The sequence below is a fragment of the Hordeum vulgare genome, chromosome 7H (assembly GCF_904849725.1).
Source record: "Hordeum vulgare subsp. vulgare chromosome 7H, MorexV3_pseudomolecules_assembly, whole genome shotgun sequence".
NCBI classification, from domain to species: domain Eukaryota; kingdom Viridiplantae; phylum Streptophyta; class Magnoliopsida; order Poales; family Poaceae; genus Hordeum; species Hordeum vulgare.
In genome coordinates this window covers 359363253-359435341 of record NC_058524.1, presented here as the reverse complement: position 1 = coordinate 359435341, position 72089 = coordinate 359363253, and positions in this window count along the sequence as shown.

The window sequence follows — 72089 nt, the reverse complement described above, 5'->3', positions numbered from 1 at the left end:
AAGCAATAAAAATTGGTCCGTAAATATGTGTAGTTTATTAGTGCGAGGAAAATAAACTTTATACGAACTTGTGATATAGAAGAAATAAAAGCGAGGGACTGCATAATAAAGTTATTTATCACAAGGGGCAATATAAAATGATGTTCCATTGCATTAAGAGATTGTGCATCCAACTATAAAAGCGCATGAAAACCTGTGCTTCCCTCTACGAAAGGCCTATCTTTTACTTTTACCTTGTAAGTATTTACCTTTATGTAAGAGTCATGGTGATCTTCACCATTTCCTTTATTTCGCCTTTATCTTTTGGCAAGCGTCATGTGTTAGGGAATGATCTAGACAGATATATCCACTCAGATGTGGGTGATCATGAGTTATTATTATTTACATTATCCTTGAGGTAAATAGTTGGGAGGCAAAACTAAAAGCCGAATGTGTATTTGTTAGTTCATGTGGGTGCAGCTTTGACCTCATATGTACCGCGTGAGTGTTAACAATTATGAAATACTATAAGATGATTGAGTATGTGGATTTTCTTTACAATATCTTATATTGACTCTTTCCTACATTGCGATAAATTGGAATTCCTTAAATGACTGAAATCATAGTTTCTTAGTTCTCAATAGAGTTCTTCATTCATACTTTACCTTGTCAATGATTTGTTACTTCAGTATAAAATACTCTATGTCAATGTGTATTGTTGTTCCAAAAGATAATCATGATGCCCTCATGTCCGTATTTTATTTTATCGACACCTCTATCTCTAAACATGTGGGCATAATTATTGATCTTGGCTTTCGCTTGAGGACAAGCAAGGTCTAAGCTTGGGGGAGTTAATACGTCCATTTTGCATCATGTGTTTATATCATTATTTATTGCATTATGGGCTGTTATTATACATTATGGTACAATACTTATGCCTTTTCTCTCTTATTTTACAAGATTTACAAGAAGAGGGAGAATGCCGGTAGTTGGAATTCTGGAGTGGAATAGGAGCAAATCTGAGAGACCTATTCTGCAGAGCTCCAAAATTCCTGGAAAGTTACGGAGAATTGCTTTGGAATATATAAAAAATAATGGGCGAAAGAAGTATCGGACGGGACCCACCAGGAAGCCACAAGCCCACGGGGCGCGGGCCTACCCCCTTGTCGCGCCCTGTCGTCTTATGGGCCCCTGGGAGGCCTCCAGCGCACTTCTTCTCCTATATGAAGGGTTTTGACTTGGAAAAAATGATATCAGACCTTTTGGGACACGACGCCTCCATCTCGAGGTAGAACTTTGATATAACTAATCTAGAGCTCTGGTGGAGTGATTCCGCCGGGGAAACTTCCCTCCCGGAGGGGGAAATCAAAGCCATCATCATCACCACCGATCCTCTCATCGAGAGGGGATCAATCTCCATCAACATCTTCATCATCATCATCTCATCTCCAAACCCTAATTCATCTCTTGTATCCACCTTTGTCTCAAAACCTCAGATTGGTACGTGTGGGTTGCAAGTAGTGTTGATTACTCCTTGTAGTTGATGCTACTTGGTTTATTTGGTGGAAGATTATATGTTCAGATCCTTAATGATTATTAATACTCCTCTCATAATGAATATGAAGATGCTCTCTGAGTATTTACGTTTGTTCCTGAGGACATGTGATAAGTCTTGTTATAAGTAATCATGTGAATTTGGTATTCGTTCGATATTTTGATAAGTTATATGTTGTCTCTCCACTAGTGGTGTCATGTGAACGTCGACTACATGACACATCACCATTATTTGGTCCTAGAGGAAAGCATTGACAAGTAATAAGTAGATGATGGTTGCTAGAGTGACATAAGCTTAAACCCTAGTTTATGCGTTGCTTCGTAAGGGGCTGATTTGGATCCATATGTTTAATGCTATGGTTAGGTTTATCTTAATTCTTCTTTCATAGTTGCGGATGCTTGTGACAGAGGTTAATAATAACTGGGAGGTTTGTCCAAGTAAGGGCATGACCCAAGTGTCGGTCCACCCACATATCAAATTATCAAAGTAACGAACGCAAATCATATGAGCATGATGAAAACTAGCTTGACATAAATTCCCATGTGTCCTCGGGAGCGCTTTTCTTTATATAAGAGTTTTCTAGGCTTGTCCTTTGCTACAAAAAGGATTGGGCCACCTTGTTGCACCTTAGTTACTATTGTTAGTTGTTACTCGTTACAAGTTACCTTATCACAAAACTATCTGTTACCGATAATTTCAGTGTTTGCAGAGAATACCTTACTGAAAACCGCTTGTCATTTCCTTCTGCTCCTCGTTGGGTTCGGCACTCTTACTTACTGAAAGGACTATGAGAGACCCCCTACACTTGTGGGTCATCAGTTGGCAAGCACCATGTTGTGGTGAAAGATCCAAAAAATATATATCCACTCAAATATATTTGATCATGATTCATTATTGTTGAGAATTATCTTTATGGTAAATATGTTGGGAGGTGAAACATTAAGCCCCTATCTTTCTCTATGGTCGGTGGATGTTATTTCTTCTAAAAATATGCTTTGAGTAGTAACAATCATAGAAGATTATATGATAACTAAGTATGTGGAGATTTTACTTAGACTTGATGATGCATTGAAATTGTTTGATGACTAAGAACATATAATGGTGAGTTTCAAGAGAATGCATTGTTTGAACCATACATGTGAGTTGATTGCTACTCAACCATGATAATTTGTATGAAAACGTTGCTGGTTATTATGCTAGAAAAATTCATTGGAATTATCATTGATCAAACTTATATACTATGCTAGCATTCACACTTCAGAAATTATTTCTTTTATCGTTTACCTACTCGAGGACGAGTAGGAATTATGCTTGGGGATGGTGATACGTATCCAATATATCGATAATTTATGAAGTATTCATGCCATGTTTCCTATGTTTACAATACTTTTTTTATGATTTTGATGCACTTTATATGATTTATTTAGAACTAACCCCGACTAACATTGTTTTCGGTAGAATTACCATGGTATTGTTTTTGTGTAGAAAATGAAAGTTCTCGGAATCACATGAAACTTCTATATTTTTTTTTCTGGAGGAAATAAGCCATATTGGAGCGAAGAACCACTGAAGGGGAGCCACCAGTGGTCCACAAGCTAACAGGGCACGATCCCCTAGGCCGCGCCTACATAGCTTGTCGGGCCCACGTGACTCCTTTTGGCGCGATTCTAATGCTGAAAAATACAATATATATTAGAAACCATAGAAATAAAAAGAGAACTACCGCTCCGCCGCCACAACTCTCTGTATCGATGAAAACCCAATCTGGAGATGTTCCGGTACCCTCCCGGAGAGGGTAAATCATCTCTAGTGGCCATCTTCATCATCCCGACGGAGGCCATGAGGAGGAGGGAGTTGTTCACCCTCGGGGCTGAGGTTTTGTACCAGGAGCTATGTGTTTAATCTCTCTCTTTCTCGCATGTTCTTGAGATGGCACAATCTAGATGTATCATGGGCCTTGTTAATCTAATTGGATCATATGATGTTATTCCCTTGCTACCTTGTTGTGATGAATTGAATCTTTCCCTTTAAGATTTCGTTACGTTGGATTGAATATTTTGGTTTGAGAACACTAGATGTATGTCTTGCATGTGGATACCCTAGTGACATTGGGGTATTAAAGTGATTCACTTGATATATGTTACATCATCAACTTGCGGATTCCGGTAACCTTGGGGATCTATGCATAGTGGTTGATTGCATGTATTCATACCATGTTCTGCGATGGAAATCTTGGGGTACTCCTTAAAGTTATTTGTGTTGGATTGAATATGCTAGATCTAAAATTGTTTGATGCAGGTTGCATAATTTACCCACGGATACTTCAAGTAACATTGGAGTATCTAGGTGACATTAGGGTTGACTGATATGTATCACGGGTGTTATTCTAGTATGAATTCTAAGACTGTTTGTGACACTTATAGGAATAGCTCAAAAGATTGATCAGAAATAATAACTTTGAGGTGGTTGTACTGCCTACACCAATTTCATCTTATTGTTCTCTTCTAGATAGAAACTTTGGAGTGCAATCACTATGTTAGCATTGTTGAGAGATTGCACTAGTGAAAGTATCAACTCTAGGCCTTATTACCAAGCATTTATATAACATTTTTCTCGCTATTTAGCACTTCCTACCTTGCTGGTTTTATATTTTCAGATTACAAAAATCTATTTCTACTATCCATACTACACTTGTATCACCATCTCTTCGCCGAACTAGTGCACCCATACAATTTGCCATTGTATTGGTTGTGTTGGGGACACAAGTGATTTCTTGCATTTGATTGCACGGTTGTTTGAGAGAGACCATGTTCATCCTACACCTCCCATAGATTTATAAACCTTATGTCATCCACTTGAGGGAAATTTGTTGATTTCCTACAAAATTGTGCACTTGGAGGCCCAACAACGTCTACAAGAATAAAGTTGCGTAGTAGACATCAGACACACAGGAAGATAGGGGCTTAAATGGCTCGCCGCCCAACTTATTTTACCTCTAGGATAATGTCAACAATAATGAATCATGATCATCTATATCCACTTGGATATATAAATCTGAATCTTACCTCAACACATGATGCTTGCTACTATCGGATTAATAGGTTGGAAGAGGGATAAACTTTATTGACTCAAGCACAAACTTAAACTCCTGAAACTAACAGATAGGCCCTTCATAGAGGGAAGCATAGGTTGTCACACGATTTTAATTCATTGGATGTGTGAATTCATGATGCAAAGGAACTCACTCTATATAAGCCCTTATGATAGCAAACTTTATTATGCACTCTATCGCTTTTATTTGTTTGCCATCACAAGATCGTACAAAGCTTATTTTCCCTTGCAATAAAAGATCATACATATTTAGGAGAAATTGTTATTGCTTGATGCACCGATTAAAACTTACTTGAAGGATCTTACTCACGCATAGGTAGGTATTGTGGACTCTCATGGAAAGAAACTGGGTTTGAAGGTTATGGATACACAAGTAGACTTACGAGTCGAGACCGCCGTGCTCAGTGATCCCAGAGATCAATGCTCACCGAACACAGATACCGAATAAAAGAGTCTTACATCCTTACATATCTTTTGATACAATAAATGACCACTTCGGTCGAGTCTTACATATATAGGGCCTTAACGGCCAACACTCCAAACTAGACCAATAGCGGAATTATTGGTTGAAAGCGTGAACCCATGCCATCAGCCTTAACCTGTAGGCATTCTGACTTGGAAGCGTCCTAGCTCGCAAGAACGTCACCGAGTTAATCTTCACCATATCCTATTCTTTCATACCGGGTCAATGAAATAACCAGTGGCAAGCCAATGAGTACTTTGAATGTACTCGCAAACAACCCATGACATGAACAATGAAAGTGAAGGATAACGATATCATGCATTTCTAGTGTAATTCATCTGGGTGGAATGATCATGAATATTTATCAAGTTAAAGAATTACTCTTGAAGAAAAGGTTACAGATATCAATATATCTATTGAGGGCTGAACCATCCAGGTTCACCCTATATGCCAAGTCACCAAACTTGGTCATATCATTGTCATCATAGCAGCACTTTTCTTATCACCACACACATACACACACTTGGTTTATGCACAAATATCAGGACATAGTTTAAGTAGGATTACCCAACTGTCCTTGACCGTGGACACGGCTATTCGAATAATTTACACTCTGTAGAGGTAGTACGCTGGACCCACGAGATCCGGCAAACTTCTGTGTCATCCACGACTCGCGGTATACCACATACCCGAGGTAAGTATCCGATCAATGCCTTTCCCCTGACGATACTAGACAAAGAGATCCACTCGATTGGTACCCAGCCCACATGTTGTACATCTTACGAGCACCAACTCTGGACAGTACCAACCATGCGGGGACAAACGGTGTGACTCGAACTCATAAAAATGGCATAGTCGTCCTACCCGGCATGACCCCATCACGAGAGTGACCACACATCACTCCCGCCACTAGTAATATGGCTCTTTGCTAGCACTGACCAGAGTAATTAACATAGCCCCGTCCCATAAGGGGTAACGTGGTCGTACTGGTAAGGTTGGGACGGTCGACACATCATAAATCTAATCCCATTTTCGAAACCTTACTCACACAAATACAGAGTGCATCACTTCACCAAAGTGACCACCTAACTCATCATCACCCTCGGGCATTAGTGGCACCCGACGGGGTTTTCATAAACTCTTACTTTGTGACAACAACATGCTCATGATGTTTCTACATCTATCTTTACCTGTCAACATGGTATTAGCATGACCCTCAAGGGGTAGGGTCAAGCTCAATGCATGTGCTCCGGGGGAGACTTCGGTAAAATCACATCAAATGATTACCGACACTTATGATCATATGCAACGGGAATACTTGCTATTCTAACATGCAAAGTAACATATGCTCAGTCATGGTCAAAGGGCTGCTTGCCTTGCTCACGTAAGTCCTCGGGGTCTTCGAGGTCTTCCTCTCCAACTCCGAATACTCCGTCTACCGTCAACTATGGTCGGAAACAACCATAGTGAGCCACATAGCAAGCAGAATAAAAGTGCCACAAAAATAGAAGTTATATTTTTCTTGGACCTCTCTCGTCATAAGAAAAATACCTGAATCTTGATATAGGAGATTTGAATCATCGAGGATTTTTGAATGGATGGAAAGAGCAATAGGTGACCATTGAAGAAGCCAAGAGAAATCATTTTGTTAAAAATGAGTGGAGGCACCCATTTAACACAGAATGATTTTAGAAATATTTAGGAAGTGGTCTCACTGGATTTGGAGTTGGTATGAATATACTAGGAATTTTCAAATGTGGAATAAATAGCAATAGGAAGCTATTCATTGATTGCAACAGAAATGGAGCTTGATAAAAATGTTGACCAAGGCTCTAAAATTTTTATATGAAATAAAAATGCTCTGGAAATTTCAATCACTCCAATTGGAGTTGATTCCAAGCCTATGGGATTTTTGAAAGATGGGGCTAATAATATCCAGATTTCGATTTTAAATAAAATACCACAGAAACCTTCCTGGGAAAATGTGCAAAGCACATGTGTGGTGAGAGCTTGAATTTAGGAACCTGTAGCAATTTGAATCATGCAATTTGGAGTTAGAATGAATTTTGGATGGATTTATGAAGATTGCAGATAAATAAAAAGGGAAAGTGGCCGCCAGACTTAGTTATCCCATGCACTAGGTGCTAGTTAGGCCTTCGGGCCGGCCCACTGGCTTGGCTTGTCCAGCCGAGCCACGCAGGAGGCGCCCTAGCGCGAAATGCGCTTCCCGCGCAGGGAGACAGCATCCCACCGAGGCGCAGCCACTTAGGTGGCGCGCCCCCCATGGTGGCCTGACCGACCTGCTGACGAGCGGGCCCGCAGCCTTTCTTCAACCTCCCGTTCGGCCAGGGAGGAGCATAGGCCCGATCCAGATGGCATGCTCGCGCCCTTCCTGGCGGCTCCGCCATGCACGGTTGCGCCCCGGCCGGCGGCTCCCTCGGCGCAAGGCTGTTCCGCCGGCCTGGAGCCCTAGCTCCGTCGAACGCCTGCGGGGGGAAAGATCTTGTCGTGGTTTTGTCACGGAAGATGTCCTCGTGAAAGGACTTAGTACTGGAGCCATCGCACTTTGGTGGCAACTCAAAGGGGTTGAACGGGAGTGAGACGGCGATTTATCGAGGTTCGGACCCTCGTGAGGAGGTAAAGGCCTACGTCCTGCTTTGAGTTGTATTGATGGGGTTTTGATTACAAGGAGGGCGTAACTCGCCAGACCTAGTACTCGATGATTTCTAACCTGTCCTCTTCTCCTCTTAGACTCGCCTTTATATACAGGTCGAGTCCTTAGGGTTTACAAGGGTCCTTTCCTTTACACAAATCGTGACTTTTGCGATCTCTAAGTCGCCGCCCTTCCGAGGCTTGGAGACCTTCTTTATTATGGACTCCTTCTGAAGGTCATAAACCGCCATACCACTCTCGGCTTTACCAGACCAAGGCCCAAACTACATTTTAGATGAGTCGCCAGCTTTGGTGACCCGGCCCAACTAGGGCAGGTTATCAACAGATAATATCCCCAACATTAGGCCCTAGATTGACTTGAATTTCCTTCACGCCAATATCCTTGCTCAATTTAAGGGCGATTCATCTTCACTCTTCTTATGCACCATGCACTCAAACCGCCATCTGTTGCGGAAAAACCTGAGTCGCCAAACCGCTTCTTGTTAGCTCCTTCCTCAAATCCCGGAAAGGATAATGACGTAATCTCTCAACGGATCCTTCGATATGGTTATCCCAAAAATTTCGGGGCGCCATCATGGCGAATCTTTATCTTTTGGCAGTTCTCGCTCACGACGCCTCGATTCCAGCGCCTGCCCTGTTAAATAGGTGGGGGGAAAGGACTGGGCGCATTTCACCTACCCGCATTATCGCCCTTCTCTCTTCCATTATCACAGTGAAAATCTCATCGCCACCCGAGAGCTCCGCCGCCGCCTGAAGACCTCGTCGCCACCCAAAAGCTTTGGTGCTGCCCGAAGACTTCGTCGCCGCCGAACACCTCGTCGGGGCCAAGAAGTTTCATCGCTGTCGAATGCCTCGCCGCCGTCGAGCACTTTGTCGCCGCCGTACACCTCGTCATCGCTGAACATCTCGTCGCCACCTCGAGGCTTTCGCATTCGTCTGAAACCTTCGTCGCCGTCCGCGCAACACTCGTGGCGAAACCTTCTTCGGACGTCTCCGGCCATATCCACCAGGTTAGCTTCCGCCATTTTAAGAATAGATCCAAGTTCTTTCGAAGTTCATACCTACTGTGCTTTGGGCATCTCCCGAATGGCTCTATTTGTTCCTGTTTAATTGATGGCGATGATGATGAGAAAACCAATGTCCTTGATACCTTTATCTATCCGCTCTCGATTTGCACACTTAGAGTAGCACTTCATGAAATCAACAGTATTATCCCATCTTAGTCGTAGGTTGCCATCTCCGGTTATTTTCCGCGTTTATTTCCATCAGTCTAGTAGATCCATAATCTACCGCTTGTTATGTGAAAACTGTTTGTAATCTTCATACTTCGCTATTTTTGGATAAATGCCTCTGACGCCCTGGAAACATCGCTTCCTTAAGTAGCCAAAGTTTGTAAGTCGCCCTAGCAACCTGACCCGGGCCTTCATTGGTGGATCAAAAATTTTCCTCAGCCAGCGGACAAATCACTTGGCAAGTCAAATGAAATCGTATCACCTCTTATAGTAGATGTTTTGGCGTGTCAATTCACCCGTACTTTATCCCTTTGTAGCATGGGCACCGTCTTCAAAAGTGACTAGCTCCCTACCAAGGTTAATGATGCCATACTAGAGGATTATGTGAAAACAGGAAATCTGGACCCTCAGGATGTTATTGGTTGGCGTACCGGGTTCGGAGAAGAAATCCCCAATCCCAAAGAAGGGGAAATAGTTGTTTTCGTTGAACACCTTGAGCGGGGTTTTAAGCCGCCTGGATCGAAGTTCCTCACAGACGCCATGGCTTTCATGAATGTCCGCCTCCAAGATCTAGGGCCCAATTCGATAAGCAACCTATGCCAGTTCTAGGTGTTTTGTGAAGCTTACCTGCGGATGGAACCCTCAGTTCCCTTATTCTGGTATTTCTTCCACTTAAATCGCCAAACATAATTTCACAATGGCCCCATCTTGGAGCTCGGCGGTGTAAATGTTCAACGCCGCAGGGATAGCCCGTTTCCGTCACTCGCCATGCCAAGCCACCCCAAAGGCTGGGACGAGTCTTGGTTTTATTGTCAAGAAACCTCGCCTGTAGGTGAAAACAAACTTCTGGGTTATAGGGAAGATCACCTTCCAACAAATTTCAAGCTCTCGGACAAGCTCACCGAAGAGGAGGAGTCAGATTTCATGCCAGTATTGTCCACGTTAAGATCTTTGACAAACAATGGCCTTACTGGAGTTGATTTGATCCGCTGCTGGGTGGAATGGCGCATCCTCCCTTTAAGTCGCCGGGACGGGTTAATGTGCGAATTCGACGGCACTCTAGATCATCCTCAATGCTACTTCCACACGGCTCTTACGGAAAGTGATATTGTCACCATTATCAAGAAGCTGACCGGCGAGCCCGCGGGAAAATGCGGCCAAATAGGTCTCAAACCTTTCTGCAAAATTAACCCGGCACCCAAAGTAAACAACTTTAACCCGCCTTTTGTCTTTTACTTTTCATGTCTCATTCGAATTAAGGATTCTTAGAAAATATACCATTTCAGAAAGGTGATAATTTTTTGGTCCAAGAGGCCAAAAAAGTCAGCCATGAAGCAAGCTAGGCCGCCTCCAAAGAAGAAATCCAATGGCAAGGGAAAAGCTGCTGTGACTGAACCATCTGAGGCCGATGAATCCCAAGTCGGCAACGAACCTTCGGAGGTAAAAACCTATCCTTTCTTAACTCGCCATTCATTACTGATAACTTTGTATTTATACCTCTGTTTCTCTTCAATAGAATGAAGACAACGAAAGCCAGGAGGATTTCGTAGAGGTAATTTCTGTTTCCTCTGATTCATCTCCTTCTCCACCTATGCCGGCCAGGCGAATTTGTGGGAAGGTTCCATTCTAACACCCAAATGCATGTTTGGACCCAAATTTTCTTCTGAAGAAAGCACAACACACTTCAAATCGGAAGACCCGAAGTCATTCCGGCGATCTGGTGTCCGGTTTACCAACAAGGAACAAGAAAAGGCCAAATGAGGTATATTTTAACAACATTTCTTCATGTCTTTTTGGATCACATTTGTAACCTGCTCATATTTTTTATGTACAATTCTTGCAGAGTTCTCCTCCTACATCTGGCGACTCAATAATGTCAGCACTTCCGCCAATGATCCGTGTCCCTGGGTCAGTCTTTTGATAATTTTTACTTTGAATCTGATGGTGATAAGTTTTCAGTCCTTTAAACGCAACCCCTTCTCCTTTCAGGGCACAGGCGAAGAAAAGAAAGACTGGCGGGTCAACTCCTATCATAATCTCGGAGCCTACCGAGAAATCGGCGCCGATCCAAGATGACCCGAACCACGACAAACCTGAATATCAAGTGGATCTCCCTAGCTCTCCCAAGGAAATAATGGATGCCCCCAAGCCGCCAAGTCCATTGACAACAGCAAAAGACCCGGACGCTGTTATTATCACTGGTACTAGCTTCTCTAAACTGGCCTCATCGGTTTTATCGAAGCATGTATCATCATCATCTCAAACAGTTCCCGAGTATGAACTCTCCAAGGCCAAGCACTCTCAATATGAACATTTGGAATTCAAAGAACTTTGCTCTAGTTTTGCAAGTCGCCTGGAGGAGAGTTATGAGATGGAGAAAAGCCTACTTCAGATGCTGAAAAACAAACATGAGGTAAGTTTTGTTGTATACCATATTATCCCCATTAACCCCCAAGGGCCGGGTCATCAGTAGAAAGATGAGCCGGGTCTTGATGACTTAAAAACTTTCGACCAGTAACCCCCAAGGGTCGGGTCATCAGTAAAAAGATGAGTCGTGTCTTGATGACTTGAAAAACTTTCGACCAGTAACCCCGAAGGGCTGGGTCATCAGTAAAAAGATGAGTCGGGTCTTGATGACTTGAAAAACTTTCGACCAGTAACCCCCAAGGGCCGGGTCATCAGTAAAAAGATGAGCCGAGTCTTGATGCTGTATAATTTTCGACTAGTAACCCTCAAGTGCCGGGTCATCAGCAAAAAGATGAGACGGGTCTTGATGCTGTATAATTTTGTCCGAAAAAAAATTATACATTAGCCCCCAAGTGTCAGGGATGTTGCTTGCAATAGTTCTGAGACTTGCCCCTTAACCATATGCCTCAACAGGAATCTCTAAATCAGACTGAATCAGCACTTGGCGACTTGAAGAAAAGCTTATCTGATCAGCAGGATGCCCGAGCCAAATCGGAGGAGAAGTATCGACTGGTCCTAGCTGAGATAGAAAAGCTAAAAGCCGACTTAAAAAGGGCTCAAGCTGACCAATATGTTCTAACAAAGCGAGCAGAAAAAGCTGAGGCCAAATTGGATACTGTGCAACAAGAGCTGTCCGGCTTAAAACGTCATATCTCAAACATGGCACAAGCCTTCTTTGGTAAATAACTAACTCTTGACATTTGTAAACAAATACCTCTTATCTGAGTCGCTGACTATCATTACCCCTTATACAGGTCCGAGAGCCGCCAACCTTCAAGATGATTGTATCCTGACGCTGAAGGCGATTTACACGCTGACAGAGTAGCTATATACCGGCAGTGTACTGACCGTGAAAGCGATGATGGGCGCCAAGGAGCCTATAACATCAATAAAGAAGATGCTTGGTTTCCTATCCACGCTTCCTCCCCAGATTGGCGAGTTAACTCGGTCAGCCGCCTCGAAAGGAGTGCTGACTATGCTGAGTCGATGCTTAGCTTATGCTCCAGAGATCAACCCAGAAGAAGTAGCGACGGGCTTTCCTCAACTCAAGGATGATGGGTCAAAATTCGCCGAAGAGGGCTACCAGCGTGTTGTCAAGGACTCCCGTCTGGCGGCGACTCAGCTTGCTGCAAGCGTGGACTTATCAAAATACCAGGCCACCTATGAAAATAAGAACAAGAAGGTCAACCCGCCAACCTTTGCGACGACCAGCTTAACACCACGCCGACCCAAGAATCCTTTTGACTTGGACGCGGATCTCCCATCAATCCTGACCGATGAAGATGAATTTGCCGCTCTGTCCAAGTGTAACTGGGTACTGGGCGACATGCAGATTGAGGTTGGCCAAAGCTCGCAGCAGGCTGATCCAAGGGCGTTAGCAGAATAAAATTTCATTGAATTGGCCATGAGAGCCATGTAATAGGTCTCCTTTAGGAATCGACACTGCTTTTGTGAAACCTTTAAAAAATCCTTATGTCTCCCTTAAGGCGATTTGAAATACTTGATCCGCCTATTGAGGCTTTTTTACGATGCTTAATCCGCCATGGATAGAGTGATTTCGATCATCAACCTGTTCTAAGCTTTGAAAAACATATGTGAAACCATCTCAATGAATAATAAGTGATAACAAATAGCAGTCGCCCCAAAATATTTTGAGGCGAATCAGAAAAAAGTCTGAATAACCTTGCGGCAGTGCCAGGAAGGTAAAAAATAGTAATTTCGTCGGCTCATAAGGTCGCGACAGGATAGGGCGAGTCAAAAAAGCTCAGGCGCCACCCAAAATAGCAGTTTCGTCGGCTCATAAGGTCGCGACAAGATAGGGCGAGTCAAAAAACTCAAGCGCCACCTAAGATAGCAGTTTCGTCGGCTCATAAGGTTGCGACAGGATAGGGCGAGTCAAAAAGCTCAAGCGCCACCAAAGGTAATGATTTCGTCGGCTCATAAGGTCACGACAGGATAGGGCGAGTCAAAAAGCTCAAGCGCCACCCAAGATAATGATTTCGTCGGCTCATAAAGTCACGACAGGATAGGGCGAGTCAAAAAGCTCAAGCGCCACCCAAGATAATGATTTCGTCGGCACATAAGGTCGCGACAGGATAGGGCGAGTCAAAAAGCTCAAGCGCCACCCAAGATAATGATTTCGTCGGCTCATAAGGTCGCGACAGGATAGGGTGAGTCAAAATGCTCAAGCACCACCCAAGATAATGATTTCGTTGGCTCATAAGGTCGCGACAGGATAGGGCGAGTCAAAAAGCTCAAGCGCCACCCAAGATAATGATTTCGTCGGCTCATAAGGTCGCGACAGGATAGGGCGAGTCAAAAAGCTCAAGCGCCACCCAAGATAATAATTTCATAGGCCAAATGGACAATAAAAGTGATCTCAATGAGAGGAAGCCCCCAAGTCGGGAGGCGTTTTAATTTTATTGCTTTATAATAATGTGGGGACCCCGACTGGTAAGTCGAGATCGCCGTGCCCAGTGATCCCAAGGATCAATGCTTACTGAACACAGATACTAAATAATAGAGTCTTACGTCCATACATACCGTTTGATACAATAAATGACCACTTCGGTCAAGTCTTACATGTTGGAATTATGCCCTAGAGGCAATAATAAAAATAGTTATTATTATAATTCCTGTATCAAGATAATCGTTTATTATCCATGCTATAATTGTATTGAATGAAGACTCATTTACATGTGTGGATACATAGACAAAACACTGTCCCTAGCAAGCCTCTAGTTGGCTAACCAGTTGATCAAAGATAGTCAGTGTCTTCTGATTATGAACAAGGTGTTGTTGCTTGATAATTGGATCACGTCATTAGGAGAATCACGTGATGGACTAGACCCAAACTAATAGACCTAGCATGTTGAACGTGTCATTTTGTTGCTACTGTTTTCTGTGTGTCAAGTATTTGTTCCTATTACCATGAGATCATATAACTCACTAACACCGGAGGAATACTTTGTGTGTATCAAACGTCGCAACGTAACTGGGTGACTATAAAGATGCTCTACAGATATTTCCGAAGGTGTTCGTTGAGTTGGTATGGATCAAGACTGGGATTTGTCACTCCGTGTGACGGAGAGGTATCTCGGGGCCCACTCGGTAATACAGCATCACACACAAGCCTTGCAAGCAATGTAACTTAGTGTAAGTTGCGGGATCTTGTATTACAGAACGAGTAAAGAGATTTTCCGGTAAACGAGATTGAAATAGGTATGCGGACACTGACGATCGAATCTCAGGCAAGTAACATACCGAAGGGCAAAGGGAATGACAAATGGGATTATATGAATCCTTAGCACTGAGGTTCAAACGATAAGATCTTCGTAGAATATGTAGGATCCAATATGGGCATCCAGGTCCCTCTATTGGATATTGACCGAGGAGTCTCTCGGGTCATGTCTACATAGTTCTCGAACCCGCAGGTTCTGCACACTTAAGGTTCGACGTTGTTTTATGCATATTTGAGTTATATGGTTGGTTACCGAATGTTGTTCGGAGTCCCGGATGAGATCACGGACGTCACGAGGGTTTCCGGAATGGTCCGGAAACGAAGATTGATATATAGGATGACCTCATTTGATTGCTGGAAGGTTTTCGGAGTTATCGGGAATGTACCAGGAATGACGAATGGGTTTCGGGAGTTCACCGGGGGGGGCAACCCACCCCGGGGAAGCCCATAGGCCTTGAGGGTGGCGCACCAGCCCTTAGTGGGCTGGTGGGACAGCCCAAAAGGGCCCTATGTGCATTGGAAGAAAAATCAAAGAGAAAAGAAAAAAAAGGAGGAGGTGGGAAAGGAAAGAAGGTCTGCACCCACCAAACCAAGTAGGACTCGGTTTGGGGGGGAGTCCTTCCCCCCTTTGGCTCGGCCAACCCCCTTGGGGCTCCTTGAGCCCCAAAGCAAGGTCCCCCCTCTCCCACCTATATTTACGGAGGTTTTAGGGCTGATTTGAGACGACTTTTCCACGGCAGCCCGACCACATACCTCCACGGTTTTTCCTCTAGATCGCGTTTCTGCGGAGCTCGGGCGGAGCCCTGCTGAGACGAGATCATCACCAACCTCTGGAGCGCCGTCACGCTGCCAGAGAACTCTTCTACCTCTCCGTCTCTCTTGCTGGATCAAGAAGGCCGAGATCATCGTCGAGCTGTACGTGTGCTGAACGCGGAGGTGCCGTCCGTTCGGCACTAGTTCGTGGTACTGATCGCGGGATAGTTCGCGGGGCGGATAGAGGGACGTGAGGACATTCCACTACATCAACCGCGTTCACTAACGCTTCTGCTGTGCGGTCGACAAGGGTACGTAGATCACTCATCCCCTCTCGTAGATGGACATCACCATGATAGGTCTTCGTGCGCGTAGGAAAATTTTTGTTTCCCATGCGACGTTCCCCAACAGTGGCATCATGACCTAGGTTCACGCGTAGATGTCTTCTCGAGTGGAACACAAAAGTTTCTGTGGGCGGTGATGTCCGTTTTGCAGCCCTCATTAGTCTTTTCTAGATTCCGCGGTATTGTTGGATTGAAGCGGCTTGGACCGACATTACTCGTACGCTTATGAGAGACTGGTTTCATTGCTACGAGTAACCCCGTTGCTCAAAGATGACTGGCAAGTGTCGGTTTCTCCAACTTTTGTTGAATCGGATTTGACCGAGGAGGTCCTTGGATGAGGTTAAACAGCAACTCATATATATCCGTTGTGGTGTTTGCGTAAGTAAGATGCGATCCTACTAGATACCCATGGTCACCACGTAAAACATGCAACAACAAAAGTACAGGACGTCTAACTTGTTTTTGCAGGGTATGCTTGTGGTGTGATATGGCCAACGATGTGATGTGATATATCGGATGTATGAGATGATCATGTTGTAATAGATAATATCGACTTGCACGTCGATGGTACGACAACCGGCAGGAGCCATAGGGTTGTCTTTATACTAATGTTTGTGCTTGCAGATGCGTTTACTATTTTGCTAGGATGTAGCTTTAGAAGTAATAGCATGAGTAGCACGACAACCCCGATGGCGACACGTTGATGGAGATCATGGTGTGGCGCCGGTGACAAGAAGATCGTGACGGTGCTTTGGTGATGGAGATCAAGAAGCACGTGATGATGGCCATATCATGTCACTTATGAATTGCATGTGATGCTAATCCTTTTATGCACCTTATTTTGCTTAGAACGACGGTAGCATTATGAGGTGATCTCTCACTAAAATTTCAAGACGAAATTGTGTTCTTCCCGATTGTGCACCGTTGCTACGGTTCGTCGTTTCGAGACACCACGTGATGATCGGGTGTGATAGACTCAAGGTTCACATACAACGGGTGCAAAACAGTTGCGCACGCGGAACACTCAGGTTAAGCTTAACGAGCCTAGCATGTGCAGACATGGCCTCGGAACACATGAGACCGAAAGGTCGATCATGAATCATATAGATGATATGATTAGCATAGGGATGCTTACCACTGAAACAATACTCAACTCACGTGATGATCGGACTTGAGCTAGTGTAAGTGGATCATGAACCACTCAAATGACTAGAGAGATGTACTTTTTGAGTGGGAGTTTAGCTAATAATTTGATTAAGTTAAACTCTAATTATCTTGAACATAGTCTAAGTCCACTTTGAATATATTTGTGTTGTAGATCATGGCTCACGCGACAGTCACCCTGAATTTTAATACGTTCCTAGAGAAAGCTAAGTTGAAAGATGATGGAAGCAACTTTGTAGACTGGGCTCGTAATCTTAAGCTAATCTTACAAGCTGGGAAGAAGGATTATGTCCTTAATGCTGCGCTAGGAGATGAACCACCCGCTACGGCTGATCAAGATGTTAAGAACGCTTGGTTAGCACGTAAGGAGGACTACTCAATAGTTCAATGTGCAGTCTTGTATGGCTTAGAACCGGGACTTCAACTTCGCTTTGAGCGTCATGGAGCATTTGAGATGTTCCAGGAGTTGAAGTTTATCTTTCAGAAGAACGCCCGGATCGAGAGGTATGAGACCTCCGATAAATTCTATGCTTGCAAGATGGAGGAGAACTCGTCTGTCAGCTAACATGTGCTCAAAATGTCTGGGTACTCTAAAACCGTCTAGCTGAGCTGGGGATTGAACACCCGCAAGAGGCTATCACTGATAGAATCCTTCAATCACTGCCGCCAAGCTATAAAGGCTTTGTGTTGAACTACAACATGCAAGGGATGAACAAGTCACCCGGCGAGTTGTTTGCGATGCTGAAAGTCGCAGAGTCTGAACTCCGTAAAGAGCATCAAGTGTTGATGGTGAATAAGACCACTAGTTTCAAGAGAAACGGCAAAGGCAAGAAGGGTAATTCAAAGAAGAGCGGCAAGCCTGTTGCCAATCCGACGAAGAAACCCAAAGCTGGACCTAAGCCTGAAACAGAGTGTTACTATTGCAAGGGTATGGGTCACTAGAAGCGCGATTGCCCCAAGTATCTGGCAGATAAGAAGGCGGCCAAAGAAAAATCAGGTATATTTTATATACATGTTATTGATGTGTACTTGACCGGCTCTCGTAGTAGTGCCTGGGTATTCGATACCGGTTCTGTTGCTCATATTTGCAACTCGAAACGGGAACTACGGAATAGATGAAGGCTGGCGAAAGATGAAGTGACGATGCGCGTAGGAAATGGTTCCAAGGTTGATGCAATCACCGTCGGCACAGTTTCACTTCAGTTATCGTCAGGATTAGTTATGAACTTGAATCATTGTTATTTAGTGCCTGCGTTGAGCATGAACATTATATCTGGATCTTGTTTATTGCGAGACGGTTACTCTTTTAAGTCAGAGAATAATGGTTGTTCTATTTCTATGAGTAACATCTTTTATGGTCATGCACCCAATGTGAGAGGATTGTTCATATTGAATCTTGATAGCGATACACACATACATAACATTGAGACCAAAAGAGTTAGAGTTAACAATGATAGCGCCATATTTTTGTGGCACTGCCGCTTAGGTCATATTGGTGTAAAGCGCATGAAGAAACTCCATGCCGATGGACTTTTGGAGTCACTAGACTTTGATTCACTTGACACGTGCGAACCATGCCTCATGGGCAAGATGACTAAAACTCCGTTCTCCGGAACAATGGAGCATGCAAGTGACTTGTTGGAAATCATACATACCAATGTGTGTGGTCCGATGAGCGTAGAGGCACGCGGTGGATATCGTTATTTTCTCACCTTCACTGACGATTTGAATAGATATGGTTATGTCTACTTAATGAAGCACAAGTCCGAAACATTTGAAAAGTTCAAGCAATTTCAGAGTGAAGTTGAAAATCATCGTAATAAGAAGATCAAGTTCCTACGGTCTGATCGTGGGGGTGAATATCTGAGTTTTGAGTTTGGTGCCCACTTAATACAATGTGGAATTGTTTCACAGTTGACACCGCCTGGAACACCACGGCGTAATGGTGTGTCCGAACGTCGTAATCGTACTTTATTAGAGATGGTGCGATCTATGATGTCTGTTACCGATTTGCCGTTATCGTTTTGGGGTTATGCATTAGAAACAGCTGCATTCACTTTAAATAGGGCACTATCAAAATCCGTTGAGACGACACCATACGAACTGTGGTAAGGCAAAAGGCCAAAGTTGTCGTTTCTTAAAGTTTGGGGATGTGATGCTTATGTCAAAAAGCTTCAGCCTGAAAAGGTGGAACCCAAAGCGGAAAAGTGCATCTTCATAGGTTACCCAAAAGAGACAGTAGGGTACACCTTCTATCTCAAATCCGAGGGCAAAGTGTTTGTTGCTAAAAACGGAGCTTTTCTCGAGAAGGAGTTTCTCTCGCGAGAATTGAGTGGGAGGAAGACAGAACTTGACGAGGTTGCCGAACCTCTCATCCCTCTGGATGGTGGCGCAGGGCAAGGGGAAACCTCTGTCGTTGCGACGCCGGTTGTGGAGGAAGTTAATGATGATGATCATGAAACTCCGGTTCAAGTTTCTGTCGAACCACGCAGGTTGACGAGACCACGTGCTGCTCTAGAGTGGTACGGTAATCCCGTCTTATCAATCATGTTGTTGGACAACAATGAACCTACAAATTATGAAGAAGCAATGGTGGCCCCAGATTCCAACAAATGGCTAGAAGCCATGAAGTCCGAGATAGGATCCATGTATGAGAACAAAGTGTGGACTTTGGAGGTACTGCCTGAGGGCCGCAAGGCTATTCAGAACAAATGGATCTTTAAGATGAAGACGGACGCTGACGGCAATGTGACCGTTTATAAAGCTCAACTTGTGGCAAAGGGTTTTTCACAAGTTCAAGGAGTTGACTACGATGAGACATTCTCACCCGTAGCGATGCTTAAGTCCGTCAGAATCATGTTAGCAGTAGCTGCATATTTCGATTATGAAATCTGGCAGATGGATGTCAAAACGGCGTTCCTTAACGGTTTCCTTAAGGAAGAATTGTATATGATGCAACCCGAAGGTTTTGCCGATCCTAAGAATGCTAACAAGGTGTGCAAGCTCCGACGATCCATTTATGGACTGGTTTAAGCATCTCGGAGTTGGAACAAATGCTTTGATGAGGTGATCAAAGCATTTGGGTTTATACAAGTGGTTGGAGAATCTTGTATTTACAAGAAAGTGAGTGGGAGCTCTGTGGCATTTCTAATATTATACGTGGATGACATATTGCTCATTGGAAACAACGTAGAGTTTTTGGAGAGCATAAAGGATTACTTGAATAAAAGTTTCTCTATGAAGGACCTAGGAGAAGCTGCTTACATTCTAGGCATTAAAATCTATAGGGATAGATCAAAACGCCTGATAGGACTTTCACAAAGCACATACCTTGATAAAGTTTTGAAGAGGTTCAAAATGGAACATTCCAAGAAGGGGTTCTTGCCAGTTTTACAAGGTACGAGATTGAGTAAGACTCAGTGCCCAGCAACTGATGAAGATAGAGAGCATATGCGCTCCGTCCCCTATGCTTCAGCCATAGGTTCTATCATGTATGCAATGTTGTGCACTAGACTGGACGTTAGCCTGGCCATAAGTATGGCAGGTACGTTCCAGAGTAATCCAGGAGTGGATCACTGGACAGCGGTGAAGAATATCCTGAAGTACCTGAAAAGGACTAAGGAGATGTTTCTCGTGTATGGAGGTGACGAAGAGCTCACCGTAAAAGGTTACGTCGATGCAAGCTTTGACACAGATCCGGACGACTCTAAGTCGCAAACCGGATATGTATTTATTCTTAATGGGGTGCGGTAAGCTGGTGCAGTTCCAAGCAAAGCGTCGTAGCAGATTCTACATGTGAAGCGGAGTACATGGCTGCCTCGGAGGCGGCAAAGGAGGGTGTCTGGATGAAGCAGTTCATGACGGATCTTGGAGTGGTGCCAACCGCACTGAATCCAATAACCTTGTTCTGTGACAACACGGGTGCCATTGCCTTAGCAAAGGAACCACGGTTTCACAAGAAGTCCAGACACATCAAACGACGCTTCAACCTCATCCGCGACTACGTCGAAGGAGAGGACGTAAATATATGCAAAATGCACACGGATCTGAATGTAGCAGACTCGCTGACTAAACCTCTTCCACGGCCAAAGCATGATCAACACCAGAATTGTATGGGTGTTAGATTTATTATAATGTAATTCGCATGATGATGTGAGGGCTAGATTATTGACTCTAGTGCAAGTGGGAGACTGTTGGAATTATGCCCTAGAGGCAATAATAAATATAGTTATTATTATACCATGAGATCATATAACTCACTAATACCGGAGGAATACTTTGTGTGTATCAAACGTCGCAACGTAACTGGGTGACTATAAAGATGCTCTACAGGTATCTCCGAAGGTGTTCGTTGAGTTGGTATGGATCAAGACTGGGATTTGTCACTCCGTGTGACGGAGAGGTATCTCGGGGCCCACTCGGTAATACAACATCACACACAAGCCTCGCAAGCAATGTAACTTAGTGTAAGTTGCGGGATCTTGTATTACGGAACGAGTAAAGAGACTTGCCGGTAAACGAGATTGAAATAGGTATGCGGATACTGACGATCGAATCTCGGGCAAGTAACATACCGAAGGACAAAGGGAATGACATACGGGATTATATGAATCTTTGGCACTGAGGTTCAAACGATAAGATCTTCGTAGAATATGTAGGATCCAATATGGGCATCCAGGTCCCGCTATTGGATATTGACCGAGGAGTCTCTCGGGTCATGTCTACATAGTTCTCGAACCCGCAGGGTCTGCACACTTAAGGTTCGACGTTGTTTTATGCGTATTTGAGTTATATGGTTGGTTACCGAATGTTTTTCGGAGTCCCGGATGAGATCATGGGCATCACGAGGGTTTTTGGAATGGTCCGGAAACGAAGATTGATATATAGGATGACCTCATTTGATTACCGGAAGGTTTTCGGAGTTACCGGGAATGTACCGGGAATGACGAATGGGTTCCGGGAGTTCACCGGGGGGGGCAACCCACCCCGGGGAAGCCCATAGGCCTTGAGGGTGGCGCACCAGCCCTTAGTGGGCTGGTGGGACAGCCCAAAAGGGCCCTATGCGCATTGGAAGAAAAATCACAGAGAAAAGAAAAAAAAGGAGGAGGTGGGAAAGGAAAGAAGGACTCCACCCACCAAACCAAGTAGGACTGGGTTTGGGGGGGGATTCCTTGAGCCCCAAGACAAGGTCCCCCCTCTCCCACCTATATATACAGATGTTTTAGGGCTGATTTGAGACGACTTTTCCACGGCAGCCCGACCACATACCTCCACGGTTTTTCCTCTAGATCGCGTTTCTGCGGAGCTCGGGCGGAGCCCTGCTGAGACGAGATCATCACCAACCTCCGGAGCGCCGTCATGCTGCCGGAGAACTCTTCTACCTCTCCGTCTCTCTTGCTGGATCAAGAAGGCCGAGATCATCGTCGAGCTGTACGTGTGCTGAACGCGGAGGTCCCGTCCGTTCGGCAGTAGATCGTGGGACTGATCGCGGGATAGTTCGCGGGGCGGATCGAGGGACGTGAGGACGTTCCACTACATCAACCGCGTTCACTAACGCTTCTTCTGTACGGTCTACAAGGGTACATAGATCACTCATCCCCTCTCGTAGATGGACATCACCATGATAGGTCTTCGTGCGCGTAGGAAATTTTTTGTTTCCCATGCGACGTTCCCCAACATTACATACATAGGGCCTTAAAGGCCAAAGCACCAAACTACACCAATAGCGGAATTATTGGTTGAAAGCGTGAACCCATGCCATCAGCCTTAACCTACAGGCATTCTGACTGGGAAGCGTCCTAGCGCGCAAGAACGTCACCGAGTTAATCTTCACCATATCCTGTTCTTTCATACCTGGTCAATGAAATAACCAGTGGCAAGCCAATGAGTACTTTGAATGTACTCGCAAACAGCCCATGATATGAACATTGATTGTGAAGAATAACAGTAACATGTATCTATGGTGGAATGCAATTTGGTGGAATGATCAGGTATATGCAACAGGTTACAGATATCAACATATCTGCTAAGGGTTGAACACACCGGGTTCACCCTATATGCCAAATCACCGAACTTGGTCATATCAATTCCTCAAGTAACTTTGGTTATTAACACCATTCACCGAACTCACACACACACACTTGGTTTATGTGGAAACGCTGGACGTAGTTTAAGCAGCACCACCCAACTGTCCTCGACCGTGGACACGACTATTCGAATAGTTTGACACTCTGCAGAGGTAGTACGCTGGACCCACGAGATCCGGGAAACTTTCGTGTCATCCATGACTCGCGGTATATCACATATACCCGAGGTAAGTACCCGATCATCATCTTTCCCCTGACGATACTAGACAAAGAGGTCCACTCGATTGGTACCCAGCCCACATGTGGTACGTCTTACGAGCAACGACTCTGGACAGTATCAACCATGTGGGGACCAATGGTGTGCCTGGAACTCATAATAATGGCATAGTCGTCCTACCTAGCATGACCCCATCACGAGAGTGACACCGATCACTCCCGCCACTAGTAATGTGGCTCTTTGCTAGTACCGACCAGAGTAATCAACAAAGCCCCGTCCCATAAAGGGGTATTGTGGTCGTACTGGTAAGGTTGGGATGATCGACACATCATAAATCTAATCCCATTTCCGAAACCACACACGCAAAATACCCGGTGCACCACTTCTCCAAAAGTGGCCACCAACTTATCATCACCCTCGGGCATTAGTGGCACCCGACGGGGTTTTCATAAATTCTTTATTTAACTCATCATCATGCTCATGATAACATGCTCTATCTTTACTTGTCAACATGGTATAACATGACCTCAAGGGGTAGGGTCAAGCTCAATGCAATGATCTTACTCTACTAGTCAACATGACAGTAGCATGATCCTTATAAGTGGTAGGGTCAAGCTCATCGTGTTTGTGCTCCGAGGAGCCACATGAATAACATCACTAACATGCAAGGGCTTTGAAGAAGCCTCCGGTGCCATCACCAAAATGATGAACTGGCATCGTGATCACATGCAACGGGAAAATACCAACTATACTAGCATGCAACAATGTTTGTGCTCAAGTCATTGTCAAAGGGCTGCTTGCCTTGCTCACGTAAGTCCTCGGGGTCTTCGAGGTCTTCCGCTCCGTCCCCGAATACTCCGTCTACCATCAACTAACGTCAAAAATAACCATAGTAAGCCACACATCCAGCAGAATAAAAGTGTTGTATAAATAGAAGTTTAATTTTTCTTGGACCTCTCTGGTCATAAGAAAAATACCTGAAGCTTCTCACAGGAGATTTGAATCATCAAGGTTTTTTGAATAGGTGAAAGGAGCAATAGGTGGCCATGGAATAAGCCAACAGAAATCATTCTGGTAAAAATGAGTGGAGGCACCCATTTAACAGAGAATGATTTTAGAAATATTTAGGAAGTGGTTTCACTGGATTTGGAGATGGTATGAATATTCTAGAGATTTTACAATGAGGAATAAATAGCAATAGGAGCTATTTATTTATTGCAACAGAAGTAAGTCACACAAAAATGTTGACCAGGGTTCTAAAAATAGAGAAGGATTTTAGAAGGCTCTCGGAGTTTGAATCACTCCATTTGGAGTTGATTTGAATCAGCTGGGAATTTTGAAAGGTGGAATATTTTATATCCAGATTGGGATTTTAAATAAAACACTACAGAAACATATCTTGGAAAAATGTGCAAGGCACATAGGTGGATAGAGCTTGAATTTAGGAACCTGCAGAAATTTGAATCAATGAAATAGGAGTCAGAATGAATTTCTAATGGATTTTATAAGTTAAAGAGAAAGATAAAAGGAAAAGAGCTCAGCCTCTGGGGAAAGACTATCTTGCGCCACCAGTTCCAGATAAGCCTTTGGGCTGGCCCACTGGCTCGGCCACCAACAAGGGAGCCACGCAGGAGGCGCCTTGCGCGAAATACGCCTTCTGCGCAAGGAGGCAGCCTTCCACCAATGCGCGGCCACTTAATCTGACAGCAGGGTCGCGCGGATGCCTCTTAGGCCGATAGGTAGGCCCGGGGAAAATGGGGCCCGTGTGCAAGTGCTTCTTCCTCCTCCCGCCTTAGCACAGAGGAGGGCACCAGAGGTTGTGCTACGCGGGCGCCGGCACCGATCTGGCTGCTCCGGCCACCTCCCGCGACGCTCGGGCCACCATCGTGCTCGGGGCAACAAGCTGCGTCGACCTGGGGGTCTCGTTCCCGCAGGGGAACTACGGAGAGAGGGAGCCTTGGCTGCGGCCGAGGGCGGCGACGGTAGCCGTGGGGAGGGGAGCGCCAGCCACGTGGAGAAGGAAGGTGATGCATGGAAGATGCAGGCTTGGGGGAGCCCCGGGTGAGGCGCTAGGATGAGGTAGGGGGCTATAGAGCCCAGTCATGAGCGAGGCCGAAGTAGCCATGTCGGCCATGGAGGAGGAGGGAAGGGGAGCTCAGGAGCTCATGTGGATTGGTCCAGGGGGGTCCTAGCGAGAGAGGGGAGTGGATCCAAGGCTGTGGTGCTCGGGGAGGCTCTAAGTGGGGAAGGAGGAGCTGAGAGAGCTCGAGAGGTCTCTGGAGCTCTCGGTGCATGGTCGCCACGCGTGCCTGAGGGTTCTTGGAGTCTACCTAGCGTCGTGGAGGGGGTCAAGGATGCTCTGTGGCGCTCTGGGACACGCTGGGGCACGAAGAAACGGCTAGGCACGCCCTCGAGAAAGAAGACAAGGTGCAGAGCATTGTTTCTGCATGCTAGGGACGTGGTCACCACCCCACCTGGTGTCCTGGGCCACCCCTTCGCTAGGCCAAGGTGTCAAGCATGCAAGGCATGCGTGCCAAGAAGCACTGGTCGAGTTTGGAGCCAAGTGAAGAAGGTTTGAATGGGGTTTGACTGCTGTAAAAATTTCAGCAGGAAACTAGGGGCTGATACAAATGGTTTTCACACGCAGAGAGGGGAGGTGAAACCATGTCCTGGAGCATCTGGTATGGAAGGACTACATATCTGCAAAAATTTAGCTCAAGAAAAGAAGTGTAGCTAGCAGTTGCTGTACAAAGCTACCTTTCAGCCAGAAATGAACTTGAGGAGGTGCTGCTCATTTTTTCCACATGAGCATGCCATATCTTGGTTCTAAATGAAGCCTTGGCATATATTAGATGCTCTGGAAAGAGTTGGGAGTGATAGCTTAAGCAGAATAATGGAAAGAAGGGTAAAACAGTGCTGCCAAGGGTGAAAATGAGAGAAAGTTACAAAGGAACCTTCTCCAATAATTGACCAGTGGCCAAGGGAAACTTACTAGAGGTGAAATGTAACTAGGTGAGGCTGTGGTAGAAAGTTGAGCTCAAGGAATAAAGTGGAAGGGGCAAAAGAAACCAAATTAGTGAGTGCACACAAGGTGTTTGATCTGTGGTTAGGCTACCATATGGATTCCAATGGATATGAAACTTAACAGGACTTGATAATAGATGAAAATAGGCTTGCACACCAAATTTGGGATTTGCTGGAGGAGTTTTCCAATGTAGACTTGAAAAACCCTAGAAATGGGCAGAAATGGGTTTATGCTTAGAACCCTATTCAAATAAATTCCCACAAATCCAATATTTGGTGTAGGGGCATTATTTGAGCATTAAGGCATGCACAAAAAGTTTGAGGTCAATTGGAGAAACTTTATAATGTAAAGTTTACCAAAGTCAGAAATCAACAGAGAGGGTTTTGAGGGTCTTAGGACAAGTTCCTCTATTCTCCTTGGTGTACCACTTGGTGTGGATGCCTCATTGGAGTACTGGAACATGTCCACCAAATTTGAGCACAATTGGAGACACTTCACAATGTAGAGTTGCTCAAATTTGATTCTGGACAGATAGGGTTTTGGAGTGATTAGGGGAGTGAAATCAACTTGGATTGAAATGAAACTTGGCAAGATCATCAAGAATATCATAGATGACATGCTAGAATTTTACTCGATTTTATTGAGAATATTTCTTATAGAAATATTCCAAAAGCTTGAAATAGGCAGGAATGGTTTTGGAGGGGTTTGCCCAATATTTTGAACATGACCATGTGTTCAAACTCATAAATATAGAATAAATATATCCACTGAGTTTCCCTAAATTTTATTAAATATTTTGAAGGCAATAAAAATAACTTTCCTTCATAGGAGACCATTTCTGGCCTCACACAAAGGCTTTTAAATAAAATAATAAAATAACTTTTAAAATAATTAATATGGTGGTTTTTGAAAGTCATTTTGATAATGGTTTTAAATAAAACAATTGGTGCAAAAGAAACTCCCTAATTTGAGGACTTGTAGTACAAACCTCATCTCACGGGTTTGAAAGTTTAATTCAAAGAAAAGCTTTTTGGTGAAAATAATATTTGGTAAAAATAGATATTTATCCTAAACACATGGTATGATCATTAGGAAGGAGATCATGGAGTGAGAAGGTGATTAGGAGGATGGCAAGAATTAATGGGGATCAATCACATGCAATTAAACAAACAGGCACACAATAGTCACTCCAAGCATCACAAGCATTCACAAAAATTTTAATTGGTCCTAAATTTTGAAATAAGTTAATTAGTCAGGGAAGCCAAAAACAGGGTGTGACAAATAAGGACTAAAAAACTTACAAAATGCAGAGCTTAAAAGCTCAAGTGTAGTAAGGCCGCAAGTGGGCAATATTCTAGGGAGAGTCGACTCAGCCTCCGTGGTTGGCCGGTTAGGCCGGAGATCCACCAGATAGTAAGAGCCGTTGTGAAGATTTTTGCTGACGACGAACGGTCCTTCCCATGGTGGTGATAACTTATGCATGCCAGCACGATCCTGTATCAGCCGAAGCACTAAGTCGCCTTCCTGAAAGGTTCGGCTCTTGACCCGGCGGTTGTGATAACGCCGTAAATCCTGCTAATAAATGGCCGATCGGGCCGCAGCCAAGTCACGCGCCTCTTCTAAGGCGTCCAAAGAGTCTTGACGCGCCAGTTCGTTGTCCTGTTCCATGTAAGTGGCGACTCTAAGCGAGTCATGCCTCATGTCAGTGGGAAGAACAACTTCTGCTCCATACACCAGAAAGAAAGGGGTAAAACCCGTGGACCGGTTCGGGGTGGTCCGGATGCTCCATAACACTGAAGGCAACTCCTCAACCCAACATCCCATGGTCTTTTCCAAGGGAACCATGAGTCGGGGCTTGATTCCCCGTAAAACTTCCTGATTCGCCAGTTCCGCCTGCCCATTAGATTGCGGGTGAGCGACCGCAGAAACATCAAGCCGGATATGCTCTTGACGGCAAAACTCCTGCATCGCACCTTGAGACACATTAGTGCCATTATCAGTAATGATACTGTGTGGATATGCGAACCGGAAGATCAAATTTTTCAAGAATTTGACCACCGTCTCCGCATCGCAAGTTCCAACAGGCTCTGCCTCAACCCACTTGGTGAACTTATCAACCGCCACCAGCAAATGGGTTTTCTTGTTGCATGACATTTTAAAGGGGCCAACCATGTCTAACCCCCAGACCGCGAAAGGCCAAGTGATGGGACTCATTCTTAGTTCTTGAGCCGGCACATGATCTCGTCGTCCATAACGCTGGCATCCCTTGCATCGACGAACTATCTCTTCTGCATCTGCATGAGCCGTCAACCAAAAGAAACCATGACGGAATGCCTTTGAAACCAAAGAGCGTGACCCGGCATGATGCCCACAATCGCCGGAATGAATGTCATTTAGGATTACGAATTGTTCTTCGGAGGAAACACATCGTTGAAAAACCCCAGAGGCACTCCGCTTATATAACTCGCCATTGATGATCACCATGGATTTGCTTCGTTGAACAATTTGGCGGGCCAAAACTTCGTCTGTTGGTAACTCGCCCCGGGCGAGATAGGCCAGATAGGGAAGAACCCAATCCGGCATGACGTGGAGAGCCACCACGAATTGAGACTCAGGATCTGGTATCGCCAACTCCTCCTCTGACGACAAACTTACGGAGGGATTATGCAAAATATCCAGAAAAACGTTGGGGGGAACCGGCTTTCGCTGGGAACCAAGACGTGAAAGGGTGTCAACTGCCTCGTTAAGGCGCCGGTCAATGTGATCAACCTGATAGCCATGGAAATGACTCGCCACATCGGACACAGCTCTTCTGTAAGCCGCCATCACGGGGTCTCGAGAATCGCAAGTGCCTGAAACTTGCTGCGCCACCAGATCATAATCGCCAAAACATGTGACCCGCATAAGGTTCATCTCCTTGGCGAGTCGCAAGCCGTGAAGCAAAGCGTCATATTCCACAGCATTGTTAGTGCACGGAAACATGAGTCAGAGGACATAACAGAATTTATCTCCTTGAGGGGACACCAGTACCACACCAGCCCCCGAGCCTTCCAGCTGTCTGGATCCATCAAAATAAATAGTCCAATACGTAAGATCAGGCCTGTCTTCCGGGGTCTGCAACTCCGTCCAATCATTGACGAAATCAACTAAAGCTTGAGATCTGATGGCTGTGCGAGGGGTATATCGCGCGTGATGCGGCCCAAGTTCAATCGCCCACTTGGCAATCCGCCCTGTTGCCTCCCGATTCTGGATGATGTCCCCGAGGGGGGCGTAACTAACCACCGTGATGGGATGCTCTTGAAAATAGTGCTTAAGCTTCCGAATCGCCATAAACACCCCATAGACTAACTTCTGCCAATGTGGGTACCGTTGTTTGGAAAGAGTTAGCACTTCGCTGACAAAATACACCGGGAGCTGCACTGGGTATTCCTTCCCTTCCTCCTTCCTTTCAATGACCACCGCCACACTTACTGCTTTAGAGTTTGCCGCAATATACAAAAGCATGGGTTCTTTCTCAGTCGGGGCGGCCAAGACCGCCGGGTTGACTAGTTGCCGTTTCAAGGCTTCGAAAGCTTCATCTGCCTCATCTGTCCAAACAAAATTGTCAGATTTCTTTAGTAATTGATAAAGGGGAATCGCCTTTTCTCCCAGGCGGCTTACGAAACGACTTAAAGTCGCAATGCGACCCGCCATCCGTTGGACTTGGTTAACATTTGCCGGTTTTCCAAGGGACGTGACTGCTTCGATTTTGTCCGGGTGAGCTTCAATTCCACGCTCAGACACCAGGAAGCCTAACAATTTCCCTGCAGGAACACCAAAAACACACTTGGTGGGATTCAGCTTCATCTGATACACCCGCAGATTATCGAAAGTTTCCTTGAGATCCTCCAGTAGCGTCTCCCCCTGGCGGGTCTTAATCACAATGTCATTGACATAGGCGTGGACGTTGCGTCCGATTTGGCTGCGGAGGCAATTCTGGATGCAGCGCTGATAAGTCGCCCCTGCACTCTTGAGCCCAAACGGCATGGATACATAGCAAAAAGCCCCAAAGGGGGTTATAAAAGCTGTTTTCTCTTGATCCTCCACGGCCATCTTGATTTGGTGATATCCAGAGTAGTTGTCCAAAAAGCACAAACGTTCGCATCCTGCCACCGAGTCAATAATCTGGTCGATGCGGGGAAGAGCGAAAGGATCTTTCGGACAAGCTCTGTTGAGGTCAGTGTAATCAATGCACATACAGAAAGTACCATTCTTTTTTAGTACCAAGACCGGGTTAGCCAACCATTTGGGGTGGAAAACTTCCACGATGAATCCGGCGGCTAAGAGACGCGGGCAACCTCTTCCCCGATTGCCTTGCGCCGTTCCTCGTTAAACCTGCGAAGATACTGCTGGATAGGTTTTGGTTTTGGGTCAACATTAAGATGGTGCTCAGCGAATTCTCTGGGCACACCAAGCATGTCAGAAGGTTTGCATGCGAAGATGTCCCGATTCTCACGGATGAATTCGATGAGCGCGCTTTCCTATTTGGGATCCAGACCCGTCGCAATGGTGAACTTCTTGGATGAATCGCTCGGAACGAAATCAACCATTTTAGTGTCATCCGTTGGTTTGAACTTGAGGGGCGGCTTAGCATCTGTTGTTGTCTTTTTAAGGGTGTCATGTCAGCCGGATCAACATTGGCCCGATGATACTTGAGCTCTTGTGCAGCGCAGGCGACTTCTGCATAAGTCGCGTCCCCTTCTTCACATTCCTTTGCAATTCTTCTATCACCGTCCACCGTGATGGGTCCCTTACGACCAGGCATCTTGAGTTTAAGGTAAACATAGCATGGGCGAGCCATGAACTGGGCGTAAGCCGGCCGCCCAAACAGCGCATGGTAGGGGCTTTTCAATTTTACCACCTCAAATATCAGCGACTCACTCCTGTAGTTATAGTTTGTTCCAAATGCAACTGTGAGTCTGACTCGGCCTATGGGGTACGCCGACTTGCCCGGGACGATTCCATGGAATACCGTGGTTGACGGCATCAAATCCTTCTCCAATAGGTTCATCCTTTTGAAAGTGTGAAAATACAAAATATTAATGCTGCTGCCACCATCCATTAGGACCTTTGACAGGGTATACCCCCAAGTTGGGGAGCTACAACCAATGCTATGTCGCCAGGATTGTCAACTCTTGGCGGATGATCCTCCCTACTCCATGATATGGTCTGCTCGGACCAATGGAGGTACCTGGGGAGTGCCGGCTCAGACACACTGTACGCCCGGTGACTCACCTTGTTATCACGCCTGCAAGCATTCGTGGTGAAAATGTGGTACTACCCATTGCTTAACTGTTTGGGGTTGTTGCGAAAGCCGCCGTTGTCATCCTGGCCCTGCGAAGGCCCCTGTGGGGGCGGTTGCTGAAAAGCTTCGGGCGGGTTATACCGCCGCTGGTGATGCACCGGATACTGGCTGCTGCTTGGCTGCGAGCCCCCCTGAGCCCCCGGCTCGGGAAAACCGCCAAAGGTGTCCTGACGTTGGTCGGGTGCAGCAAACTGCTCCTCCCGTTGGTCCGGGTCACCATTTTGCCCTTTTTTGATCGCCTCCGCCCGAAACTCCCGCATAAAAAAGGATTCTCCCAGGAATGAGGCGCCGGTCCGTCTGTCATGGCATGGTGCGAGCAAGGGCCCTTGAGTAACTCTTCATAGTTACGTGGCTTTTTACCATTGTATCCCCTGTTTTTCTTCTAGCGTGGGTTACCGTTGTTGGTGTTGGTATTGGTGACTAAATCTGAAGATTCCTCCTGCTGCCTTCTCTTGCCATTGGCTCCCTGATTCTGGCGGTTACGTCCCTGGAAACGGGCATGATTTTTGGATGACTCGCCCTTCTTTTGCGAGTTAGCTTTACCGTCCTCACCGGGATCTTTGGTGTCATCCGCTTTAGCGTATCTAGTGAGGGTGTCCACTCCCCCATGTCTTGGAACTTTCGCTTGAGTCGTCCCAACTTCTGTACCCGGGGTTCGTAGTGGCAATTCTGCTCGAGAATCAACATAGCCTAAGCCGCCGTAATACCATCTGATGAATGAATAATTTCCGCGACCCGCCGTGACCAGTGGTGGGCCGACTCATCGGGACGCTGAACGCAGTGGTGCAGATCGACAATCGTCATTGGACGTTTGCAGGTTCCTCGGATGTTTTTGATGAAGCGTTCTTTAAATTCAGCCCAGGTCTGGATGGAGTTGGGGCTTAAGTTTTTTAACCAAGTACGCGTTGTCCCTTTGAGCATCATCGTGAAGTATCTGGCGCAAACTGCTTCGTTTACGTCGAGCATGTCCATGGACATTTCATAACTCTCGACCCACGACGCCGGCTCAAGGTCCGGGGTGTAGTTAGGCACCTTCCTTGGCCCTTTAAAATCCTTGGGCATTCGTTCGTTGCGAAGGGCGGGGGCCAAGCACGGCACCCCCAATCGTCCGCCGCTCCCGACGAGAGGGGCTGGGCGACTTGGATGTCCGGGAGACCCCCGCCCGGCGGGTTTTGATGATCAGGCGGGTTGTCCTGGGGGATGAGTCGCGGTCCGCTGTTTACAGCGGGCTGGTCCTCTGGCCGACTCCTAGTGTGACTCGCCTGGGAAGTGGAATGCAGTCTATCTAGGCTATGTGAGAACTGGGCGTTTTGAACCACCGCCGTCTTCAACATCTCAATGGCGTTCCTTGCTTCTAACTCGGCAGGAGTATTGCTGTGAATCGGAAGGGATTCCAAATGGCGAGTTGCAGCAAGGACGTTGTCCACTTGGTTGGAAAAGTGACCTTGAGGTGTCCGGAACCGGGGGATGCGATCCACAATTGGTTGAACCGGCGGGTTAGGTAGTTGGCCCGGTCCTCCCCCTGGGGTGGCTCCCGCCCCAAGAGTTCGCGAAGTATCGAACACGCGGGTCGGGTTGAGATCAGGGGGCAGGCGACCCTGATGCCTCCGTTGATGGACGGCGTCAGATGCGTGCTGGTGTCGCATGTTGTCAGTATTTAAGCGAGTTATCTCGACGGTAATTTGAGCTTGCCGGGTCTCGATCCTGGCGGACTCCAACTCGGCGTCCCGATGAGCCTTTGCCGCTGCTTCTCTTTGTTTTGCCAGCTCCATGTTTACTGACTCCTGGTTTTCCGGTGTGATGGGGATTGCCATAAGCCTTGTAATTTCTGCTGCTAATTCCACCAAGACAGCGGACAGGCTTCTAGGTGTCTCGCCAGTTCCATCACCGCCTGCCGGGTTTGGTGAGGGTTGAGTGGCGCCAGCCATGTAAATGGCGATCTGACGGCGGGTTCGGTCAAAGACTTCGGGGTCCATGGCCAACGACAAGCCCCCAAGACAATCTCCATGTAGAGACCGGATTGAATTTGAATCGCCCATGGATGATTCGTCATCAGTGTTGATTGGTGTGCTTTCCTGGGTCGCTGAGTGTTCTGGTTCCTCGATCCCTCCGTGAACCCAACAAAGACCGGCCGAGTCAGATTTGGTGCCGTTACTGGGCGGACGTACCTGGCCGGCTCGACGATGTCGGTGGAGATGTCCGGCTCAGGCACGGATGATCGAATCATGCCTACGAAGACGTTGATCTTGCCGAAGGGGACCCTGTAACCAGATTCGATCGAATCCGCCTCGGGCCCCCATTGCAGGTTGTTGATGTAGTACTTCCCACGGCGGCTCCGGGTCATGATCCCCGTCGCGTAGCTCCCAAACCCTGGTAGGGCTCCCTTTGAGAACTCAACTCCACCGTGCGCCGGCCCCACGGTGGGCGCCAACTGTCGTGGTTTTCTCACGGCAGATGTCCTCATGAAAGGACTTAGTACTGGAGCCATCGCACTTTGGTGGCGACTCAAAGGGGCTCAACGGGAGTGAGACGGCGATTTACCCAGGTTCGGCCCCTCGTGAGGAGGTAAAGGCCTACGTCCTGCTTTGAGTTGTATTGATGGGGTTTTGATTACAAGGAGGGCGTAACTCGCCAGACCTAGTACTCGATGATTTCTAACCTGTCTCTTCGCTCGTGAGACTCGCCTTTATATACACGTCGAGTCCTTAGGGTTTACAAGGGTCCTTTCCTTTACACAAATCGTGACTTTTGCGATCTCTAAGTCGCCGCCCTTCCGAGGCTAGGAGACCTTCTTTATTATGGACTCCTTCCGAAGTCATAAACCGCCATACCACTCTCGGCTTTACCAGACCAAGGCCCAAACTACATTTTCGATGAGTCGCCAGCTTTGGTGACCCAGCCCAACTAGGGCGGGTTATCAACAGATAATACCCCCAACAGATCTCGTCCGCGAGGATGCTGGCGACGCCGGCTGTGCTAACTGGCACACGGGCCGCCGTTGGACTACGGGGAACGCGGGGGAAAAACTCCCAGGCGCCGGGGCATGCCGCGGAGGCTTCACGAGAGATGGAGATGGCTCGGCTAGGCGCGGCCCTGCATGGAGGACAATGGCAGGTTCGGCTATTGCCGCGCTTGCCTAGAGGAGGAGGCCAAGGAGGTACTGGGGAACTCGAGGGGACCCGGGATGGATCACAGGAGGAGAGGAGATATGTTTTGGAGGCTTAGGGCGCTCGGGAGGGAGCCATATGGAGAGGGGAAGAGGACAGAAAGCGTAGGAGCTCTTGGAGCTCTCTGGTGCATGGATGCCACGCATGCCTGAGGAGACTTCGAGGCTTGCTAGTGGAGGGAAATGGTTTGAACGGTCAACATGAGGCCCTGGGACATACTAAGACATGCTGGTTTGGCTACAAGTGGTCTCGGGGAAGGAGACAAAGTGCAGAGCTCACATACTTCAGGCCAGAGTGGTGGTCACCATGGAAACTTGTGTCTACATGGTCCAAATGGCCAGTCAAACATGTCTAGCACGCAGGGCACACCTGCAGCAAAGAGACTCTGGAGTTTGGAACTAGTGGTGGTGGTTTGAGGAGGTTTGGACTCTGGTTTAGTTTGCAGCAGCAAACTTGGGGCTGGCATAAGTGGTTTTCACAGGAGGGGATGGAAGGTGAAACCATGTCCTGGAGTATGTGGTATGGAAGGATTACACATCTCCAAAAATTCAGCTCAAGCAAATAAGTGTAGCTAGCACTTGTTGTACAAAGCTACTTTTTAGCCAGAAATTAACTTGTGGTTGTGCTGGTCATTTTCTCCACATGAGCATGCCATCTCTTGGTTTGAAATGAAGCATTGACACACTAGGGAGGCTCTAGAAAGGATTGGGGGCCTTGGGTTAAGCAGAAGTGAAACAAGAGGGTAAAAATAGTGATCCCATGGTGTTGGGGATATTATCTGTTGATAACCCGCCCTAGTTGGGCCGGGTCACCAAAGGTGGCGACTCATCTAAAATGTAGTTTGGGCCTTGGTCTGGTAAAGCCGAGAGTGGTATGGCGGTTTATGACCTTCGGAAGGAGTCCACAATAAAGAAGGTCTCCAAGCCTCGGAAGGGCGGCGACTTAGAGATCACAAAAGTCACGATTTGTGTAAAGGAAAGGACCCTTGTAGACCCTAAGGACTCAACCTGTATATAAAGGCGAGTCTCAGGGCAGAAGAGGACAGGTTAGAAATCATCGAGTACTAGGTCTGGCGAGTTACGCCCTCCTTGTAATCGAAACCCCATCAATACAACTCAAAGCAGGACGTAGGCCTTTACCTCCTCACGAGGGGCCGAACCTGGGTAAATCGCCGTCTCACTCCCGTTCAGCCCCTTTGAGTTGCCACCAAAGTGCGATGGCTCCAGTACTAAGTCCTTTCACGAGGACATCTGCCATGACAAAACCACGAGAGTTGGCGCCCACCGTGGGGCCTGCGCACGGTGGAGTTGAGTTCTCAAAGGGAGACCTACCAGGGTTCGGGAGCTACGCGACGGGGCTCATGACCCGGAGCTGGCGTGGGAAGTACTACATCAACAACCTGCAATGGGGGCCCGAGGCGGATTCGATCGAATCTGATTACAGGGTCCCCTTCGGCAAGATCAACGTCTTCATCGGCATGATTGGATCATCCGTGCGTGAGCCGGATATCTCCACCGACATCGTCGAGCCGGCGAGGTACGTCCGCCCAGTAACGGCGCCAAATCTGACTCGCCCGGTCTTTGTTGGGTTCACGTAGGGATCGGAGGAACCAGAACACTCAGCAACCCAGGAAACCACACCAATCAACACTGATGACGAATCATCCATGGGCGATTCAGATTCAATCCGGTCTCTACATGGGGATTGTCTTGGGGGCTTGTCGCTGGCCATGGACCCCGAAGTCCTTGACTGAACCCGCGGTCAGATCGCCATTTACATGGCTGGGGCGACTCAACCCTCGCCAAACCCGACAGGCGGGGATGGAACTGGCGAGACATCTAGAAGCCCAGCCGCTGTCTTGGTGGAATTAGCAGCAGAAATTACAAGGCTTATGGCAACCCCCATCACACCGGAAAACCAGGGGGCAGTAAACACGGAGCTGGCAAAACTAAGAGAAGCAGTGGCAAAGGCTCATCAGGACGCCGAGGTGGAGTCCGCCAGGATCGAGACCCGACAAGCTCAAATTACCGCCGAGATAACTCGCTTAAATACTGACAACAGGGGACCCCAACACGGATCTGAGGCCGTCCATTAGCGGAGGCATCAGGGTCGCCTGCCCCCTGAGCTCAACCCGACCCGCCTGTTCGATACTCTGCAAACTCCCGAGGCGTGAGCCGCCCAAGGGGGAGGACCGGGCCAACCGCCTAACCCGCCGGTTCAACCAATTGTGGATCGCATCCCCCGGTTCTGGACACCTCAAGGTCACTTTTCCAACCCAGTGGACAATGTCCTTGCTGCAACTCGCCATTTGGAATCCCTTCCGATTCACGGAAATACTCCTGCCGAGATAGAAGCAAGGAACGCCATTGAGATGTTGAAGACGGCGGTGGTTCAAAACTCCCAGTTCTCACATAGACTAGATAGGCTGCATTCCACTCCCCAGGAGAGTCACACCAGGAGTCGGCCAGAGGACCAGCCCGCTTTAAACAGCGAACCGCGACTCATCCCCTAGGAAAACCCGCCTGATCATCAAAACCCGCCGGGCCGGGGTCTCCCGGACATCCAAGTCGCCCCAGCCCCTCTCATCGGGAGCGGCAGACGAGTGGGGATGCCGTGCTTGGCCCCGCCCTTCGCAACGAACGAATGCCCAAGGATTTTAAAGGGCGAAGGAAGGTGCCTAACTACACCCCGGACCTTGAGCCGGCGTCGTGGGTCGAGAGTTATGAAATCGCCATTGACATGCTCGACGTAAATGAAGCAGTTTGCGCCAGATACTTCACGATGATGCTCGAAGGGACAACGCGTACTTGGTTAAAAAACTTACCCCCCAACTCCATCCAGACCTAGGCTGAATTGAAAGAACGCTTCATCAAAAACTTCCGAGGAACCTGCAAATGTCCAATGACGATTGTCGATCTGCAGCACTGCGTTCAGCGTCCCGATGAGTTGGCCCACCACTGGTCACGGCGGGTCGCGGAAATTATTCATTCATCATACGGTATTACGACGGCTCAGGCTGTGTTTATTCTCGAGCAGAATTTTCACTACGAACCCCGGGTACAGAAGTTGGGGCGACTCAAGCGAAAGGTCCAAGACATGGGGGAGCTAATGGAAACCCTCACTAGATACGCCGAAGCGGACGACACCAAAGATCCCGGTGAGGACGGTAAAGCTAACTCGCCAAGAAGGGCGACTCATCCAAAAATCCTACCCGTTTCCAGGGACGTAACCGCCACAATCAGGGAGCCAATGGCAAGAGAAGGCAGCGGGAGTAATCTTCGGATTTAGTCGCCAACACCAACACCAACAACGGCTTCAAACGCTAGAAGAAAAATAGGGGATACATTGGTAAAAAGCCACTTAACTATGAAGAGTTACTCAACGGCCCTTGCCCGCACCATGCCATGGCAGACGGACCGGCGACTCATTCCTGGGAGAACTGTTTTGTGATGCGGGAGTTTTGGGCAGAGGCGATCAAAAAAGGGCAAAATGGTGAGCCGGACCAACGGCAGGAGCAGTTTGCTGCACCCAACCAACGTCAGAACACCTATGGCGGTTTTCCCGAGCCGGGGGCTCAGGGGGGCTCGCAGCCAAGCACGGCCAGTATCCGGTGCATCACCAGCGGCGGTAAAACCCGCCCGGAGCTTTTCAGCAACCGCCCCCCAAGGGGGCATCGCAAGGCCAGGATGACAACGGCGGCTTTCGCAACAACCCCAAACAGTTAAGCAATGGGCAGTACCATGTTTTCACCACCAATGCTTGTAGGCGTGATAAGAAGGTGAGTCACCGGGCGTACAGTGTGTCTGAGCCGGCACTCCCCAGGTACCTCCACTGGTCCGAGCAGACCATATCATGGAGTAGGGAGGATCATCCGCCAAGAGTTGACAATCCTGGCGGCTTAGCATTGGTTGTAGCTCCCCAAGTTGGGGGGTATACCCTGTCAAAGGTGCTAATGGATGGTGGCAGCATCATTAATATTTTGTATTTTGACACTTTCAAAAGGATGAACCTATTGGAGAAGGATTTGATGCCTTCAACCACGGTATTCCATGGAATCGTCCCGGGCAAGTCGGCGTACCCCATAGGCCGAGTCAGACTCACAGTTGCATTTGGAACAGCATATAACTACAGGAGTGAGTCGCTGATGTTTGGGGTGGTCAAATTGAAAAGCCCCTACCATGCGCTGTTTGGGCGGCCGGCTTACGCCTGGTTCATGGCTCGCCCATGCTATGTTTACATTAAACTCAAGATGCGTGGTCCTAGGGGACCCATCATGGTGGACAGTGATAGAAGAGTTGCAAAGGAATGTGAAGAAGGGGACGCGACTTATGAAGAAGTCGCCTGCGCTACAGAAGAGCTCAAGTATCATTGGGCCAATGTTGATCCGGCTGACATGACACCCTTAAAAAAGACAACAACAGATGCAGAGCCGCCCCTCAAGTTCAAACGAATGGATGACACTAAAACGGTTAATTTCGTTCCTGGCGATTCATCCAAGCAGTTCACCATTGGGACGGGTCTGGATCCCAAATAGGAAAGCGCGCTCATCGAATTCATCCGTGAGAATCGGGACATATTCGCATGGAAACCTTCTGACATGCTTGGTGTGCCGACAGAATTCGCTGAGCACCATCTTAATGTTGACCCAAAAACAAAACCTATCCAACAGTATCTTTGCAGGTTTAACGAGGAACGGCGCAAGGCAATCAGGGAAGAGGTTGCCCGTTTCTTAGCCGCCGGATTTATCCTGGAAGTTTTCCACCCCAAATGGTTGGCTAACCCGGTCTTGGTACTAAAACAGAATGGTACTTTCCGTATGTGCATTGATTAGGCGGACCTCAACAGAGCTTGTCCGAAAGATCCTTTCTCTCTTCCCCGCATCGACCAGATTATTGACTCGGTGGCAAGATGCGAACGTTTGTGCTTTTTGGATGCCTACTCTGGATATCACCAAATCAAGTTGGCCGTGGAGAATCAAGAGAAAACAGCTTTTATAACCCCCTTTGGGGCTTTTTGCTATGTATCCATGCCGTTTGGGCTCAAGAGTGCAGGGGCGACATATCAGCGTTGCATCCAGAATTGCCTCTGCGGCCAAATCGGACGCAACGTCCACGCCTATGTTGATGACATTGTGATTAAGACCCACCAGGGGGAGACGCTACTGGAGGATCTCAAGGAAACTTTCGATAATCTGCGGGTGTATTAGATGAAGCTAAATCCCACCAAGTGTGTTTTTGGTGTTCCTGCAGTGAAATTGTTGGGCTTCCTGGTGTCTCAGCGTGGCATTGAAGCTAACCCGGACAAAATAGAAGCAGTCACGTCCCTTGGAAAACCGGCAAACGTTAACCAAGTCCAACGGATGGCGGGTCGCATTGCGGCTTTAAGTCGTTTCATAAGCCGCCTGGGAGAAAAGGCGATTCACCTTTATTAATTACTAAAGAAATCTGACCATTTTGTTTGGACAGATGAGGCAGATGAAGCTTTGGAAGCCTTGAAACGGCAACTGGTCAACCCGCCGGTCTTGGCCGCCCCGACTGATAAAGAACCCATGCTTTTGTATATTGCGGCAAACTCTAAAGCAGTAAGTGTGGCGGTGGTCGTTGAAAGGAAGGAGGAAGGGAAGGAATACCCAGTGCAGCGCCCGGTGTATTTTGTCAGCGAAGTGCTAACTCTTTCCTAGCAACGGTACCGACATTGGCAGAAGTTAGTGTATGGGGTTTTTATGGCGAGTCGGAAGCTTAAGCGCTATTTTCAAGAGCATCCCATCACGATGGTTAGTTCCGCCCCCCCTCGGGGACATCATCCAGAATCGGGAGGCAACAGGGCGGATTGCCAAGTGGGCGATTGAACTTGGGCCGCATCACGTGCGATATACCCCTCGCACAGCCATCAAATCTCAAGCTTTAGTTGATTTCGTCAATGATTGGACGGAGTTGCAGACCTCGGAAGACAGGCCTGATCTTACATACTGGACTATTTATTTTGATGGATCTCGACAGCTGGAAGGCTCGGGGGTTGGTGTGGTACTGGTGTCCCCTCAAGGAGATAAATTCGGTGATGTCCTCCGATTCATGTTTCCGTGCACTAACAATGCTGCGGAATATGAAGCTTTGCTTCACGGCTTGCGACTCGCCAAGGAGATGAACCTTAAGCGGGTCAGATGTTTTGGCGATTCTGATCTAGTGGCGCAGCAAGTTTCAGGCACTTGGGATTCTCGAGACCCCGTGATGGCGGCTTACAGAAGAGCTGTGTCCGATGTGGCGGGTCATTTCCATGGCTATCAGGTTGATCACATTGACCGGCGCCTTAACGAGGCAGTTGACACCCTTTCACGTCTTGGTTCCCAGCGAAAGCCGGTTCCCCCCAACGTTTTTCTGGATATTTTGCATAATCCCTCCGTAAGTTTGTCGTCAGAGGAGGAGTTGGCGATACCAGATCCTGAGTCTCAATTCGTGGTGGCTCTCCACGTCACGCCGGATTGGGTTCTTCCCTATCTGGCCTATCTCGCCCGGGGCGAGTTACCAACAGACGAAGTTTTGGCCCGCCAAATTGTTCAACGAAGCAAATCCATGGTGATCATCAATGGCGAATTATATAAGCGGAGTGCCTCTGGGGTTTTTCAACGATGTGTTTCCTCCGAAGAAGAATTCGTAATCCTAAATGACATTCATTCCGGCGATTGTGGGCATCATGCCGGGTCACGCTCTTTGGTTTCAAAGGCATTCCGTCATGTTTTCTTTTGGTTGACGGCTCATGCAGATGCAGAAGAGATAGTTCGTCGATGCGAGGGATGCCAGCGTTCTGGATGACAAGATCATGTGCCGGCTCAAGAACTAAGAATGAGTCCCATCACTTGGCCTTTCGCGGTCTGGGGGTTAGACATGGTTGGCCCCTTTAAAATGTCAACCAACAAGAAAACCCATTTGCTGGTGGCGGTTGATAAGTTCACCAAGTGGGTTGAGGCAGAGCCTGTTGGAACTTGCGATGCGGGGACGGCGGTCAAATTCTTGAAAAAGCTGATCTTCCGGTTCGGACATCCACACAATATCATTACTGACAATGGCACTAATCTGTCTCAAGGGGCGATGCAGGAGTTTTGCCGTGGAGAGCATATCCGGCTTGATGTTTCTGCGGTCGCTCACCCGCAATCTAATGGGCAGGCGGAACGGGTGAATCAGGAAGTTTTACGGGGAATCAAGCCCCGGCTGATGGTTCCCTTGGAAAAGACCCCGGGATGTTGGGTTGTGGAGTTGCCTTCAGTATTATGGAGCATCCGGACCACCCCGAACCGGTCCCCGGGTTTTACCCCTTTCTTTCTGGTCTATGGAGCAGAAGCTGTTCTTCCCACTGACATGAGGCATGACTCGCCCAGAGTCGCCGCTTACGTGGAATAGGACAACGAACTGGCGCGTCAAGACTCTTTGGACGCCTTAGAGGAGGCGCGTGACTTGGCTGCGGCCCGATCGGCCATTTATCAGCAGGATTTACGGCGTTATCACAACCGCCGGGTCAAGAGCCGAACCTTTCAGGAAGGCGACTTAGTGCTTAGGATGATACAGGATCGTGCTGGCATGCATAAGTTATCACCACCATGGGAAGGACCGTTCGTCGTCAGCAAAAATCTACACAATGGCTCTTACTATCTGGTGGATCTCCGGCCTAACCGGCCAACCACGGAGGCTGAGTCGACTCGCCCCTCCCACTTGCGGCCTCACTACACTTGAGATTTTTAGCTCTGCATTTTGTAAGTTTTTTAGTCCTTATTATAAAGCAATAAAATTAAGACGCCTCCCGACTTGGGGGCTTCCTCTTATTGAGATTACTTTTATTATCCATTTGGCCTATGAAATTTTATCTTGGGTGGCGCTTGAGTTTTTTGACTTGCCCTATCCTCTCACGACCTTATGAGCCGACGAAATCATTATCTTGGGTGGCGCTTGAGCTTTTTGACTCGCCCTATCCTATCGCGACCTTATGAGCCGATGAAATCATTGTCTTGGGTGGCGCTTGAGCTTTTTGACTCGCCCTATCCTGTCGCGACCTTATGAGCCGACGGAATCATTATCTTTGGTTGCGCTTGAGCTTTTTGACTCACCCTATCCTGTCGCGACCTTATGAGCCGACGAAATCATTATCTTGGGTGGCGCTTGACCTTTTTGACTCGCCCTATCCTGTCGCGACCTTATGAGCTGAAGAAATCATTATCTTGGGTGGCGATTGAGCTTTTTGACTCGCCCTATCCTGTTGCGACCTTATGAGCCGACGAAACTGCTATCTTGGGTGGCGCTTGAGTTTTTTGACTCGCCCTATCCTGTCGCGACCTTATGAGCCGATGAAACTGCTATTTTGGGTGGCGCTTGAGCTTTTTTGACTCTCCCTATCCTGTCACGACCTTATGAGCCGATGAAATACTATTTTTTACCTTCCTGGCACTGCCGCAAGGTTTTTCAGACTCTTCTCTGATTCGTCTCAAAATATTTTGGGGCGACTGCTATTTTTTACCACTTATTATTCATTGAGATAGTTTCACATATGTTTTTCAAAGCTTAGAAGAGGGTGATGGTCGAAATCACTCTAGCCATGGCAGATTAATCATCATAAAAAAGCCTCAAACGTCGGGTCTAGTATTTCAAATCGCCTTAAGGTCGACATAAGGATTTTTTAATGGTATCACAAAAGTAGTGTCGATTCCTAAACGAGACCTATTACATGGCTCTCATGGCCAATTCAATGAAATTTTATTCTGCTGATGCCCTTGGATCATCCTGCTGCGAGCTTTGGCCAACCTCAATCTGCAAGTCGCCCAGTACCCAGTTACACTTGGACAGAGCGGCAAATTCATCTTCATCGGTTAGGACTGATGAGAGATCCGTGTCCAAGTCAAAAGGGTTCTTGGGTCGGCGCGGAGTTAAGCTGGTCGTCACAAAGGTTGGCGGGTTGACCTTCTTGTTCTTATTGTCATAGGCGGCTTGGTATTTTGATAAGTCCAGGCTTGCAGCAAGCTGAGTCGCCGCCAGACGGGAGTCCTTGACAACACACTGCTAGTCCTGTTCGGCGAATTCTGACCCATCATCCTTGAGTTGAGGAAAGCCCGCCGCTACTTCTTTTGCGTTGATCTCTGGAGCATATGCTAAGCAACGACTCAGCGTAGTCAGCACTCCTTTCCGGGCGGCTGACCGAGTTAACTCGCCAATTTGGGGAGGAAGCGTGGATAGGAAACCAAGCATCTTCTTTATTGATGTTATAGGCTCCTTGGAGCCCATCACCGCTTTCACAGTCAGTACACTGCCGGTATATAGGTGCTTTGTCAGCGTGTAAATCACCTTCCACGTCAGGACGCAATCATCTTGAAGGTTGGTGGCTCTCGGACCTGTATAAGGGGTAATGATAGTCAGCGACTCAGATAAGAGGTATTTGTTTACAAAAGTCAAGAGTTAGTTATTTACCGAAGACGGCTTGTGCCATGTTTGAGATATGGCGTTTTAAGCCGGACGGCTCTTGTTGCACAGTACCCAATTTGGCCTCAGCTTTTTTTGCTCGCTTTGTTAGAACATCTTGGTCAGCTTGAGCCCTTTTTAAGTCGGCTTTTAGCTTTTCCATCTCAGCTAGGACCAGTCGATACTTCTCCTCCGATTTGGCTCGGGCATCCTGCTGATCAGATAAGCTTTTCTTCAAGTTGCCAAGTGCTGATTTAGTCTGATTTAGAGATTCCTGCTGAGGCATATGGTTAAGGGGCAAGTCTCAGAACTATTGCAAGCAACATCCCTGACTCTTGGGGGCTAATGTATAAATTGTTTTCAGACAAAATTATACATCATCAAGACCCGACTCATCTTTTTGCTGATGACCCGGCCCTTGGGGGTTACTGGTCGAAAGTTTTTCAAGTCATCATGACACGGCTCATCTTTTTACTGATGACCCGACCCTTGGGGGTTACTGGTCGAAAGTTTTTAAGTCATCAAGACCCGGCTCATCTTTCTACTGATGACCCGGACCTTGGGGGTTAATGGGGATAATATAGTATACAACAAAACTTACCTCATGTTTGTTTTTCAGCATCCGAAGCAGGCTTTTCTCCATCTCATAACTCGCCTCCAGGCGACTTGCAAAACCAGAGCAAAGTTCTTTGAATTCCAAATGATCATATTGAGAGAGCTTGGCCTTGGTGAGTTCATACTCGGGAACAGTTTGAGATGATGATGATACATGCTTCGATAAAACCGGTGTGGCTGGTTTAGAGAAGCTGGTACCAGTGATAATAACAACGTCCGGGTCTTTTGCTGTTGTCAATGGACTTGGCGTCTTCGGGGCATCCATTGTTTCCTTGGGAGAGCTAGGGAGATCCACTTGATCTTCAGGTTTGTCTTGGTTCGGGTTATCTTGGATCGGCGCCGATTTCTCGGTAGGCTCCGAGATTATGATAGGAGTTGACCCGCCAATCTTTCTTTTCTTCGCCTGTGCCCTGAAAGGAGAAGGGGTTGCGCTTAAAGGAATGAAAACTTATCACCATCAGATTCAAAGTAAAAATTATCAAAAGACTTACCCAGGGACATGGATCATTGGCGGAAGTGCCGACATTACTGAGTCGCCAGATGTAGGAGGAGAACTCTGCAAGAATTGTACTTCGAAGATATCAGCAGGTTACAAATGTGATCCAAAAAGACGTGAAGAAGTGTTGTTAAAAGATACCTCATTTGGCCTTTTCTTGTTCCTTGTGGTTAAACCGGACACCAGCTCGCCGAAATGACTTCGGGTCTTCCGATTTGAAGTGTGTTGTGCTTTCTTCAGAAGAAAATTTGGGTCCAAACAAGCATTTGGGTGTGAGAAGGGAACTTTCCCACAAATTCGCCTTGCCGACTTAGGTGGAGAAGGAGATGAATCGAAGGAAACAGAAATTACCTCTACGGAATCCTCCTGGCTTTCGTTGTCTTCATTCTATTCAAGAGATGCAGAGGTATAAAAACAAAGTTATCAGTAATGAATGGCGAGTTAAGAAAGAATAGGTTTTTACCTCCGAAGGTGCGTCGCCGACTTGGGATTCATCGACCTCAGATGGTTTAGTCACATCAGCTTTTCCCTTGCCATTGGATTTCTTCTCTGGAGGCGGCCTAGCTTGCTTCATGGCTGACTTTTTTGGCCTCTTGGACCAAAATTTATCACCTTTCTGAAATGGCATATTTTCTAAGAAGCCTTAATTCGAATGAGACATAAAAAGTAAAAGATAAAAGGCGGGTTAAAGTTGTTTACCTTGGGTGCCGGGTTAATTTTGCAGAAAGGTTTGAGACCTATTTGGCCGCATTTTCCCTCGGGCTCGCCGGTTAGCTTCTTGATAATGGTGACAATATCACTTTCCGTAAGAGCCGTGTGGAAGTAGCATTGGGGATGATCTAGAGTGCCGTCGAATTCGCACATTAACCCGTCCCGGCGACTTAAAGGGAGGATGCGCCATTCGACCCAGCAGCGGATCAAATCAACTCCAGTAAGGCCATTTTTTGTCAAAGATCTTAACTCGGACAATACTGGGATGAAATCTGACTCCTCCTCTTCGGTGAGCTTGTCCGGGAGCTTGAAATTCGTTGGAAGGCGATCTTCCCTATAACCCAGAAGTTTGTTTTCACCTACAGGCGAGGTTTCTTGACAATAAAACCAAGACTCGTCCCAGCCTTTGGGGTGGCTTGGCATGGCGAGTGACGGAAACGGGCTATCCCTGCGGCGTTGAACATTTACACTGCCGAGCTCCAAGCTGGGGCCATTGTGAAATTCTGTTTGGCGATTTAAGTGGAAGAAATACCAGAATAAGGGAACTGAGGGTTCGATCCGTAGGTAAGCTTCACAAAACACCTGGAACTGGCATAGGTTGCTTATTGAATTGGGCCCTAGATCTTGGAGGCGGACATTCATGAAAGCCATGGCGTCTCTGAGGAACTTCGATCCAGGCGGCTTAAAACCTTGCTCAAGGTGTTCAACAAAAACAACTATTTCCCCTTCTTTGGGATTGGGGATTTCTTCTCCGAACCCGGTAGGCCAACCAATAACATCCTGAGGGTCCAGATTTCCTGTTTTCACATAATCCTCTAGTATGGCATCATTAACCTTGGTAGGGAGCTAGTCACTTTTGAAGACGGCGCCCATGCTACAAAGGGATAAAGTAAGGGTGAATTGACACGCCAAAACATCTACTGTAAGAGGTGAAACGATTTCATTTGACTTGCCAAGTGATTTGTCCGCTGGCTGAGGAAATTTTTTGATCCGCCAATGAAGGCCCGGGTCAGGTTGCTAGGGCGACTTATGAAACTTTGGCTACTTAAGGGAGCGATGTTTCCACGGCGTCAGAGGCATTTATCCAAAAATAGCGAAGTATGAAGATTACAAACAGTTTTCACATAACAAGCAGTAGATTATGGATCTACTGGACTGATGGAAATAAACGCGGAAAATAACCGGAGATGGAAACCTACGACTAAGATGGGATAATACTGTTGATTTGATGAAGTGCTACTCTAAGTGTGCAAATCGAGAGCGGATAGATAAAGGTATCAAGGACATTGGTTTTCTCGTCATCATCGCCATCAATTAAACAGGAACAAATAGAGCCATTCGGGAGATGCCCAAAGCACAGTAGGTATGAACTTCGAAAGAACTTGGATCTATTCTTAAAATGGCGGAAGCTAACCTGGTGGATATGGCCGGAGACGTCCGAAGAAGGTTTCGTGGCGAGTGCTGCGCGGACGGCGACGAAGGTTTCGGACGAATGTGAAAGCCTCGAGGTGGCGACGAGATGTTCGGCGATGACGAGGTGTACGGCGGCGACAAAGTGCTCGACGGCGGCGAGGCATTCGACAGGGATGAAACTTCTCGGCCCCGACGAGGTGTTCGGCGGCGACGAAGTCTTCGGGCGGCACCAAAGCTTTTGGGTGGCGACGAGGTTTTCAGGCGGCGGCGGAGCTCTCGGGTGGCGATGAGATTTTCACTGTGATAATGGGGGAGAGAAGGGCGATAATGCGGGTACGTGAAATGCGCCCAGTCCTTTCCCCGCACCTATTTAACAGGGCAGGCGCTGGAATCAAGGCGCCGTGAGCGAGAACTTCCAAAAGATAAAGATTCGCCATGATGGCGCCCCGAAATTTTTGGGATAACCATATCGAAGGATCCGTTGAGAGATTACGTCATTATACTTTCCGGGATTCGAGGAAGGAGCTAACAAGAAGCGGTTTGGCGACTCAGGTTTTTCCGCAACAGATGGCGGTTTGAGTGCATGGTGCATAAGAAGAGTGAAGATGAATCGCCCTTAAATTGAGCAAGGATATTGGCGTGAAGGAAATTCAAGTCAATCTGGGGCCTAATGTTGGGGATATTATCTGTTGATAACCCGCCCTAGTTGGGCCGGGTCACCAAAGCTGGCGACTCATCTAAAATGTAGTTTGGGCCTTGGTCTGGTAAAGCCGAGAGTGGTATGGCGGTTTATGACCTTCAGAAGGAGTCCATAATAAAGAAGGTCTCCAAGCCTCGGAAGGGCAGCAACTTAGAGATCGCAAGAGTCACGATTTGTGTAAAGGAAAGGACCCTTGTAAACCCTAAGGATTCGACCTGTATATAAAGGCGAGTCTCTAGGGAGAAGAGGACAGGTTAGAAATCATCGAGTACTAGGTCTCGCGAGTTACGCCCTCCTTGTAATCGAAACCCCATCAATACAACTCAAAGCAGGACGTAGGCCTTTACCTCCTCACGAGGGGCCGAACCTGGGTAAATCGCCGTCTCACTCCTGTTCAACCCCTTTGAGTCTCCACCAAAGTGCGATGGCTCGAGTACTAAGTCCTTTCACGAGGACATCTGCCATGACAAAACCACGACACATGGGTAAAATGAGAGATAGTTACAAAGGGTCCTTCCCCAATAATTGAACAGTGGCCATGGGGATGTTACTGAGGTAAAATGCAACTATGTGAGGCTGTGGTAGAAAGTTGATCTCAAGGGTAAAAGTGAAAGGGGTCAAAGAAGCCAATTTAGTGAGTGCACACAAGGTGTTTGATCTGTGGTTGGGCTACCAGATGAATTCCAATGGCTATGAAATTTAACAGGGTCAAATAATAGAGGCAAATAGCCTTGCACACCAAATTTGGGATTTGTTGGAGAAGTTTTCCATTGTAGACTTGAAAAACCCTAGAAATGGGCAGAAATGGATTTCTTCTTAGAAACCTATTCAAATAAATTCCCACAAATCCTATATTTGGTATAGGGGCATTATTTGAGCATTAAGGCATGCACAAAAAGTTTGAGGTCAATTGGAGAAACTTTATAATGTAAAGTTTACCAAAGTCAAAAATCAACAGAGAGGGTTTTGAGGGTCTTAGGACAAGTTCTTCTATTCTCCTTGATGTACCACTTGGTGTGGATGCCTTATTGGAGTATTAGAACATGTCCACCAAGTTTGAGCACAATTGGAGACACTTCTCAATGTAGAGTTGCTCAAATTTGATTCTGGACAGATAGGGTTTTAGAGTGATTAGGGGAGCCAAATCAACTTGGATTGAATTGAAACTTGGCAATATCATCAATAATATCATAGATGACATGCTAGAATTTTACTGGAATTTATTGAGAATATTTCTTTTAGAAATATTTCAAAAGCTTGAAATAGGCAGGAATGGTTTTGGAGGGATTTGCCCTATATTTTGAACATGACCATGTGTTGAAACTCATAAATATGGAATAAATATATCCACTGAGTTTCCCTAAATTTTCTTAAATATTTTTGGAAGCAATAAAAATAACTTTCCTTCATAGGAGACCATTTCTGGCCTCACATAAAGGCTTTTAAATAAAATAATAAAATTACTTTTAAAATAATAATATGGTGTTTTTTGGAGGACATTTCGATAATAGGTTTTAAATAAAATAATTGGTGCAAAAGAAACTCCCTAATTTGAGGACTTGTAGTACAAACCTCATCTCAGGGGTTTGAAAGTTTAATTCAAAGAAATGCTTTTTTGGTGAAAATAAACTTTGGTGAGAATAGGTATGTATCCTAAACACATGGCATGATCATTAGGCAGGAGATAATGGAATGAGGAGGTGAGTTGAAAGATAGAGAGAATTATTGGGGAGCAATCACATGCACTCAAGGAAACAGGCAGACAATAGTCACCCCAAGCATCACAAGCATTCACAAAAAAAATAATTGGTCCTAAATTTTGAAATAAGTTAAGTCGTCAGGAAGGCCAAAAACTGGGTGTTACAGACCTTACCCCCTTAAGAAAATCTCGTCCCCGAGATTTCTAGGCTAGTGGTTGGTGAGATAGAGAATCTTGAGTCCGAGGTAGAATTCATGTCTCGATGTTGCTGTGGTGGTCTTGAGGTGCTTGATAATACAACTTTGAATGTTTCGCACGTCCTTGCATGATCGTGGGCGGGATCTGGCAATACGTTATGATCGACCGAGGTCAAGGGCTTGGTGAACTAAGTTCGTGGAAGGTTCTGGCTTGCAAGTGTATTCCGAAGTCAGAATACATGGCAAGATGGTGTGTCTGGGATCTGGTCCTGGGGCTTCGCATGCCGGTTAGTGACATCAAGATGTCTCGTGTTAGAACGCACTGCCAAGTCTTCGTGAAGCTTTCTGCTTATGGGGAACTCCTTGACTCCCTTTTGACCGTCAAGCTATGGTCGCAAATAGTCTTCAAAGGCTTCTCGTGGAAGGGTCCGGGTTGGGTCTCACCTATGAGTGTAAGCTCGGAGGCTCAGGTCCAGAACAGGTCCAGCCATCTCGGAGGGTTTGCGAGGGGTTCTGGACGAGCTAGTTAGCCAAGAGTATAAACCAGTCGTCACTCCTAAGGTCTGCGATTTGGCGGGCGGGTGAATCACCTTCGGCAGGTCTTCACCATGACCTACTAGTATTCTTGTCCTTGATTTGGACCAAGGAGAGGTCGTCTAATTCTTTCGATTGTCTAAAGGCTTTATAATATTGAATCGTCGAGGCTTCTTGACGTCGTTAATGTAGTCGGTGCGCGGTCGGTGGTTGACTTCTGTTGCTTCATCGTCGTTGTCGTGGCTTCCTCGTCACGACGGTTCTTCATCCTGATTCGCGTAGGATCGACTTTCATTGTCTTGGGACTGCTTCGAGAAGCCCACCTTCTCGAGATAACACTGTACCTTCAAGAGGCATAACAATCGGCGTTCCCGGGGCTCGTCCAAACAGGACTGAGGTGTTCTTCCTCTTACTGGGTGAATAAGTGCGTCATCAGTGAGAATGATAACTTATTTTCCCCAAACAAGACATAAGCATAGTGCTCAAGAGTCGGGTGAGGAGAACGGAACTTTCTATGGGCGGCTACTGGCCAGGTTTTAACGACTTAAAGTCGTCTTCTGTGGTCGTAATCCATCCATCTTGTGGCTCAGCGAAGCTTTAGGGTCTCAAGGAACATAGGACATGGGCGAACAGTTATCATCTTAATTCTAAGCACATTCATTAGATGCCAATAGTTCGACCTCTAATCTCGGGACGATATCACCACATCTCATCAAAGATACCATTCCACGTGGGTCAACCCCACACCGCTCAAGCTAGTCAACTCTGGGTTGAGGGAAGATCTAAACCCAACACTACAAGTATGGTGTAGCAACGATGCACATGCTCTCTTATGCAAGAACCTTGGGGAGACATACAAGTTCCTATGATTGAACTTAAGACACAACAAATCCAAATGCCCATCTAAGTCTCCCCATGGACAGGGTGCTGCATTACTATATTAAGGAAACACATAGTATACCAATCCAATATCTTGTTTCCTTTCTATGAATCCGATCGACTGATCCATCAATCCGATCAGTCATTACTGGACCTGTCACTCCTACAAATCCAACATTGATGGGGTTCTACCTAATCTCTAGAGTCCTCATAATTAACATATTACTGCAAGGTTTACGTCATAGTATAACCACCAACTTCAATAATCATGGCCAGCTAATCTCCAAGGCCAAACCACATAGGTTGTAAACTAATCTAACAACTCCAGTATACGCACTCTATATCCACCGAGAAACATGGTATCATGATCGAGTTTACCGGGCTAAATCCAATTTACTCCGAACCATGTGGTTTCTGTCATCCTCAATACTCTATTAAGATTACCTATTTAAATCCATGACTCAAATCCAATAAGAAGTCTACTTGATACTCCAAGTCATTATGGTAAAGGCATCAAATCATGCCAACTACTTGCCAAAGTCATGCATACCACCAAAATATTGTTGATCGCGATAATGATCGTCCTACTAAATCCAATCTTACCCCAAGGATAGGTATGTTATGCTACTATATCAACTTGTTCCACCAAATTCACCTACCTTTATAAGTGTCTCATGATCCACCCAAAATAGTCTAGCTATATCCTCAAGACAACTATTGTCACCATAACAACCTTAGTCTAACTCTCTTTACATCCGAGAATGGTCCTACTTATGGCATCAAGGTCACAGTGCTAGCTTAAGATTGAAGGATGCTTGTTCACTGCGACCACTCGTTCCATTAAGAATCCGGTGCTAAGTGGGGATTATCGGGGACCTACACGTGTTCTGGCAAGTCCGTGTACTAGACACGTGACCAGAAAATTTTGAGCCGGAAAGGCTTGTGGAGGTTAATCTGGTCTAGCGTGGTTTTCCAATCTTGAGGGGCAAGCATCACTACTACGGGTTGCGTGTGTTTAAGCATGTCACAGTCAGTGTCTTCAGCGTCAGTCGTCCTTCGAAGTGGATCCTTGGTACATCTTTCCTTGCCGTCTTTAATTGTCGAGAGGGGTGAGAGAGAGCACAGAGGGAAGTGTCTAAGGGTTTCAGTGCAATCAAACAAGCGTTGAAAAGTCAACACAAACAAGTGCCAAAATCATTTTGAACATCAAAATAAGACGAGTGATATAACCGCATGCTTGTTGCCTAAGGAAAAGTGTGACTTATATCAAAGCACAGACAGCAAAAAAAACAACACATAACATGGTCCATCCGAACCATTTCACGGACTCGACTTTGCATAGGGGATTTACGACTCATCCTAACCTAGGTTCTGGGACTCGACAGTTGTGCTTGCTTCATGCTCCGGAGAGGAGTCCACTAAGTCTTCTCGGCCTTCTCATGGTGTTGTCGCGCCTCTTGTTGTCGCTTGCCGAAGCAGTTCGCTTGAGTTGTAGAGAACTCCTGTTGTCTTCTCGTCTGGGAAGTTGCTGACGAAGGTAGTTCTTCTTTGCTGTCATTGACAGGGTCTTCTGTTGTCTTCAAGATCCTATCATCGCTTCTCGCCTTCTCAGGCTTCGAGAGTCGCAAGTGGTCATCTTCAAGCACCGATATTTGCAAGACATGATAGAGTTCGGATCTGTCAATCATACTAATTGCGATACCGACACCTAGAGCGTGGGCTGAAGAGAACCGTTTTCCTGCTCACTAAGGTGAGGCGGACCAAATGGCGAGGTTCTCATCCACCGATGGTGGTCGACACAATTTCTTATAACTGACAGGGTCGCTCTATTAGTGATGCAGATTAAGGTTTGCATATATTATGTCCAGATTTACCGTAGGCAGAAGTGGCATCACTCTGGAACAGTGCCTAGGGTTTCACCATCTTCTAAGCCTCGATGTCCCTATTCCTCATTGAGGTAGTTTTGTTGGTGTCGTCTGGTCGCAGAGTTGTCTTCTCTGTCCTTCAGCATAGGTGTTTTCCTGGAAAGGTTATTTCCTTCCGGGCTGCCCACGAGGATTTCGATTTATCCCGTGGTCTGAGGGCATATGGTGCTAGCGACCATTGCAGGTTTTGAAAAAGTAGACGAGGAGTTTCATGTAAATAAGAGTGGAAGTCTAGAGCATAACCTTCAATTTCTTTGAAGATTTAGGAGAGTTGGGAAGACATTTAGGTTTGTAAGTATTTTGAAGGACCTGGAAAGCAGTTTTATCCTAACTAACGTCCGTGCTAACTAAGGGCTTCCTAAAGTCAGGATGGCTCTGATACCAGCTCTGTGGGGACCCCGACTTACGAGTCGAGACCGCCGTGCTCAGTGATCCCAGAGATCAATGCTCACCGAACACATATACCGAATAAAAGAGTCTTACATCCTTACATATCGTTTGATACAATAAATGACCACTTCGGTCGAGTCTTACATATATAGGGCCTTAACGGCCAACACTCCAAACTAGACCAGTAGCGGAATTATTGGTTGAAAGTGTGAACCCATGCCATCAGCCTTAACCTACAGGCATTCTGACTGGGAAGTGTCCTAGCTCGCAAGAACGTCACCGAGTTAATCTTCACCATATCCTGTTCTTTCATACCTGGTCAATGGAATAACCAGTGGCAAGCCAATGAGTACTTTGAATGTACTCGTGAACAGCCCATGACATGAACAACAAAATTGAAGGATAACGATATCATGCATTTCTAGTGTAACTCATCTGGGTGGAATGATCATGAATATGCATCAAGTTAAAGATTTACTCTTGAAGAACCGGTTACATATATCAATATATCTGTTGAGGGCTGAACCATCCGCGTTCACCCTATATGCCAAGTCACCAAACTTGGTCATATCATTGTCATCATAGCAGCACTTTTCTTATCACCACAGACACACACACTTGGTTTATGCGGAAATATCATGACGTAGTTTAAGCAGGATTACCCAACTGTCCTTGACTGTGGACACGGCTATTCGAATAGTTTACACTCTGCAGAGGTAGTACACTGGACCCACGAGATCCGGGAAACTTCCGTGTCATCAACGACTCGCGGTAAGTACCCGATCAATGCCTTTCCCCTGACGATACTAGACAAAGAGATCCACTCGATTCGTACCAGCCCACATGTTGTACGTCTTACGAGCACCAACTCTGGACAGTACCAACCATGCGGGGACCAACGGTGTGACTGGAACTCATAAAATTGGCATAGTCGTCCTACCCGGCACGACCCCAGCACGAGAGTGACCACACATCACTCCCGCCACTAATAATGTGGCTCTTTGCTAGCACCGACCAGAGTAATTAACATAGCCCCGTCCCATAAGGGGTAACGTGGTCGTACTGGTAAGGTTGGCACGATCGACACATCATAAATCTAATCACATTTCAGAAATCTTACTCACACAAATACCAGGTGCATCACTTCACCAAAGTGACCACCTAACTCATCATCACCCTCGGGCATTAGTGGCACCCGACGGGGTTTTCATAATCTCTTACTTTGTGACAACAACATGCTCATGATGTTTCTACATCTTTCTTTACTTGTCAACATGGTATTAGCATGACCCTCAAGGGGTAGGGTCAAGCTCAATGCATGTGCTCCGGGGGAGCCTTCGGTAAAATCACCTCAAATGATTACCAGCACTTATGATCGTATGCAACGGGAATACTTGCTATTATAACATGCAAAGTAACATATGCTCAGTCATGGTCAAAGGGCTGCTTGCCTTGCTCACGTAAGTCCTCGGGGTGTTTGAGATCTTCTGCTCCAACTCCGAGTACTTCGTCCACCGTCAACTATCGTCCGAAACAACCATAGTGAGCCACATAGCAAGCAGAATAAAAGTGCCTCAAAATAGAAGTTATATTTTTCTTGGACCTCTCTGGTCATAAGAAAAATACCTAAATCTTGATATAGGAGATTTGAATCATCGAGGATTTTTTAATGGATGGAAAGAGCAATAGGTGATCATTGAAGAAGCCAACATAAATCATTATGTTAAAAATGAGTGGAGGCACCCATTTAATAGAGAATGATTTTAGAAATATTTAGGAATTTGTCTCACTAGATTTGGATTTGGCATGAAATAAGAATGCTCTCGAAATTTGAATCACTCCAATTGGAGTTGATTTGAAGCCTATGGGATTTTTTAAAGATGGGGCTAATAATATCCAGATTTGGATTTTAAATAAAATACCATAGAAAACCTTCCTGGAAAAATGTGCAAAGCACATGTGTGGACAGAGCTTGAAATTAGGAACCTGTAGCAATTTGAATCATGCAATTTGGAGTTAGAATGAATTTTGGATGGATTTATGAAGATTGCAGATAAATAAAAAGGGGAAGTGGCCTCCACACTTAGCTATCCCACGCACTAGGCGCTAGTTAGGCCTTTGGGCCGGCCCACTGGCTTGGCTTGGCCAGCCGAGCCACGCAGGAGGCGCCCTAGCGCGAAATGCGCTTCCCACACAGGGAGACGGCATCCCACCGAGGCGCAGCCACTTAGGTGGCGCGGCCCACCTAGCGGCCTCGCTGACCTGCTGACGAGCGGGCCCACAGCATTTCTTCAACCTCACGCTCGGCCAGGGAGGAGCAGAGGCTCGATCCCGATGGCATGCCCGCGCCCTTCCTGGCGGCTCCGGCCACGCACGGTTGCGCTCCGGCCGGCGGCTCCCACGGTGCAAGGCTGCTGCGCCGGCCTGGAGCCCTAGCTCCATCGGACGCGTGCGGGGGAAAGATCTTGGCCGCGAGGATGCTGGCAACGCCGGCTGTGCTAACTGGCGCACGGGCCTCCGTAGGATTGTAGGGAACATGGGGGAAAATCTCCCAGGCGCCGGGGCATGCTGCGGAGGCTTCACGAGAGATGGGGAGGGCACGCCTAGGCGCGGCCCTGCGTGGAGGCCGATGGCAGGTTCGGCCATTGCCGCGCTTGCCTAGAGGAGGAGGCCAAGGAGGGACTGGGGAGCTCGAGGGGACCCGGGATGGATCCCAGGAGGAGAGGAGAGATGTTCTGGAGGCTTAGGGCGCTCGGGGGGGAGCCATATGGAGAGGGGAAGAGGAGATAAAGCGCAGGAGCTCTTGGAGCTCTCTGGTGCATGGATGCCACGCATGCCTGAGGAGACTTGGAGGCTTGCTAGTGGAGGGAAATGGTTTGAACGGTCAACATGAGGCCCTGGGACATACTAAGACATGCTGGTTCGGCTACAAGTGGTCTGGGGGAAGGAGACAAAGTGCAGAGCTCACATACTGCAGGCCAGAGTGGTAGTCACCATAGCAACTTGTGTCTACATGGTCCAAATGGCCAGTCAAACATGTCTAGCACGCAGGGCACGCCTGCAGCAAAGAGACTCTGGAGTTTGGCAACTAGTGGAGTTGGTTTGAGGAGGTTTGGACTCTAGTTTAGTTTGCAGCACCAAACTTGGGGTTGGCATAAGTGGTTTTCACAGGAGGGGATGGAAGGTGAAACCATGTCCTGGAACATTAGGTATGGAAGGATTACACATCTGCAAAAATTCAGCTTAAGAAAATAAGTGTAGCTAGCACTTGCTGTACAAAGCTACTTTTTAGCCACAAATGAACTTGTGGTTGTGTTGCTCATTTTCTCCACATGATCATGGCATCTCTTGGTTTTAAATGAAGCATTGACACACTAGGGAGGCTCTGGAAAGGATTGGGAACCTTGGGTTAAGCAGAAGTGAAACAAGAGGGTAAGAATAGTGATCCCATGGGAAAAATGAGAGATAGTTACAGAGGGTCCTTCCCCAATAATTGACCAGTGGCCATGGGGATATTACTGGAGGTAAAATGCAACTATGTGAGGCTGTGGTAGAAAGTTGAGCTCAAGGGTAAAAGTGAAAGGGGTCAAAGAAGCCAATTTAGTGAGTGCACACAAGGTGTTTGATCCGTGGTTGGCTACCAGATGAATTCCAATGGCTATGAAACTTAACAGGGTCAAATAATAGATGAAAATAGGTTTGCATACGAAATGTGGGATTTGCTGGAGAAGTTTTCCAATGTAGACTTGAAAAACCCTGGAAATGGGCAGAAATGGATTTCTTCTTAGAACCCTATTCAAATAAATTCCCACAAATCCTATATTTGTTGTAGGGGCATTATTTGAGCATTAAGGCATGCACAAAAAGTTTGAGGTCAATTGGAGAAACTTTTTAATGTAAAGTTTACCAAGGTCAGAAATCAACAGAGAGGGTTTTGAGGGTTTTAGGAGAAGTTCTTCTATTCTCCTTGATGTACCACTTGGTGTGGATGCCTTATTGGAGTATTAGAACATGTCCACCAACTTTGAGCACAATTGGAGACACTTCTCAATGTAGAGTTGCTCAAATTTGATTCTGGACATATAGTGTTTTAGAGTGATTAGGGGAGCCAAATCAACTTGGATTGAATTGAAACTTGTCAAGATCATCAATAATATCATATATGACATGCTATAATTTTACTGGAATTTATTGAGAATATTTCTTATAGAAATATTTCAAAACCTTAAAATAGGCTGGAATGGTTTTGGAGGGATTTGCCCTATATTTTGAACATGACCATGTGTTGAAACTCATAAATATGGAATAAATATATCCATTTAGTTTCCCTAAATTTTCTTAAATATTTTTGGAAGCAATAAAAATAACTTTCCTTCATAGGAGACCATTTCTGGCCTCAGAGAAAGGCTTTTAAATAAAATAATAAAATAACTTTGAAAATACTAATATGGTGGTTTTTGGAGGACATTTTGATAATATGTTTAAAATAAAAAAATTGGTGCAAAAGAAACTCCCTAATTTGAGGACTTGTAGTACAAACCTCATCTCAGGGGTTTGAAAGTTTAATTCAAAGAAATGCTTTTTTGGTGAAAATAATATTTGGTGAGAATAGATATTTATCCTAAACATATGGCATGATCATTAGGGAGGAGATAATGGAATGAGGAGGTTAGTTGAAAGATAAAGAGAATTATTGGGGAGCAAACACATGCACTCAAGCAAACAGGTAGACAATAGTCACTCCAAGCATCACAAGCATTCACAATTTTTTTTAATTGGTCCTAAATTTTGAAATAAGTTAAGTAGTCAGGAAGGACAAAAACTGGGTGTTATAAGTAGTGTCTGTACTAACTGCATAATTTTGGGCTAGCAAAGGATATAAAGCAAGCATCACATGTCAAAGGATTCAAGACCATATAACTTCTATGTGAAAATAAACTAGCATGATCATTACATTGTTTTCCATGTCCAACATCAACACTTGATCGTTATATAATATTTGATGAAGGCTCATGATACGACTCCAACGTATCTATAATTTTTTATTGTTACATGTTGTTATATTACCATTCTTGGATGTTTTATGATAATTTTATAGAAACTTTATATCTTTTTTTAGGACTAACCTGTTGACATAGTGCCTAGTGCCAATTGTTGTTTTTTGCTATTTTTTCCTTCGCGGAAAATCAATATGAGACGAAGTCCAAATGCCATGAAAGTTTATGGAGATTTTTTTAGACTAGAAGGAAACTTGGGAGCCAAGAAGGAGCACCAGTGGAGGCCTGGGTGGCCCACTAGACACCAGTACATGCCCAGGGACCCTAGCACGGCCTGGTGCCTAGTGGGTCCCTTGGGCGTCTGCTCCACCGCCTCTGAGCTCTATAAATACCCTAATATTCAGAAAATCCTAGAGGAGTCAACAAAAAATCTTCTCAGGTGCCGCAAGTTCCAGAAGCCATGAAATCTAATCTAGAGCACGCTCAACCGAGGAAGACATTCACGGAGGGGTTCACCATCCACATTGTGCTCCTCCTATGATATGTGAGTAGTTCATATCAGACCTACGGGTCCGTAGGGAGTAGCTAGATGGCTTTCTCTCTCGTTTTGTTTCTCAATACAATGGTCTTTTGGAGATCCATATGATTTAACTCTTTCTTTCGAGGTGTGTTTGTTGGGATCCCACGAATTGTGAGTTTATGATTAGATCTATGAAATCATATTAATGCTTGATTATTATAGCCTCATATTTATTCTCTGATATTTGGTTTTTATGTGGCCAACTTGATCTTTTATATGGCAATGGGAAGATGTGATTTGTGATGAGTTCGATCTTGCGGTGCTTAATCTTAGTGACAGAAAGAGACATGGCATGCATGTATCGTTGCTATCAAGGATAAAATGATGGGGGTCTATTCCTACATGAATAAATATTGTCTACATTATGTTATTGTTCTTCAGGCATTACTCTATTTCTCCATGAACTCAATACACTAGATGCATGCTGGATAGCAGTCGATGTGTGGAGTAATAGAAGTAGATGCGGGCAGAAGGCGGTCTGCTTGTCTTGGACGTGATTCCTATATAAATGATCATTGTCTTGAATATCGTAATAGCTATTTGCTCTTCTATCAATTTCCCAACAGTAATTGTCTACCCACCCTTTACTATTTTCTCAAAATAAGCCACTACTGAAACTTAAGACCCCCGAGTTTACTTCACATCATCTATTTGCAATCTCTACTTTGCTATTCGCATTTCCATTTTATTTGCTCTTTTATTTTCATATCTATATCATGCAAAAACCGGAAAATACCTTGTTGCATTTTATTTGCTATCACTTTTATTTGTATCTATCAATCCGTCCTTACTTTACCCATGACTGATTGACAACCCCTCCATGCATTGGGTTGCGAGGATTTTGTATTTGTGTGCAAGTGTCGCTTGTAGATCTTCCTACTAGATTGGTACCTTGGTTTCATAACCGAGGGAAATACTTGCCGTCGTAGTGCTACACCACCCTTTAATCTTGGAGGGAAACCAACGCAATCATCAAGGAGTCAAGATTTATTGCTCCGTTGCGGGGAAAGATCCAGTCAAGATCGATCAGGTTCCTACACACAACTCTCATCTCCTTGCAATTAAATTATTTGCCATTAACCTCTCGTTTTCCTCTCCCAGACTTCACAAAAAATTGCCTTTTTATTTCCTTCTTTTTGTTTGTCGTTTTTTCCGAATCTTTTCTTTGCTTGTGTTCTTGTTTGTGTAGTTTGATTTTTCCAATACCAATAACAATGATTTTATTAGCACTCTGATTGATCATCCCGCCTCTAGTGAGGAGTATTATGATATTAGTGCCGCTTTGTTTAATCTTGTCAAGAAAAAGAAATTTTACGGCACTCTTAATGAGGATGTTGCGTCCCATCTAAACACTTTCATAGAATTGTGTGATATGCAAAATAAGAAACATGTGGACAATGATATTGTCAAGTTGAAATTACTTCCGTTCTCTTTGCGTCATCGTGCTAAAATTTGGTTTTCTTCTTTGTAATGAAATAGTATTGATTCTTGGAACAAGTGCAAAGATACTTTTATCACGAAGTATTTTCCTCCCGCCAAAATTATTTCTCTTAGAAATGATATTATGAATTTTAAACAACTTGAGCATGAGCATGTTTCCCAATCTTGGGAAAGGATGAAATTGATGATAAGAAATTGCCCAACTCATGGTTTGAATTTGTGGATGATCATACAATTTTTTAATTTGGGATTGAACTTTGTTTCTAGAAATCTTTTAGATTCTGCTATAGGTGATACTTTTACGGAAATTACCTTGGGGGATGCTACTAAATTGCTAGATAATATTATGGCTAATAATTCACAATGGCATACTCGAAGAGATCCTACTAGTAAAAAAGTTAATTTTATGGAAGAAATTTATGCTTTGAGTGATAAAGTTGATGCTCTTATGAAATTTGTTGCTCGTAAGCATGCTCCTATTGATCCTAATGATGTGCCTTTGTCTAGTTTGATTGAGAAAAATAATGATCCCATAGTTGTGAATTTTGTCTCGCTAAACAACTTTAATAATAATGCTTATAGGAACAATTTTAATCCTAGCCCGCATTCTGGAAGTTCTTCAAATAATTATGGTAACTATGATAATAATAATGCTAGGATATCCTCTGATCTTGAGAGTAATATTAAGGAATTTGTCAATGCACAAAAATCTTTCAATACTACGATTGAAGAAAAGTTGAATATGATTGTTGATATGTCTAGAAGCATTGATAGAATTTCGCGTGATGTAGAACATCTCAAGAATATTTTTTTTCCTCAAGTTGATATTAATGAATCAATTAAAGCTTTATATGTTTCCATAGTTGATAGTAAGAAAATAACCGCTATGCTTAGAGCTAAAAGATAATTTCTAGAAAGAGCCTTTCTCGATTGCTTTCATAAAAATGATGAAGAGATTAAAATGATCGGTGTTTCCTCTATTGTTTCCTGTTCTAGTATTGTTAAAATTAATGTTGGGGGAACTGAAGAAGATTCAACTTTAGCTAGAGGGCGTTCACATTATTTGGTGAGTGAAAATCCTATTGAAAAAATTGATAAAAGTGGGATTGAAGAGGTCAAAAATTTAGCTAGTGATGCACCCACTATTTCGGATTTCAAAAAATTTATTTTTTGTAGATGTTCTTTGATTGAGTGTATTTCTATGTTGCTATCTATGATAAATTCGCCCAATACCTATGAACAAAATAAGGCTTTTACTAAACATATTTTGGATGCGGTAATAAAAGCTTTTTAAGAAAAGTTAGAATTAGAGAATTCAATTTCTAGAAAAATACACGAGGAATGGGAACCCACAATTAAGATCAAAATTAAGAATTTTGAGTACTATGCTTTATGTGATTTGTGTGCTAGTGTTTCCACAATTCCGAAACCTCTTTGTGGTGTGCCTGGTCTTACCAATATTGAAGAATATTTTTCTCAATTTGCACTTGGCGGATTCTACTATTAAAAAAATCTATGGGAAGACTTTATGATGTTCTTATTCTTGCAAATAGGAATTATGTGCCCATAGATGTTATTGTTCTTGATATTGATTGCAGTCCGTCTTGTCCAATAATTCTTGGTAGACCATTCTTGCGTACTATAGGCACTATTGGAAAACAGTTTTTTGTCATTTGCCTAGTCTTTGCCGTCGGCTAGCTGATGGCAAAGAGTGTCTTTGCCGTCAGCTTCAGCAAAACAGACGGCAAAGCACAGGCTGATGGCATATAGTCTTTTTGCCAACACTCACATCTTTGCCGTCTGCTAGCGGACGATAAAGAGTCCGGAGGCACACGACAAAGATGTAGATGGGCCCACCTGACCGCGTGGTGGTTAGGTCAAACTGGAGTCCCTTCTTTGTCGTCTGCTAGCGGATGACAAAGAGTCCGAAGGCAGACGGCAAAGAGTCCGTACTCTTTGCCGTCCGCCGACAGACGGCAACTCGCTAACTCCCTTAACGTCTCCTTCCCCCCTACCCCGTCCCTCTCTCTGTCTTTAACGGTAACCCCGAGCGCCCCTCTGTCTCTCCCAATACATGACGCGCACCGACCGCCGCCACCACCGTCGAGCCGCCGCCCCCGTCGCGCCGCCGCCCTTGTCGCCCTGCTGCCGCCCCTGTCGCCGCCACCGCCGCCCCTGTAGTCCCCGCCGCCACCATCGCGCCACCACCACCGTCCCGCCGCTGCCCCACCACCGTCACGCCGCCGCCCCTGGCGCCCCTGGCGCCGCCTCGCCACCCCGAACACCCCGGCCCCTCCACAGTCGCCCCTCCCGGTGAGCCCCCACACCCCCACCCCCACCCCCACCTGCATTATTTTTTAGTATTTTTATTATTTTTTAGTAGTTTTAGTAGTTGTTATTGTTAGTAGTTTTAGTGGTAGATTTAGTTAGGTTAGTAGTTTTAGTGGTAGAATTAGTTAGGTTAGTTAGTTACCTTGGTTAGGTAGGTGGAGGAGGCGAAGAGGAGAAGAGGAGGACGAGGAGGACGAGAAGAGGAGAAGAAGAAGAGGAGTAGGAGTAGGAGGAGGAGGAGAAGAAAAAGAAGAAGAAGAAGAAGAAGAATAAGAAGAAGAAGAGGAGGAGAAGAAAAAAATAAGAAGGAGAAGAAGAAGAGGAAGAAGAAGAAGAAGAAGAAGAAGAAGAAGAGAAGAAAAAATAAGAAGGAGAAGGAGTAAAGAAGAAGAGAAGAAGAAGAGAATAAGAAAAAATAAGAAGGAGAACAAGAGAAAAAAGAAGAAAAGGTTGATTTTTTATTGTTTGGTATTTAGTGGTAGCTAGATTCTTTTTTAGTTACCTAGTGGTAGATTCTGTTTTTGTTATAGTGGTAGATTATGTTTTTGTTATTTTTTTCTTGTTTAGTGCTATCTAGGTTTAGCGATAGGTTTAGTTACCTTGCTTAGTTAGGTTAGTTAGTTAGTTAGCTTAATAGAAAGAATAGGAAGAAGAAGAAGAGGAGTAGGAGGAGAAGAGGAGAAGAGGAGGAGAAGAAGAAGAAGAGGAGGAGGAGGAGGAGGAGAAGACAAAAATAAGAAGTAGAAGAAGAAAAGAAGAAGAAAAGAAGAAGAGAAGAAGAAGAGAAAAGAATACCTTCTCCTCCTCCTCCTTCTTCTCCTCCTTCTTCTCCTCCTCCTCCTTCTCCTTCTTCTTGGTTACTTCTTCTTCTTCTCCTCCTCCACTTTCTTCTCCTCTATCTTATTCTCTTTCCCTTATTTTCCCCAACAATGAGATAATTAGCCCATTTAGCTACAAAATGGCATAAAAACCTTGGTTAGCTCATGAATATTATATTCTTAACTTGTTTTCCTCCAAAATGACATAATTAAAATATTTGTGTTGATTGGGTGGATTTACATGTGATAGTTGTCTCGTCTCTGTGAGGTCTGCTGTGCGAAAACCTCCCGTGCATTGTACGAGCTCCGCCCCTGCATTCGTGGGTCAGTACAAATTTCATCTCCTCCCCGCCCCTTCATTTACCGTGGCTTGGTTTCCGAATGAAACTTTCTAGATTTAGGTAATTAATTAATTTATCAGTATGCGTGACCAGTATGCGTCTCCCGTTCAAAAGCGCGACATCTATAAATATGCATGTCTTTGCATATTTATAACCACCATCCTTTCGAATTGTCCAACATTATCCATGGACAGCCCGAGTATGTGTAGATTGGGTTCGTTTTCCCGTATGATGTGCTCTGGATCCGATGCAGAATTTCGTTAGTTCCTCCCTGTTGTTCTCCGAATGCACATCCTCTCTGTTTATTGCAGAGACGTGTATCAGGAGAACAGCGGGGAGGTGCTCCCGAAATTTCGCGTTGGATCCGGAGCAGAGCATGGGAAAACGAACCGAATCTACACATACTCGGGTGGGATTAGGACCTATCTTTACCTATTAGCATGTAGATTGCCTGGACGTAATAAAAATGGCGAACCTGATTAACCGATGAATATAAATGCTAAATTATATATAAATATATTTCTTCTGTCTTTAGTAGCTAGGCAAGATGAGTGATCGTGCGTGGATGTATACCGGTCACCCTAGTCAGAAAGAGATGACGAAAGAATGGTTTGTAAAAACAATGGAATTTGTGAAAGACGCATTCGCAAATGGCCAAGAAAGAAACTATTGCCCCTGTCCTGGATGCGACAACTATAAAAAGATGACAGAGGTTGTAATGATTAAACACCTGCAGAGGAGGGGTTTTAATCCTAATAATACGGTGTGGATATTTCATGGTGAGTCTATACAATGCACAAGAGCTGAGGTGGTCCGTCGTTGCACGGACGAGCATGGTACCGGGATAGAAGACATGGTGCAAGACTTTGATGATGCTCGGGATTCGGAAGATGAGATCGACGAATCTGCAAAGGCCTTTTATGAAATGTTGGAGTCTTCAAAACGTCCTCTCCATGAGCACACTGAGCTCTGTCAGCTGGATGCAATTGCACAAGTAATGGCTCTGAAGGCTCAGTTCAACTTGGGAAGATAATGCTACGACGCGATGATGACACTATTTGGACGCTTCCTACCCAAAGGCCATGTCATGCGTACAAACCTATACCAGTCGGACAAAATACTTTGTGTACTTAAGATTCCCTATGAGCAGATAGATGCATGTGAGAAAGGATGTGTCTTATTTAGGAAGGAGTATGCACACTTGGACTATAGTCCCAGTTACGAGTCTTGCAGGTATCTTGTGGTAGACAACAGTATGGGTGAGAAGAGGCAGACCAAAATCGCAGTTAGTGTTCTTCGGTATATGCCAATCATACCACGACTTCAACGTCTTTTCATGGTCGAAGAGACAGCCAGACAGATGACATGGCACAAATTGGGCAAAAGAACCGAACTAGATGCGGATGGGAATAAGATGGTGGTACACACATCGGATGGGGAAGCGTGGAAACATTTCCATGGATTGCATCAGGATAAAGCGGAAGATCCAAGGAATCCTTGGGTCTGCGCCGCCACAGATGGTTTTAATCACTTTGGCATGACGGCAACCCAATACAGTTGTTGGCTTGTATTTGTCATTCCACTCAATCTCCCCCCGGGCAGATTATGCAAAGAAAGAACATATTTCTGACGTTGATAATTCTAGGGCCCAATTATCCGGGGAAGAATATGAATGTGTACCTACAACCGCTTAAGGATGAATTGGAAGAAGCTTGGGATAATGGGGTCAGGACATACGATGCCGCTAGAAAAGAAAACTTCAAAATGCATGTGTGGTACATGTACTCTATGCATGACTTGCCAGCGTATGCGCTATTCTCTGGATGGTGTGTGCATGGAAGGTTCCCGTGCCCCCAATGCAAGGCGGCTGTTCAGTTTGATTGGTTGCAGGAGGGTCGGAAGTATTCTTGCTTTGACTTGCATAGACAGTTCATGGATCCTGACCATCAGTTCAGAAAAGACAAGAAGAACTTTACCAAAGGTAAAGTTGTCAAAAACTAGGCACCACCTGCGTTCATAGGCCAACATATCCTGGATCAGTTAAACGCCCTCGAGCCTCATCCAGAGCGTCCAGGGTATTTCAAGGGGTATAATTCAAAACACGCCTGGACTCACAAGCCATGCTTCTGTGATCTGCCTTACTTCAAAGACCTCCTTCTTCCACACAATATCTACATGATGCACACTGAAAAGAATATCGGAGAGGCTATTTTTGGTACATTGTTCGACATAGATGGGAAGACAAAGGATAATACTAAGGCTAGAGTCGATCAAGAGACACTATGTCATAGACCGTTACAAAACATGCGAGAAGGCAAAGGAAAGAAGAAGTGGTCGAAGCCAAAGGCCTGGTTCAATCTTGGAAGGCCAGTTATGAGGGAAATTATCTTGTGGGTCAAAATGCACTTGATGTTCCCCGATGGGTATGCAGCGAATCTAAAGAGGGGAGCGAATCTTGAAAAATAAAAAATCTATGGTCTAAAGAGTCATGATTGGCACATATGGCTAGAGCGGGTAATGCCGGTGATGTTACGTGGCTTTATTCCTGAGGATGAATGGCTAGTACTGGCAGAGCTGAGCTATTTCTTCCGTGTTCTTTGTGCGAAAGAATTGTCTCCTGGCGTGGTAGAAGACATGGAGGAGTTTGCACCGGAGTTGTTGTGCAAGTTAGAGAAGATCTTTCCACCGGGCTTCTTTAATCCAATGCAGCATTTGATTTTACATCTACCGACCGAGGCAAGATTGGGTGGGCCCGTGCAAGATCGTTGGTGCTTTGCAACTGAGAGGATGCAGAAGACCCTTCGAGCTAAATGTAACAATAAGCGTAGAATTGAAGCATCGATGGCTAAGGCATTCATTACTGAGGAAGTGGAAAACTTTGTGACAACACACTACGAAGCCAAAAATCATCATTTGCATAATCCGAAGCCTCGGCACAATGATGCAGACCCTAAAAAAGGTGGGTCCAACCTCAGCCTATTCAAAGGGAAGCTCGCACCAGCCGGTGCTTCGAAAATAAAACGTTGGATGTCGAAGAATGGCGGAACATTTCGTTGTATATCTTCAACAACCTAACAGCAGTGCGGCCGTACATCGAGTGAGTTCTCGGCACATTTTCCCGTAACTTTTAATTCATTTGAACTGCTCTTATTCCCAGATATTTCAAACAGCCGTTACGTCGCCAAATTCTCGGATGGAGCGGTGATCGAAAATGATTCCGTCGAAGAGTATGAGCTTCTGCCAAAGACAGGAGGCGGCTATCCAGGTTTCATCTCTTCGTTCAAACAAACGGTAATTATCAATAATGGACCATTTCATTTCTTGGTCTAACTTGCGGCTAATGCAACAATCGTTTCGTATTAAACTTGTAGGCTAATTGAGAGTCTATGGACGCTGAATTGAGACAAGTCGCTAATGGTTTTGACTATAAGGTCCGTTCATTTGAGAAATACAACATCAACGAGTATCTCTTTCGTACCTTTGGCAAAGAGCTATCTATGCCCGACCGCAAATCTACAAATTGTGGTGTCTCTGCTATCGACGAAGGTATTATCGAGTATTATGCAAGAGTTGAAGCAATTTATGAACTTCAATTCTATGGTGAAAACCCACCGAACGTCGTAGTCTTTAAATGTTATTGGCTCCAGCCGAAGGAGACTAGAAGGACTCATGAACATATAGGACTAGTCGAAATCAATCCGAACACCCATTTAGATGTTCATGATGTCTATATTACGGCTCAACAGGCGACCCAAGTTTTCTATCTACCGTGGGCATGCCAAAGGGATAAGAATCTGGAAGGTTGGTATGTTGTTTGTGAAGTGCCGCCACATGTCAGACCACCTCTCCAAAATGAACAGGATTATTGACCTCACATTAACCAAGAAACATATGATGGAGAATTCTTCCAAGAAACACGTCTTTCCAAGAAACGTTTCAAGAACCGCCGTGCTTCACCCAAGAACATGGAACTAGATAGCGACAATGAATCCAACTCCAGCCCTGAGCCGTAACCAGAAGACCTGGAACTCGTAGAGGTTACTGATGCGGATGACCTGTCAATGCTTCAACGATTAAAGAAAGGCCTTTCACAACTTCACGCCGTTGAACTCGACGAGCACGCCATTCATGAAGACATGCGTGATAGTGATGATGATGATGCATTTATTGATGATGATTATTAGTTTGTAATATTCACAACTAAAATTATATATATTTTAATCTATATTATTCATGTACATACTATTATTCATGTCAGTTATTCATTTTTTTATGTTGTACTAATTACTTTTAATCTTTATCATGGCAGGTCACCAGGTGTTGAAAGATGGTGGGCACTGGTCCAGATCGCTCGACGGGTTCTACCCAGGCGCCCCGCACGAGGGGTGGTACTTCCCTTCCACCCCTATCTCTTCGTAGAGCCTTGACAGACAGTTTGTCGACACCACCCCTGGGTTCTTCTTTGTCGGCGGCATTGCCCACTAGGAGAGGTGCTGGTCGGGTAGGGAAGAAGGGGAAGGGTACAGGGAGAGGTGGTGGCCGCGGAAGATCCAGGAGGACTGTTGTGCCGTCCTCGCCACCACCACCAGCTCATTCACCCGAGCATAGGACTACTATGGTCGACCCGTTTGCGGAGGAGGCTACGGGGACTCCGTTCCAGGAGCCTGGTGTTGACAGGCATTCGTCCCATGAGACTCCGGTCGAGGAGCAGCCTTGGGTCGAGGTGCATTCGGCCCACAAGACTACGGTTCTAGAGGCTTCACCCGACGTGGAGAGGCCCGGATGGGAGACCTGGCCGGATCGGACCGAGTTGCCGGATTGGACCAAGGGTCCGGGTGGCTCAAGGGGCGGGGATGGCGGGGATGAGCTTACGGATAGTGAGGGTGATGTGCAGGTGGACGGGGCCACCGTGTACAAGCGTGGTAGTACACGTCTCCCGGTCGTGCCGGCTACCCGCGAGCAGAGGCCGGTGATTAAACCTGAAGGAGATAGGTAAGTACATTTACTCTTTTTTAGCTTTTGCCATCAATTTTGTTCAAATATCTAATGCGTTGACCTTATCATACTGCAGGGGATGGGTACGCCCTCTTGGAGTCCGCAGGCCGAACTCCGTCCTTGGTGTGCTTTGCCGGACAAATTTCCCGGGGTTTGTCACGTTGCCTGGTAAGGGTCAGGTTCCTACACTAGGATTTTCCTGGGAGCACTACCAGGCTGCGCAGGCCCCGCCGGAGGAGATTATAGATGGTGTCTTGTGCCACACGAGGGCCGAGATGGTGATGAAGAGCTTTTGGGTAAATTATCCTTTTACAAAATCTAAAATTAACAATATAGCTAATTATTGTCCTAATCGGTGTTTTCACGTTTGATTGCAGACCTTCTATAGATGTGAGGATGGATATGAGGAGGAGGAGGTCAGGGTTCTCGAGGCCGAGTGTAGGCGGTTACTACAGAACTTACGCCACGGGGCTCGGCCGCAAGCTATTCGAGACTACTACGCCACGCGTGGTATTAAGAAGCAGAAGAAGGATTGCCGCGGAAAGTTTATGAAGAAGGAGCAATACATGAAGGTAATTACCTATTCTTAAGTCCTTCTACGTAGTTTTCTTGATTTCATTCATAGGCGTAGCGCTCAAAATTCTTTCTAATAACTTACAGGTGCCCCCGAGATGGTGTGCGGATAAGATGGATTGTTGGGAGGCGTTGGTTGATGAGTGGTGCATAGGCAGCTGGCGAGCCGTCCATGAGAATGCGAAGGATCGGCGTAGCAAATGGTTGGTGTGCCACACCATCAAGGCAGCGCCAACTTACTTCAGTTCGGACGAAACTAGGTATGTGATTTGCTTCATGATTCATGCAATTCATTCTTCATGCTAATATTTTGTTCCTCTCTTTTAGGCGCATCACAATAAGACGGAGATGCCACACTTGTACGACCTTTATGGCATGACCCATACTGCCTCGTACAAGAAGGTGAAGGCATTCTGTGAGTCTGACCTGGATGATCCCAATAACTACACCAATATATCATCCCACCAGAAGCTCGTGGCATACAGGGACGCGGGGAAGGCTGCGAAAGGGGATGACTTTAACCCTAGCCAGCAACCTTTGGATCCAGAGCTGGTGATGATATCTGGTGGCGGGAGGCCCCATGGCTCGATAACCATTGGATATGGGATAATACGTTTCCCTTCACTCTCCCGGAGATCAAGGCGCGCCAGTCGAGCAGCTTTCCTGAGATAATGCGTCGTCCACGGCCAGTCGATCTTGCCATCGAGGTTAGTTGTACGGACTAAGAACACTTTCATACATTTCATTATGTGTGTCACCATAGATCATTACTGTGGTAACGAGGAATGGTGTTTCAGGCTTCTCTTCAGAAAGAGAGATTGGCAAACCAGGCTGCTCTTGAGAAAGAGAGACTGGCAAGCCAGGCTGCTCTTGAGAAAGAGAGATTGGCAAGTCAGGCTGCTCTTGATGAGAGGGACCAGACCACAGCACGATTGATTGAGGAGGAGAGGTCCCGGAATGAGGCGGGTCAACGGGCCCTGTACGAGCTTTTTGTGGTAAGTTTTTTTCACATTAGCCAAATCATGTGTGTAATGTCTGTTTCATTACTAACTAATACGACCCACTCTTTAGGGTCTGTGCGAGAAGAGCGGTCAAGTCCCTCCGCCGATATCTGTCTTCTCTTCGATTGGCACGGTGAGTTTCATTGTAAACTAGTATTAATAATTGAGTGTCATCATGCTAACTCAGACATTGCAAAATATCTATTCTGCAGAATAAGTCCCGAGCGGCATCGCACGACCCTTCTCCAGGTGTTTCTCCTCCTTGATGACTACTACGGTAAGTTTCTCTTCTCCTCTTTCATATTTTCCTTGCCTTAATTTCCCCAACAATGACATAATTAGCCCATTTAGCTCCAAAAAGACATAGTTAGCTAATTTAGCTCCAAGAAGAAGAGAAGAGGAGAAGAAATAGAAAAAATGAAAAGAAAGAAGAAGAAGAAGAAGAGAAGAAGTAGGAGGAGGAGGAGGCGGAGGAGGAGGAGAAGGAGGAGAAGGCCTAGGACCTTCTAGTCCTTCTCCTCCTCCTGCTCCTTCTCCTCCTTCTTCTTTATTTCTTCTTCTTCTCCTCCTCCTCCTCTTTCTTCTCCTCTTTCATATTCTCCTTGCCTTAATTTCCCCAACAATGACATAATTAGCCCATTTAGCTCCAAAATGCCATAATAAGCTCAAAATGTCAGAAGAACCTTGGTTAGGTCATTAATATTATATACTTAGCTTGTTTTCCTCTAAAATGAGATGATTAGCCCATTTAGCTCCAAAAAGACATAGTTAGATAATTTTGCTCCAAGAAGAGGAGAAGAGGAGAAGAAATAGGAAAAATAAAAAGAAAGAAGAAGAAGAAGAAGGAGAAGGAGGAGGAGGAGGAGAAGGAGGACAAGGCCAAGGACCTTCTAGTCCTTCTCCTCCTCCTCCTCGTACTCCTCTTTCTTCTTTATTTCTTATTCTTCTTCTTCTCATCCTCTTTCTTCTCCTATTTCATATTCTCCTTGCCTTAATTTCCCCAACAATGACATAATTATCCCATTTAGCTCCAAAATGCCATAATAACCTCAAAATGGCATAAGAACCTTGGTTTGCTCATTAATATTATATACTTAGCTTGTTTTCCTCTAAAATGGGATAATTAGCCCATTTAGCTCCAAAAAGACATAGTTAGCTAATTTAGCTCCAAGAAGAGGAGAAGAGGAGAAATGAAAA